Genomic DNA, 60,948 nt, shown 5'->3' on the forward strand with positions numbered 1-60,948 from the left:
TAACCTATTTGCAAGTTTTTCAAAGGTAACTACATTCCTTTAGCCAGGTAAACATTGTTTTAGCAATTTTTACTTTTTCCCTTTACCCTATATTCTTTTTCTAGTATCACAAAAGATTAGAAGTTGGCTGCAGGTGTCCTGTAAAATCAGAAGATGACTGCAGACTAGTTAGAACTCGATTTTTCTTTTCTATAAGCCATCAGTAACAAAAAGTGAGTTTAGCATGGCTGCGTGTGTATCAGAAATACAGTACTAGCTGCATACAGGTCTTAAACACTGCTCTTCTACTCACACAGGCACACATGTATACATGCAGAACAGAGACCATATGGAAAAATAAGAAGCTCTGTAGAAATATTTATTTTAAAATAGAAGCTGCAACACAGCTTATGGACCCTGGAGCTGTGGATAGTATGGTTAGGTTGCAGCTGGACTTGATGATCTTTAAGGTCTTTTCCAACCTGAGCAATTCTATGATTCTATGGATGTACAAGACAGTCATCCGTACTGTCTCTGTGCAGGGCATGGTGAAACACTGCCTGAGGCAGCTGAGCAGGCTGACAAAACCCTGGTGGTGCTTTGGAAGGGCTCAGCACCGTGTTTCTCTCAGTCAGCCAGCAGCATCTCTCCGTGTTGACATTGGCAGCACCTCACTGGTCCGTCAGAGGGATGAAGAGAAGCTAGTGACATCATGCAGCCTTCATCCTTCCACAGTGACCCACATCAAAGGAGGTGTAATCACTGCCCAGAGGAATGAACGTGCTGTAACCCACAATGAATCATGTTCTGAAATCCTCAGAGGTCGGACACAGCTCCTGGCAAGCCCAGAGGGGGAAGATGATGTGGATGCTAGCAGTAGACCCTGGAGAGACTAACTAGGATGATGAGCTAACTCCCTCACAGGGTTAGCCCTCTTTTGCTGCAATGGCTGGCTAACGTGGGATTATTGGGTAGCTCTGCAGGAACACTGATGCATGGATCATGGTGATCCAAAGCGTTAGCAGAGGTTAAAAAAGAAAATGCTACTGTAGATATCCTAAGGAATGATTAGCATAGTTGCGCATCCCAGATGTCTGTACAGCCTGGAACCACCGCAGTGCTCTAGGCTCTCCTTTGCAGCCTTGTCAACCCGAGACGGTTGGCAAAAATACAGTCCTTCTGCCATGCTTTCCATCAGCTTACTTTGTTTCAGCAGTGCTTCTGCACCAGCAAAGGTGTTGTGATAATACAAGGAGAAATGGTTTCAAACTAAAAGAGTGGAGATGTAAACTGGATATTAGGAAAAAAAAAATTAAGGTAAGGATGATGAGACACTGGAACAGGTTGCCCAGAGAGGTGGTGGATAACCCATCCTTGGAGACATTCAAGGTCAGGCTGAGTAGATCTCTGAGCACCCTGTTCAATCTGTAGCTGTCCCTGTTCTTTGCAGGGGAGTTGGACCACATGACTTTTACAAGTTCCCTCCAACTCAAATTTGTCTATAATTCTATGATTGAAGACATTACTTCCCAGTCTGACCATGCTTCACAGAAGAGACCTTGGAGGTTGTATGCTATAGTCACTGCATACCTAAACCCTTATCAGTACTTCATGGCAAGCTCACTGAAGAAGCCCCAAAGATGTAGAATAGCATCTTTGGAAGAGGTAAGGAAACCAAAGGTTACCGGCCAGATAGAGCCATAAATGCTCTTCTTTTTTTGTATGTTCGTTGTTATTAAAATTTCATTGGTTTCTTTTCTGTTAATAAAGAACATGTGTCTGAAAGGTTTTCTAGAGCTCAAGTTGAAAGTCGCCTTACTCTTTCTCTAGAAGAACTGTATAATGTCTCACTAAATCTCAAAATCAAATTGGAGTTAGATGTGGTCACTTCAATGTTGTTAATTGTTGATCATTTGTATAGACACTAATTTTTACTTAAATGCTTATACACACAGATACGCACGTATTTTTTATGGTTAAATAGCAAAAAAAATCCTGTAAATTAAAGTGTTATGCAAATCCTCTGTATTTCTAGATCCGTAAAATATTAATAAAACATTTCAAAATGTCCCTTAAGCTCATTTTTACTATGCACCAGTAGCTAGGTCTGCCTAGAAGACCAGGAATCCATTTCATGAAAAACATGAAGGTTATCATATCTCCTTTATCCATGGAATTAATAAAAATACAATGTTCTCCATGAAACTTTTCATTGAAAAAGAACAGGCTCACAAGGCATCTAGTGGCCCCACAGGCTGACCTGGACTCCTACTGTGGCTAATTAACTATAATCTCTGTGATGTGCCAGGGTTTCTCCAAAGAGAGGTGAGTAACCTATCCCTTGATTTAACCAGAAATTCCTTCTGGAACTGAGAGACTTACTCAGCAGCTTTATCTAAGTACTGTTATATTTTAGAAAAATGCCCCACAGTGACATTTTCTGATGAATCAGTGTTTCTGTGAAGCACTTCCTATTAAAACCTTGGTCAGCTGGAAGGCAAATGCTTTATTCTGGTCAGTTTTTTAGCTGAACTCATTGAAAATAAACTCATGGGTACCACCTTCACATCTGCTTCAGTATAACTGGAAGGAAAGATTATAATGCACAGGAGAGACACAGAGGGAATTTCTGTATGACTGAAATGAACTGAACTCTTAGGTGCATCTGTCCCTCTGAGCTTCATCCTCTGCACGGCTGATGAGATGTCCCTTGACCATGTACTGCCACTGTCTGCCTCTGAGCCATGAGCTGAAGGTGTTCTTGATCCTCAGCACCTCACAAAATGTTCCTTGCAGGTACTTCTACGTACTGAGCATAGTAAGAAATAGGATATTTGTGAACAGCTGCTTGGGGGACAGAGGTGACTGGAGATCTTTGCTCCTTTTTATGAGTACATCGCAGCTGCTGGCAGGTCTCTGTTTGCAGTTGACAAAGGAGCAGAAGAAAACAGAGGTTGTTGCTTACATAGGGGAGGAGGCCTGTGTCTGCATCTGCAAGGGACTGGGAATCCAAAGATTATTCACCACAGCTGCAAGCTTCATCATGGGCAGCTTCAGCAGAAGGAGTTCTCCTACTTGCCAAAAAGATCATCGCAGAGTGTTTAGCTGTCCCTAGCCGTACTGAACGAAGCAGAAAAGTCATGATGTCTTTGATCAGCAGTTCAAAGGAGCACTCAGAATGCTGAGGTTGTTTGCAGACTCATTTTCAGCTGAGCCTAAAGAAGGTAGGGGAAGAGTTTGTTCAGAACTGACAGTTGCCATGTGCTGACCCACTCTCTTAATAAGCTTCCACACAGAAAAGTGAGGATTTTCTCTAACAGTCTGCCAAGTGACAGCTCTCCTGAATCAAGTGAGAGAGCTGTCATTTGTATAAGCTTCCTTGGAAATCCTACTATGTGTGAAGAGGTTTTTTTTGTTGATCTTAGTCTGACCAAACCAAAAGATTGCAACTGCACAGCAGAAGCGCTCAGATCCCTCTGGCCCTCACAAAGGCAAAGCTGTTGGTTTGAGAGGAGCTGGGGACAGATTTCCCACTGACATCACTTTCCCAGCTGTGACAGGAAACCACGATGCCTTTATTGTTCAGGTGCATTATGCAGTCGGAACTCTCAGCAATAAAAAATAATGAATGTCAGTATGGATCATGGATCAAACTCCGGTGATATCCAATTCTGTGCAGTCCTCAGGCTCTCTTCTGTAGGCTGCTTTTAAAGTTGTGCACCTCTGCTATGCAATGTTGAAACATCTTTTTTTTTTCTACAATATACAATTGCTTGCATTTTTTTTTTCCTGAAAGGTGTAACAAGATCTCTCTCATGTACTGCAGTGTTTGCCTGTCTAAGGATCTCCAGAGAATGTGTGCATTGCTAAATAAGAGCCCAGAGGCTCCAGGGACTCCAGATCACACCTACCTGTGGTGCACTGACTTCACTGAAATACTTTCAGAGAGCTCACCACCACTTCCATGAATCCTTCCAACTTTTTTGTTTTGCTATGTGATTCAGTCAGCCCTTTTAGAAAGACAGATTCACAAGTAATCCTACTTCTGAGGGTGTCCACACTTCTGATTAGACCTAGACCCAATCCAAAGGCTTGCAGATGGTAATGTCCATATTGCAAGGCTGGTCTATGTCTAACGGCGTAAATTACCACCTACATACCACAGAAACATAGAATCATAGAATATCCTGAGTTGTAAGGGACCCAGAAGGACCATCAGGTTCAGCACCTGGCACCATTAACCCCCTTAATCTTCCCTGTGGCAAAGATTATCACTGTTCCAGAAAGCCCTACTCAGTCCTGGAAAACAATATCAGTTCCCTTTTGGAGAAATATTGAATGGGAGGTAAGTTCACTCTGGGACATGTTAAGAGTATTTCTGTTGCTTCAGCCTGAGGTTCCAGGCTGCCAGTTCCCAGCAGCTATAGCCTCCCATAAAACTTCTCCCATCAGACACCAGCTGATGGCTCGGTAAATGGGCACCATGGAGGGAGAACTTGTCTGAGCTGGTTGGTGCCTTTCCATGGAAATTGCTGAGGCAGAGGTTAGATCTGATACCTAAATGTCTGGAAACCAGTGGCTTAGGTCTGGGTTATTCTTTTTCTAAAATGCTTTGGAAAAGATTTTATTATCTGATTAAATATGGACAAAAGTGTGTGCTTGTTTATTTTGTCTTCTGTGTATGTGTCTATTGATGAACACGTGCGTATCAGGCCTTGTACACAGACAACACTGTACACCAAAACCGGGTGAAGACAGTGCAGATCCTTGGCTCCACCAGAGCTCATCTCCTTTAGAGCCAGAAAGGGCTGGGACCTGATGGTTTGCAATGGTCAGAGCCCTGAAAACCTCAATTCTCCCCTCTGCAGACAAGGAGAGAAGAGGAGTGCTGACTTTGGCAGCTGGGCACAGCCTGCACTGAGGGAAAATCCATTCCTGGTCCCTGCAGCAGAGCTAGTGGTGCAAGAGGTCTGTTCTCTCCAGTCATTGCTGGCCTGGCTCTGGGTGTTATTAATTGACATGAAATTATCCAGCCATTTTTCATACTCTGACCTACTGTTTGGATGGGTGACCTCCTGTAGCACCAAATTCCACAGGTTGACTACATACTGTGTGAAGTAATATTTCTATCCATTTACTAACCATTAATTTCTGACCTTCGGGAAATCTGAAATATGTATGATCATGCAAAGGGTCCTGAGCCACTCATAGCTGTGTGTTGTGCAAAACACATTTGCTGTTTAACCAACTCCCAAGCTCATTTGGCCCTGACCTGAGCACCAGGCAAGACAAATCAGCCTGGAAAAGCAAGAGGAATAGCAAGACGCAAGCTGCCAGCTGTTAGATGAGCAAACAGGGAGCTACAGAGATTCCCAGAGCCAAATTCTTATCTTATTTATGCTAGCATTAATCTAAAGTAACTGCACTGAGTTATTCTGTATTTATCCTTCTGTAAAAGAGATCAGAATCTGACACTCACTTTGGAAACTTCCTTCCTCCGATTTCCATTCTTGCTGGAGACAGAATTAGACACCATTGTGCCACAGCTTTTTCAAATATTTCTGTACAGAAAAGGATCACATAACCAACAGTCCTGGGGAAAAAAAAATCCAGCATACAACTTTCAGTAACTAACAGAAATCTCCAGTGTTTCAGATGTGGAGGTTGTGATGCCATGAGAACTGACCAGAGCTTATGTCTGAAGTATCCAGTGTCTCCCTGCCCGGCCCACACAGACATGCTAACATGAAAGGAAATTGCTATGAGCAGGTTTGAGTGTGTGTTAGCAATGCCAGTGTAATGTCCCCTGGTTTTTTTCGTCCGCTCTGTGCCTCTTATGGCCATATCACACTGTTGCTGCAACATTACTGCTCAGCTGTGATGCTGAGTTAGGTAGTAATGTGTTGTTACAATCCAGAGTGTCCTGAAAAGAATAAAACTACTTCCCTCATTTCTAGTAAAATCCTCAGCTTCATTTTTCTAACGCACACTGTTTTCTTGGCAGTGTGCTTTACGCAGGATGTGCCTGATTTGCAATAGTAGTCCTGAGCTGTTTCTTAAACGATTACCTCGCAAAACAATCTGGGACATTTAATTGAAATGGCTTCACCCTGTTTTAAAACATTGCAGTGTTAAATAAACTTGACCTGTAGCACCAAAGCACTCATTTTTCTCCACCTACGTCATCCCCTTGAAATGCATATCCACATATATAACACCCTGCTTCTCCAGCTCAAAGACAAATGCAAGTCCCCATTTAAAAGCAATTGTCATGGAACCTGACGGAGGACAAGAGTCTATGAAAGAAGTGGAGTGGTCTTAATCACTGGTGAGCAATGAGACTGAAGGAGCTACAAGAAAGAAGGGGACAGACTCTTTAGGAGTGTCTGTGGCAACAGGACAAGGGGAAATGGTTTCAAATTAAAGGAGAGACTGGATATAAGGAAAAGTGTTTTACAGTAAGGGTGGTGAGGGACTGGAACAGGTTTCCCAGAGAGGTGGTGGATACCTCATCCTTGGATACATTCAAAGGCAGGCTGGACCAAGCTCTGAGCTGCCTGATCTAGCTATAGGTGTCTCTGTTTATTGCAGGGGAGCTGGACTTTAAAGTGATCTTTAAAGGTCTCTTCCAACTTTAAGAATTCTATCATTCAAAGTATTCCAAGCAGACACCTGTGAACCCAGCCCCTCTGCTGAGAGGAGAGGGGCCAGAATAGGGTGGTGAAGGTTCAAATTAAGGCCCTTACAGAGCTCGGGAGGGCACAAACCATCATCTCTTCCCCCCATAGCAGATCCTGTGGCCATCTCTCCATTGATGCATTTTCTCAGGTCAGGGCCGAAGAAAGCTACACCACAACAGCTCAGCGCAGTACCTGCATAGCCGGGCTGTGCTGTGAGGACCAATAAAACTATTAGCTGCTGGCATCGAGCCAGCGATCCATTAATGACAGACTGGTATCTCCCCTGGAATGTAAAATGTTTTACTGAATAAACACTAAAGCGGGAAGCATTTGACTTCTGTCACTTGGGAGAACTCCGGCACGATTCTATCCTAAGATGGGAGAGGCGGGAGGTGAGCAAGGAAACTTTGTTTTGCTGATAAAATACTATTTAGTACCAGGAGGAGCAGGCAAGATGTATTTTATGGTGCTGGACAGAGCATGATGAATGAGACTCACTGCCTTTGGGGGATCAAGTCACCGACTGCAGCACATAAGGGAGAGGGAGGCAGAGGGCTCCATCCTGGAGGATGATACTCTGAAATTGTGGATTTTTGTGTGTTTTTCTGCCTGTGCAAGCAGAATTTAGAAAGAATGAAAGCATCGTGGAGGTGTTCAAGAACTGTGGATGTACAGCACTGAGGGACATTGTTAGTGGGCATGGTGGGGGTGGATCAACGGTTGAATTAGATGATCTCAGTGATCTCATCCAACCTTTATGATTCTATGATCTCCATTTAGGGACAGAAATTACTACCCTTCAAGCCAGCTGTCCTATCTGGACCCTAAAGATGTCCATGCCCAAGCCAGAGCAGTGTGACTGCACTCTTATGTAGGGTTTTCCAGTGAAAGAGATCTGAGTGCTGGAAGTAAGGACATTTACTTTCCTATAATCCAAAAGGAGGCAGCTTACACACACATAGCTGAGCACAGAAGGAATCCTTCTCTCAGGATTCAGGAGGAAAAAAGAATGGACAATTAGATGGCTACATCCTACACATTATACCAGTGAAAGAACCGTGGGGTATGGCAAGTAAGACACTTGAAGGATATTAATAAGACTAAGGAAACTTAAGTGGATGTGTCCCATTGTCAGGCTGTGTGCAAAAGTCACCTGTGGGACACTGCTATCCAGCCACCAGGGCAGGACATGGCTTGGAGCAGCAGGTCCGGGGACGTGGAGGCAGAAGGAAGGGAATGCAGTCTCGTCCCTGGGGAACGCTTGCTGCTGCCAGGAGCAGCTGCTTGGACGGAGGATGAGTGGTGTCTTGGAGGGTCTGTGAGGCTATTGGCAAGGGGCAGAAGGGAAAAGACTCAGGGAGAGCAGTGCAGAGCCTGGAAGAAGCCAGTGGCTGTTGAGCTGAGGCCTTCTTGAGTTACCAAATGTGGATTGCTTTGGTGCTATGGGCCAAAGTCAGGGGTTAGCAGAATGCTTACATCCATGTTTCAGATCTCACTCCCATTTGCTGTCTGTTGGCTTTTAGAGGATGCCTATCTGCACAGACACATACCAAGCAGTTTGACCATGGCTTACAGAGGAAGAAAACTGCTTGGAGACAGATCCTCAGCTGCAGGAAGCCAAGCAGCCATGGATTCCAGCCAACAGAGACCATGCGTGAGACCTCCCAGTTTCTCCTCTCAAATTGTTACATTAAGCTAAACATCAGCTTCAGTAGCTCCCTTATTTTTGCACTTGTGATATTTTGCCTGAATCCATGTGCTGGGGTGAATACAAGGAGGATGAGAGCACCGGAACTGCACACAAATTGGCAGTGACTCACCACCCAGATGACCACCTCTGTAAGGGAAGATGGGCTTAGTTTTCATTTCTCACTGGTTTAGGAAAGTAGAAGTGTAACCCATGTGGTCTTTCTTGCAAAGATACCCTACCTGGAAGAAGATCTTTGTAATTCTAGAGAATGAAAGAAAGTAGGCTGTCACCATCCACTCAGAGATACTTGTTGTGTGCAGCCCAACAGACAAACAGATGAGCAATGGCATCTGAAGGTAACCAGCAGCCTGCTGTTCCACGGCACAGAGGGAGCACATCTGGGCCAAGCTGTTACATTTGTGTGATCTCTTATAATCGGTGGAACTTTTTGTGAAATACACAGGCAGCCAAATATTTAGGTCTGCCGAGTTTCTGTGGGCCATTAAGTATTATTTACTTCTCACAAACACATGGCTCAAGAGACAAAGAGCTGTCCAAAGTTTGAACTGTGTGCCAGCTTTCACATTAAAGAACTTTCTCTATTGTTAAAGATGAATGCTGTTTTTCAAAGAATCATAGAATGGTTTGAGTTGAAAGGGACCTCAAAGTCCAGTCCCAACCCCCTGCCATGTTCAGAGCTGCCACCCACCAGCTCAGGCTACCCAGTGCCTCATCCAACCTGGCCTTGAGTGCCACCAGGGATGGGGCATCCATCGTTTCTCCGGGCAAGCCTTTTCACCAAGAACATAATCAGAGTCGATTTATGGAGGGAGTGTATGTGCCAGTCAGTCATCTGGAGGCATTGGTCAAGGCTTCCCTGTGTTCCCCAGGACAGGAGGATCTACATGCCCTAACTCTAGGTACTCCTTCACCTACAGAAGCAGATCTGTTCCTTGTCAACACTACTACACACTATTCTGCTGCAAGAATTGAGTAAATCGAAGCATGTGTTTCTTCACAAGTTTAATAACAGTGTTTACTTTCCCAACTAGCGCAGGGGACATGAACCCTGCAACTGTCATCAGCTGAGCCTTGTATAAACCAACATACAAGACTTGTGTTGGCCCTCACCACAACCCTGTATTTCACCTCCTCCAGGTGAGAGGTTTCATACTTTGTGCTGAAAGGTTAAAATGGCTGAAGATATCATCAGCCCCAGTGATTAAATCCAATGACAGTTGTTACTGATTGGTTTGAGGAGCTCTAATTTGAGAGGCTTTGAGGGAGAATATTCGCAGCATCAAAGCTGCTAAGAATCCAGAACCTGTGAAAAATAATTTCAAGCTAGGCACACAGAAACTGGAATCTCTAAAACCACAGGTATTCCTAGGCTTAGCTGCTCGAGCCTGTGCAGAGCCACCAGAGTAAGTTCACCCTTGGCTGTGTAGGAACCGATGGACATCTCCATTTTATTCCCAGGGTCATGGGCACACAGGGGAAGATGCATGCAGCATGCTTTCCAGCAGACATCACTCTTCCTCTTTAGCTTCTTTCATCTGAGTTGGAAAAGACCTTCAAGCTCCACCCATCAACCCAACCTAATGAGCTGCATCAATAAATCTTGTCCATGTCCACACACTTCTTAAGTATTTGAGGGATGGGGAAAACAACATTCCCTGAGCAGTCCATCCCAATGCTTCACCATCCTCTCCATGCAGAAATTCAACCTAATGTTCTGTTTAAGCCTCCCAGGCAGACACTGTTTTCAGAGCTCAATAGTGGAGCTGTGCCACTGAGCTACAACTGCACCAGACATGACACGGTATTATCTCTCCTCCTAGCACAGTTTAAAGCAAATTCAAAGCCTGAGAATTCTGCAATTTATTTCTATTTTTATACACCTATATATTTAAATTTACATTTGGTTTTGTTAAGAGTAAAAATAACATTTCAAAATCTAATGGTCTTTTTTGCCTGTGGAACACCAACTTCTCAATACTTGATCTGGGTAGTGCTTGTGTGACAGTTTTCAGCCCTTATTGCAGCATGAAAACATTTAGGAAATATTCAGCACAATTATAGAGTTTGCTGCATTGAGACACAGTGCAGGCTACCCATATCAGCAAAATACCAAGCCCTGGGGTCACATACATACTTCTCCCCTTTTTGCTGCCTTCCAAGAGGAATCCCTTTGAATTCATGAGGACAAGGAATGAGCTGCTCTGTGCAAGTTGGGTCAGGCTGGGTCAAGGAGGAGCAAGCAGGGTGCTCAGGAAAGGCAGCGTGGCCAACCTCCACGGTAGTGGCGCAGCGGGGCTCTGTCCCTGCTTTGTTGCTGGGCAGGACAGCCTCAGGTTTTTCAAAAATAAATAAAATAAAAACAGACTGAGGTGTAGGGAGATCTGTACTCAGCTCGAGTGTTGATGACACAACACTCACCTTCTTTATTTTAAAAAATGTAAAACTTCAAACTTTAGGACTGCTTTATTTTGCTTGGTATTAAAATGCTGGAGAAGGAAGAGATGGAGTCTCAGAAGGTGGGATTCCACCACCATCCTTGCACAAGCTTATTAACATTGATAGTGAACATTTCTCGGTGATGTTTTTCCCACATCAAAATCCCTCTTTTAATTTTTATAAATCTCTCACTTTCAGTGGGAGATTTTCATTTTAAAAATGGCCTGTTTTATTTAAAAATTAGAAAGTAAAAAAAACTCTGGGGAAACAGGTCTTTATGCGCCAGAGTCACTCATCTTCACTTCCGTCCTTTTCCCATTTTATTGCTTGGATTGATCTGAGCTATTGGAACTTCAGGAATCCTGTGCTACCATAGAGAATACTCTTCTGCTGCTATGAGTGCATATCAGAGCTTTGGGAAGTGGAGCAGTGGGTCAGGAGGGGTGACTGACATGGAAAAAGCCCTTGCAGGATTAGGAGAGGTAGGAGAATGAGCAGATGGCATCACCCCAGGGGAATAAGGGACCGTGTCTTAAGAAACACTAATGAAGAGACTGGATAGGAGCTGTGCAAGGGCTGAAGACAAGTGCAGAAGGAATGCAGCCTGCTAAAAACATAACAGAAGGGAAGGTGTGAAGGGAAGGTTAAAGGATGGGATGGTTTGTTTCCTGGCTGTGATGCAGCAGAGCAGTGTTAGAGCCTGGCCAGGTGCAAGGGAGTGGAGCAGAGCAGTGAGCAGGGAACGGCAGTGCTGAAAGGGATGGATCACACTTACTTCATTATTTCAAAGTAGGCTGCGGCAGGTAATTACTCATGAGCCTGACCACGAGGTATTTAGCAGCTGAACCACAGGAGGAACTGCACACACAGCCTGGCAGGAGGCAGGAGCTGATGATTAATACTGCTGAAGCCACTTCACAGCTCACCTCTCAGCAGGCTGTGTTCCTTCAGGAGTGGGTCTGCTGTGCACAGCCCAGATCCCACCAGCCCAAGGATGCGAAGGCTGCTGGTACCTCACAGTGTCACAAGGAGTCAGGCAGAGCTGCAGGCTGAGCACCTGGGGACAGCAGGGACAAGGCATGGCAATGCCAGCCCTACATCCCAGACTTGATAGGCAGCCCAGCCAGTTCATGTGTGTTGGCTTCTGAACATGCACTTGAGCCATGGAGCTCAACAACAGTTCTGTTCCATTTTACTTTGCCCGTTGTGAAAACAGGAGGCTTCATTCTGAACAGCGCTATGGAGCAGTGAGATAGATGTAGGTGCTGGCTGACTCCCCACTCCAGGGCTGACCTGTCTTATGCGTCCTCTCAGTGCTCTGGTAGGAGCCTACCAGAATGCAGGACACATGTTTTCCAACTCAATAGCAGCTATCCAGCTGGAGAAATGTGTTTCTCTGAATTATGGCCATATGCTATGTATCCCACTTCAACATATCGTATCATGTTCCATTGGCACAGAATTTGACACTGCATAAAACAATCTGCTTTGAGTTTGAATGCATATGCTTCCTCACACAACACAAAACCCTCCCACTGGAATGGCTGCAAGTCTAAATGCCACTGAGCTCCGGGTGGGAGCTGTGCCACAGGCAGAAGGGATCAGAACCAAGAAAGTGTGGAGGCGAAGGCACATTCCTACTGGCCCCAGGGTGATCCTACCTGGCTCCATCCAGAATTCAGTCTCCTAAGGAGACCCACTCCTCACTAGGAAGAAAGTCAGAAATATTTGAGAAGTCCTTAAATGGAATGCTTCTCCTTTATCTCCTCTCACTCCCTCCAGCCAAACTTAGTGAATCTGTTTCACGTTTAATGGCTCTGTCACAGAATCACAGATCACAGAATCACAGAATCACCCGGGTTGGAAGGGACCTCAAGGATCATGTAGTTCCAACCCCCCTGCCTAGCAGGGCCACCAAACGTACACATTCAGATCAGGTTGCCCAGGACTCCGTCCAACCTGGCCTTGAACACGTCCAAGGACGGGGCATCCACAACCTCCCTGGGCAGCCCGTTCCAGGGCCTAACCACTCTCCTTGTAAAGAAACCTGTTTTGTCAGTGGTGAATTTGTTTCCCTTATCTCCCAGCAGAGCAGCCTTTGGCAGAGATACATCCTAGGCTGAACAGTCTTGTAGGACCCTCACAGAACTAAAAGAAACAGCAACTGAACAACAGCAAAGGGTCAGCACAACTTCAACACAAATGATGTGAGCTTGGTGCTAAGTATTGGTGAGAAGGTACAGGAATAAGTTTTACAGCATTCTAGTTCCAGTAGGTATTTATTTCACACCAGCAGAACAAAGCAAAGAAGACTGGGAAGCTGGTGGCACCGTGGATGCTGATTTTAAGTGGTGGAAGGTGGATGTGAGCAGGTGGATCAGCAGGCACTTACATTCAGCTCGTGGATGTGTCGAGGGCTGGCAGACACCTCCCAGAGCTCTGCAGCATTTCTGGTTCAAGATGTATCAGAGATTTCTACATGCTTTTATCTGGCCAATTCAGAGATCTTCATCTGAATGAACATGAACAGTAAATGAGAAGAGGAACAGGGATGCCAAAAGACACAAAACCCAGCCTCTGAAAAGCCCTCGGCAGTCAGCTGCAGCACATGGCAGTGTTGGATTAAGCATGTCAACTGGGAGGTTGAGATGACAGTTTCTAGGGAAATTAATGACAGTATTGACATCATGAGATCTTGTCTGACAAATGCGTGGAAGCCTATCAAAACTGCACACTGTTGTCATGCTTTATGCTATTGTCAGCTTAAAGGCACTCTTTCCAAGGACAGGACTCTACTGCAGTAGAAGTGAACAGAGTCTCACCCTGAAGCTATCTTTTTTAAACAGAATACCTTATATTTGTTCCACTCTGCTCAGTGCTGATGGCATCCTGGCAGCAGCACTGTCCAGCTGAGGTGTCCCAATAGGCATCGCATTAAATCCCCTTCCTCCCACTTCAAGTTGCCTGTATTGTCCAGGGGAGTAAGTTGCTGATGAGTGCATAAGTGAAGTTTTGGGAGTACTATGGCTTTCTTTCTCTTTGGTTAGCTAATGATGAAGATACCTTAAAAACAATGACACTGAGTGCACTGAGCTCCCAGGGGCCGTGCTGCTGCTTCTCCTGATGCCCAGGGACCAAGCAGGGCCCATCCTGTGGGACCTTTCTGAGAATGAAGCTAAGGAACAGATGGTCCATGGGCCAGGAGCTGCCTGCTCTCAGGTACTTGTCTGACATGCCCAGAAAGCATCACCAGGCCCTGATGTTCAGTACAAGGCCAGTAGACCATTAATGGTCCAAAAGACACCAGAAAATGACCTGCAAGATCCCTAAAACTAAACACAGAACATTACCTGAGCCCTAATCAGGTCCAAAGCACTATTAAGTATTTCCCAGATGTATCACTTTAGTTATCTTATCCTGGAATATCCAGGTCAACAGGATCATTTATTATTCCATGTTCAGATCTCATTCCACTAAAAAGCTCACACTCTTTCCTGCAGGATTGTTACCCAGCAGATTTTGCTTGAGATTATTTTGCACTTAAATCTACTACATTTCACTGTTCTTATGTCAAACCACAGCTTGAATGTAGCATGATCATTTGGAAACCCAGTTTCTTAAATCCTTGAGTTTCATTTCATTCTTATCAGTGAAGAAAATTAGACTAGCTGGGTATGATTTGTTTTGGTTACATTCATGTCAGATGTTTCTATCACATTTTCATTCTGCAGTTACAAAGTACTTGATGTTTTTCACAGTATTTTTCAGGCATTTGAAAAAGCTGAGACAGGTTGGCTGCCCTGTAATCCTTAGTAGCTCATAACTCTTCTGTAATCCTAAATGTAACTCTTAGTATTACAAAAATAACTGTGGTTGGTTCTTTAATTATACCAGAGAAACTGTCATCAGGGCTTCCTGAATCATGTGCACTTTATTCAGATGTTCTTTCATGTTTGTTTGTTTGTTTGTTTGTTTGTTTTTTTCCAAGGCCTATGTTTGCATTCCCTTGCTAGCTCTAAGTGTGGTTGGACTCTTGTATCAAGTAAGCTCTATTTGCAAAGGTGCTTCATACCTCAGCCTCCTCTGTCACCTGTCCTTTGCTCACCATTCCCATGAAGTGATCATCCTTTTCCTTCTTTTCATTTTACTTATTTTCTCTTTTCTATTTCTTAAACTTAAGCCTTTCCCTTCTACTAATCCTAGAGCAGTGCTTTTTTTTCCATTTTGGTCAAATAACCAAACAAGTCTTAATGTGGGCCCTCTGGTTTCATCTAAGGCCACCCTTGCCAGCAGGACAGCTTGCTGCAGGGCCATCTCTATAAGGACTTTTTCCAAATGACTGTTCCCTGAAGCTGCTTTCCCCTTTCAGCTCCTCTGCGCAGGACCTTCCCTATCAGCCCCTTGAACGTGTGGAAATCTGACTTACAGGATCCATATGGTCTTGCTCTCCTCCTCTCAGTCCTCCACTGACGCTTGAGATCCGATTACCTCTGAGCAAGCTCCTCTTTATTACTTATATCTATCACAACCTCATTTGGCCCTGTCTCCTGCAGCTGTCTCTGCTCTTCGAAACAGAAACTTTGAGGAACAGTCTGTGCTCTACTTGGCTTTTTGGTCTATTTTCTTGCAGCAGGTATCTGCTTAGATAAAGTCCTCCATTGCCGCTACCTCATCTCCTTGATACAATCCCAGAAGCTGCTCAGAAGATTGACATCGACCTCCTCCTCCTCCTCATTAAGTGATCATTAATAGAGTTCTACTGTTCCTCTCTATTTTATCTCCAACAGCTCTGTCCCTCCCTGCTTTCTCCACATGCATTCCTAACACACCAGATAATGCTCTTCCTTTTCCTCCTGCCTGTCCTTCCTACACAAGTTACACAGTGCTAATATTAAAGTGCCACAATCAATTCCGCAGAGCCATTGTGATGCCAATTAAACTGCAGCCTTCGTTGCATCCCAAGACTTCTCGTTCTTCCTGTTTATTTTCCACACTCTTAGCATTAGTGTAAAGACATCTCAGATGTTTGGCAGCTTGCCCTCATGTTATCCTTTTTGTCCTTCTGTGGTCTCCTGCGATTTCCCACTTCCACTCCAGAAATGAATTGTTAACCAGACCTCTGATTTTTTTATTCACCTGAGGTCTTTCCTGCACACCTCGATGAAAGCCAGTGTCCTTGGGTGCTTCTCACTTGTTCTTCCCTAGCAATAAATTTCGGACGTTCTGACAATAGTGATATTTTTGTTAATTAAGCTCTGCAGCGTGGAAATTCTAAGTGTCTTCATAAAGAATGGGGCAGAAAGTTGTTAGTGGAAAAGTGATCTTAGGAAATAAAAGTCTCCAGCCTGATTTCAGCCTTCTCAGCCCCAGAGAGGGCTGACAGTGAACATAATTAAAAGAAACACCATTTTTGGAGCAGACCGCAGTGGTCAATATGCTTACCTTAGGGTCTTATATTATGGTCCAGGCACAGTATCTGGATGAAAGCAGCCCCAGTGGAAACCTTTGGAGAATCCTTCCCAATTCCCAGCTGTACAGTGCACTAAATCATAATGTATATTCATTGGGATTGGCACTTTTCAGGGCTGCAGCCACCAAGAAATAAGCGGTGATGAGCATAGAGGTAGTAAGATGCTGACTCTTATCCCTCACAATCACCAACAGCTGGGACATCCACAGTTTACAACCAGCCTGACACAGCAAAGCAACAAGAACAAATATTTGGAAATCTGATGGCTTAATATAGCTGGATGCAGACAGAACCTTACTGCAGAGGAGTTTGCTGCACGTGGCTGCTGTGCCAGAGAGCAAAGAGCACACCACTGCCGTCTGCCTCCCAGGGACTGGTAGGCACAAACCTTGGTCCTTCTCTGAGGCTTCAGGTGTGCTTCTGAAGCACTGTGAATAGAAGTTAAAGGAAGATGTTTCATCCAATGTCATCAGCTCTGTCTTTCTGCTAACATTTGGAAAACCAAATGATGCTAACGTTACATATTTCAGCAAACAGACTGGGTTATCATCTGCATGGAAGTAGTAAAGAGGAAGCCGGACTTGCTGTTCATGGAAGATCCAGCATTTTTCCAAAAAAACATTTGTAAACCTACAGCCCCACCCCCATAAATCAATGTAAGCTTGGAGTCTGAAAAGGAGAAGCAGACATAGAAAGGGCTGAAGCCCACAGCCCACTCTTTTTTCCTTCTAACATCCGTTATTTAACAGTTTGATGCATTTCTGTATCTCAGAGAAGTATTGGTCATTCACATGTGTCGGAGCAGTGCAGGCAGAGGTGGATGGGCTGCCCAATGCCTGCTCGTGTCTGTTCCCATCACCCAGCAGACCCTGCTCCCTCTTCTGGACAGCAATGTAATGAAAGGAATCATTTCCCCTCCACATGCGTGATTTTGAGCACAGGGAATTGAGAAATGGAAATGGGAATTCATATTGCTTTGGCAGGACACTGAGATCTGAGCTACACATCCACTGAATTGCCATATTTGGAGTTCTCTGTAACAAAAGACTTCGGTATTTGTGGTCAAAGCTGAAAAAATAATGAGTGGTTTTATTTTGTTCAGCTCTTGGGGGAGGGCGGGAGAGGGGCAGAGAGGAACAATCCCCCTTCAGCCTTGCTGTATCCTTTTGCTGCTTAGTTTTGTACAAAAGAATATTGCAGAAGTGAAAAAGGACATGGAAAGAGATCCCATCCATAGCAAGAGCTCAAATGGGCTCGGATAGCATTGTATTGGTTACAGCATCCAAAAGACATGCCCAGCAAGGCCAGTGTCTCCTCTCCTTCTCTAAGTTCAAATGGTTTTGCTCCAAAGGAGATGTTGTGACTCTTTGGTGATTTTTGGGTGTTCTCCTGAAGGTTAGCAAGCACAGGGATTTGGGAAAAGGGCTTCCCCACCATTTAGGTATCGCCTAAAAAAAAAAAAAAAAAAAAAAAAAAAAAAAGCAATTAATGATGTTGGAGAAAGGTTCAAAGTACTCTACAGTGCACATCCAGCACAGCAAAATCCTCACTGCTTCTTCCTAAGGGCTTCCTCATCCTGCTGGTCCTTGGTCACCAGGGCCACATCTGGGGCTGAGCAGGGAGCAAAGCCTGGTGACAGCACAGCCTGCCACGTGCGGGCTACAATAGCAGCAGTATCAGGGAAAGGAAAGGAAATTGCATTCAAAGCCACAGGGTATTGTTGTAGCCAAAGGATCGGATCGGTGAAATGAAGGGATCCTCCGTTCATCCCCCACACGCTGCTATGAGTGAGTTTTGTACAATCTCCAAGTTTTACATTGCATCCCTTTCCAGAGAGCACATTGAAGCCTGTCTCGTTGTGGATCTTCTGGGTTGTTTTTCATTGCTTTCCTCTGCAATGAGAGCAGGAACGTGGCACATCATGATGGCTGCTCAAGAGTGCAGCAGGTAGAACTTGGAACCTGGCTTCAACGCTGCAGCGCTTCTTACAGCCGCTCCTTCCAAATCTACTATCAGTCGTAAACTTGAAACACCAATACAAGCCAAACAGAAACACTCCTCTGGAAGTTGTAAAACAACCAGGAACGGGGCTGGGCTCTTCTGCAGGACTCTGAGCTGCTGCAATGCGATCAGCATAACCCAGTTCCGCAGCCTTTGTTCAACACCCGTCCGGGTGGGAGCACTTTGCCAAGGGTGTGAGAGCAGATTGCGACCTGGTAACAATCCCACGTCAGATGAACCATTTCCTGGCACTTGAGATGAGGTTTTTCTGTGTGTTTGCTGTACCTTTTATGGAGTTTCTTTTTGCAATGGAGACTCAGCCCTGAGGCTGCCTGCACCCTTCCTCTGCCCAACGTGACGGGGGGGTTCCCTTCCCGAAACCACCTCCCAGAGAACAGCTCCTCATTAGCTGAGACACAACCAGGAAAGGTTTAATAAATACATTACCCATCGCAACAAAAATAAATATCATTTATAAAACATCCGTTATCTTTCGCTCATCAGCATAATACAGTGCATGTACACGTGCCCGGTACAGATGAGATTTACAAACGGCCGCCCGCATCACCCCACCCCAAGCATTCGCCCAGTGAAAGCACCACGAATCACCACGTTCAATGGAATCAAAGCGCGGCTCCTTTGCGTTTCTCAGCCATTTGCCACACAGCAAAGGTGAAAGTGAGAGTACAAAAAGTCCTCGCATCGGGAGAACGGCTTCAGGGCTCCGGGGCGGGGGGGGAGGGGAGAAGGTCGGTCTGACAGCGGCACTTCAGCTCAGCTCTGCAGCATTCAGCCCACGTTGGGAGCTTAGAGCTGCTGAACAGAAGAATGGAACATATAAAAGCAAGCTGATTTTTTGCCACAAAAAAAAAGTTTAATAATACAGTAATAGTTGGAGTACCGTCCGGTAAAGGTGTATGGTAAAAAAAAAAAAAAATAAAAGTTCTGAGTATGAATTCACCTCGGGTAATTTGAGCGTCGTAAATACTTGCATTATAGTGAGGTAGACAGTAAAAAAATTCCTTTCTCCGTTATTAGCACAGAATTTAAATTTTGCAATAATATTTTAAGGAGGCGATAATGTTAGGTAAGGAGGAAATATCTGATTAATGCTTAATTCTGTACAACTCAAATATAAACTTTTCCAAATATTAGACATTATAACATTTCGAGTGCATATAATGTTTTGTACAATAACAACAAGAAATGCACGCTGTTCATCTCTGCTTTGCACTTTCCAGTCCGATTAAATAAACAAATATTTACAACTTTTATATGAACAACGGTGCATCCCGAGCAAAATGTGCATTTTAAATTATTGCTCCCGGTCGAGTCTTTTTAAGTTGCATTTTTATCACTTTATATTATTATTCTCTTCTCTCTTTTTTTGTTAGGTTTTTGTTTGTTTGTTTGTTTGATTGATTCCCCTTCCTTCCACCCCCTTTCCCCCCATCCCGGTTCGCAGCTCTGCGGCCCCACAGCCGCCCACAGCGATGCCCGAAAGCACCGAGCCCGCGGTGGCAGCGCAGGGATCGGCGCGTTCCTTTGCCGGAGCCGCCACATCCGACGGCGTTTCGTCTCCTTCCCCGCTCACCCCGTCGCGCTGTCCGTCACGCCTCGTTCTCATCACAGCTTTTCGTCGCTGCCTTAAAATGTCACCTATCCGGTAATCACAATCTCGGGCAGTTCTTTCTTTTTTTTTTTCTTTTTTTTTTTTTCTTTTTCCTTTTTATGGAGTGGGCGGGCTGTTCCAGGCCCGTCACCCCGCAGGAATGCGAAAGAGAGCGGGCAGGCACGGAGCAGCCCTTCGCTCTGCCCCTCTCCCTCCCCGCCCGTTTCTGGCCGTATCTCCCCCCGTCGGAAGGGCGGCCGGAACGCTGAGAGCCCCAGGGCGGGGTTGCGGCTCGACGGACGCCCGCCGGCCCTTCCCCATCCGCCGCTCTCCGCCCCGGGACGCTCCCGGTCTCCCTCCGCCGCCGGAGCGGCTCCGCCAACGCGCAGCCCCCGCCGAGGGGCGGCCGCCCGCTACCTGCAGCCGCACGACTCCACCACCATGTCCTCGTACTGCTTGTACACCACGTTGTTGCCCGCGTCGATGTAGAGGATGCTGATGGGGGTCAGCTTTGTGGGCACGCAGCAACTGGGCGGCGTGGAGCCGGGGTCCATGGAGTTCATGAGGGTCTGGATGATGGCGTGGTTGGTGGGCTCCAGGTGGGAGCGCAGCGGGAAGTCGCACACGCCCTCGCAGTGGTAGGCCTCGTACTCCAGCGGGGCGATGATCCAGTCGTCCCAGCCCAGCTCCTTGAAGTTGACGTGCAGCGGCTTCCTGCTGCAGCGCAGCCGCGCCTTCTTGCCGTGCCTCTTGCCGTGCCGGCTGGCGAAGGCGGTGCGGCGCTGGCGCCGGGCGGGCGGGCGGCGGGCGGCGGGCGGGGGCGCGCCCAGCTCGGCCCGCAGCTCCCCGAGCAGGCTGCGCCGCCGCGCCCGCGTGAACACCACCAGCAGCGCCCGCTCCTGCGGGGCCCGCGGCCGCCGCCCGAAGCCCAGGCCCCGCAGGTCCAGCCAGCGGCGGGGCGGCGGCCCGCGGGCGGCCGAGGCGCGCAGCTCCAGGCACAGCCGCTTCCAAGGCCGGCCCGCCCGCAGGCCCTGCCGCACGTCGAACACCTCCCAGCCCGCCGCCGCCGCCGCCCGTGGGTCCATGCTGCGAGAGTGTAGCGGGCGCGGGGAGAGGCACGGGAAGAGCTGCAGCAGAGGGGCGGCTGCGGCGGGCGGCGGGCGGCCGGCGGGGGGGCGGCGGAAGAGCCGCAGCTCGGCTCCCACCAGCTCCTCCTTGTCCGAGAGCGTGGAGACGTCAAAGAAGTACTTCTGCCGCCTGAGTGGAGCGGGAGAGAGATCGTCTGCGGGAGAGAGGAGAGGAGACGTCAGCTATGTGGGAAGGGAAGAGCAAAGAAGGAAGAGGGAAAAGAAATGAAGGAGAGGAGAGGAGAGGAGAGGAGAGGAGAGGAGAGGAGAGGAGAGGAGAGGAGAGGAGAGGAGAGGAGAGGAGAGGAGAGGAGAGGAGAGGAGAGGAGAGGAGAGGAGAGGAGAGGAGAGGAGAGGAGAGGAGAGGAGAGGAGAGGAGAGGAGAGGAGAGGAGAGGAGAGGAGAGGAGAGGAGAGGAGAGGAGAGGAGAGGAGAGGAGAGGAGAGGAGAGGAGAGGAGAGGAGAGGAGAGGAGAGGAGAGGAGAGGAGAGGAGAGGAGTAACTGAAGGATACACATCATACAAGATGCTCCACACCAGAGGAAGGACGTGGCAACCCAGCTCCATGCACTTCCGTGGCCCCCCAGCACTGCAGTCAAAGCAATGGCTTTGTGTTTGTATGCATACACAAATATATATATACACATATATGTACATGTACACATTTATGTTCAGCTCCAAGAGAATGACCTAGACTTCTTTTTTGACACACGGGTGTACAAAACACAGCTCACAAAGCCAACCACATTTTCCCGAGTTGCTTTCCAATAAAATGTTTACAGCCCAGCAAACACAGAAATTCCCCAAGCCCTCACTCTCCCCAGAGGCCAGTAAAGCCCGTGTATATTTCAACAGTAAAAGTGTCACTGTAGCCTCTGTTGGGCAGCCCCTCTCCGATTGTCCGTGCTCGGTCTGCTCCTGAGACAGAGGAAGACCGAAGAAATACACAGCCCACGGTATTTATTGACAGCAGAGGTCAGCGCTCCTCCTCATCAGCGTATTTCACAGCCTCAGCTCCACCTGACAGCTCCGGGGGAGCCTCCTGCGGGGGGAAAGTGGGAGGAACAGCGGCACGACTGATGCACACCGAGACCTTCAGGCATGACACGGCGCTGTAGAACCTTACGCGGCGCAGAGCGCAGTGACTCAGCGCGGATTAACGCTGCGCATTCCTGCAGCCCCCAGCGGGGACACGGGCCGGGCGGGGCAAAGAGAGTTGCTGGGGCAGAAACCCGCCTGCCTCAAGGGAACCGCATTAGCCCCTAATGTGGGCACAGCCCCATTCCTACCGGGGATGGCTCCAAAGGGCTATGCTCCCCCCGCTCGGTACAGCCGAGGGGATGGGATGGAGGCGGGAGACTGTTCGTCGCCCCGTGTCCCACGTTGCAAAGGCTCAGTCTCAGTGTGCCGTGTCGAGGCGGGGACACGGCGACAGGAGAGGTGCAGAACTCGCCCCGATCCATCAGTTCCCGACTTCTTTCTCAGGAAGGGGCAGCGATCGCGGCAGTATCAAAGCGGCAGCCTCGAATCCCATCAGATAAACACGATTTATTCGGTCTCGTAAGCGAATAATTCCAGATGAATACATAATCCTGTCCCTCTCCTGGCCCGCTCCCAGCGGGACCAAGAGAGTGGGAAAAGAGCGGAGGGAGGGGACACAGCGGCATCACCACCGCCCTCGATGGGGGGAAGGAGGGGGGGCGGCCCCGCGGGGCGGTGAGCTGCTTTCCCACCGCACGGAGCGGTGCGGAAACCCCGCGGCCGCCTCTCCGCCTTTGTGCGAGCCCCGCGCGCTGCTCGGGACCTCTCCTCCGCGCTCCCTTCAGACCCAGGGGGCTGAGAGACGCGATTTGAAAAGAGTCGCCCGCCTAGGGCTGCCCGACCCCCGCACGGCGTTGCGATGCCGGCAGCTTTCTTTCCTTTTTGTCGTTACTCCGAGCTGAGCGGCTCCCGGTATCCCCCAGCCCGGAACACCCCCGGCCACGCAGCCCCTCCCCGCAGGCACCGCGGCTCCGAGGCGCGCCGGGGGTTAACGAGGGCTACGCGGAGTTTCCCTTTTCATGGCAGATCAGGTACCGGGCTCCCGGCCAACCCATCGGGGCTGCGATCTTAACTTTACATCACTGCAAATTATACCCAAACCGCATTCGAGAAGAATTTTCCCATTCCTAATTCTCTTTCAAGCCGTATTTAAACTCTCAAACCAAAAACACGTTGGCAGTTTAAGGACCCTCCGCAGACGATAAGGTGAAAACGGGCGCATCCGTCCCGTTGGGGCCGCGGGCATTCCTCGGGCGCTGCCGATGTGCTCCCCAGGAGGGACTTCCCCGGCTCTCAGCTTCCCCCTCCGAACGGGCGGCATCGCCGCCGCTTTCTCTTACGGCGCCCGGCGAGATTTCAATATTTCGTTCCCTTCGCTACCGAGTAACCGGGAGAGACCGCATCTTCCTCGGACTAACGCTGCCAAAGCCCCGAGAAACGAACGGAAGGCTACTTCCATTCTCCCTCCGCCAGCAACGTACCTCCGTCACCCAGCTTTCCCGGCACCTCTCCGGAACGGCCGCCTCAGTTGTGCCGCGGCCCGCCTGCCCCGCTGCCCTCCCGCCGGGCTCCGGGGATGCGCAGAGGCGGAGAGCGGCTGCACGGGGGCTGCTGAATGCCGTGGGGGGCCGTGAGAGCTGTGCCCTTCCCGTCCGCTCTTTTGCTACGAGAAATCGACGAGAAATCATTGTGCTCCCCCCTCTCTCAAATAATAATAATAATAATAACCAAGCGTATAGATATAGATATATAGATATTCGAAATTCGGAATCCCTGAGCTCAGAGCTAAGAGAAGGAGCAAGGGGACGATTTGAAGGAGTTTTTGAGCGGAGTACGGGAAAGTTCCTGGAAAACAAAACACACAGAGCTGCCCTCAACCAACGAGGGCTGGGACGGCCCCTTTCGCCCAGAAGCACGCAGGGGCTCCCGGCTTCACTTGCAGCGCTGGGATAGCAGGGAAACGACCACTTCGCCGTCAACGGCTCCTTGTTTTTTTGTTCTTGGTTTTTTTTTTTTTTTTTCTTTCTTTCTTTCTTTCTTTCTTTCTTTCTTTTTTTTTTTTTTTTTTTTTTTTTTTTTTTTTCCAGTAGGACTAAAGAGGGAGGAGGCAAATGAGAGCAGCGAGGCTCTCCGTGCCCGAGCCCGCAGCCGGGTTTGGGCTCCTCGAGCTCCGTGCAGCCGGTGGAACTGAGCAGTCCTGGAGCGGAAAGCTCTCTTTTCTCTCTCTAATGAAAAAACATTAACTAAAACTAAAAATAAACCCAAAGCCTCCTATCAGCCTCACCGGGGGAAATCCTGGATTTAAAATAATAAAGATAAAAAAATAAAAATAAAAAGGAGAGAGAAATTAAGAACCGAGCAAACGATCGGTCGTAGGCACGGATCGAAAGGGGCCACGAGCTCTGCCCCCCCTCCCCTCCTTCCCAGTCCCTTCGGGGCGAGGATCCCCGCGGAGGATTCACAGAAGGGAACAAACGGAGGGGAAAAAAGGGGGGGGGGAGGGTGGGGAGGGGGGAGGAGGTGGGGGGGAGGGAAAATATGAGAAAGAAATCTCTCCCGAAATCAGTGTTTTTCACAAAGTTTGCTCTCGCAGCGGCTTTGGAGACAAGTCTGCCGCCTCCCCAGCCCCGAGCAGTCCTTGCTCTCTTTGCTCCGATTCGGCAGAGCGGTAGCAACACAGCCGAGCCGAGCCGAGCTGACCGGGCCGAGCCGAGCCGAGCCGAGCCGTTCTCTCCTTCCCCGGGCGCTCGGCTCTGTTTGGAAGCGCTGCCGCAGCGCTCTCCGGCCGTCTGGTCTGCATTAGTGTTTTTATAAGGGGCTCAAACAAATCGAATACAAGGTCACCAAATAATTAACAGTTGTGAATTCCCTCCTTCCCCATTAAAATGCTTCCCCGCTTATATTTCATTTTCCTCTTGCCAACGACAACACCGCCTGGGCAAAGGCGCTGCGCAGATTGCGGTGCGCTGCAGCTCTCGGTCCACCCAGAAAGCCGCTGTTTTGCATAAACGCTCGGCACGGGGAACTGCGAGCGGGATTTGCTCACTCCTTTCTGCCGCCGATCGCAGCTCCTGCGCGGGGCTCTCCGCTTTCTCCCGCCCCCCGACAACAGCGGTAAAACACCGCGTATCGGACCACCCCCCTCCTCCCTCCCGTCCCCATCGGCTGCACACGAAAGCGTACAAAGGAACTGGGGGGAACGAGACGATTTCGACCTATTCCCGTTTTCCTTTTTCCCGGCTGCGGGAGCCTTTAGGACGCAGAAGGGCACGAAGGCACGAAGCCCCGCAGCCCGCCCTATGGCACCCGCTCCCCTCGGGGCACTCCCAGAACTGCGCTCCTTCACCCCGCGTTCTGTTCTCGGTTCGCCCCGCGTCTTACGGGGTTCACTGTTCGTAGCCGCCGCTTCCCTTTATTTCTGCCCTGCCCGGTGCAGCCCCGCAGCCCCTAATTGTAGAGCGGAGTGGCAGTGCTGGGGGTCCCGGGGCCAGCGAGAGCACCATCTGCGTTTTAATGAGTTACTTCATGTGCCAACAGCAATTTTCCTACATTCAGAGAGGTTCTGTCTGATCTTGCGACCGTAACAAAAGGGGGGTTGGAGGGGTGGGGGGGTGCGAGAGGGAACTGGAAGAGGGGGAATCGCAGAGCTTTCCCCCTCTTTCTGTGCTCTTTACGCTGAAAATCTACATATAGATATACATATGTAATGCAGCAGCGCGGCTTTCCTCCCTCCCGATGCAGCCTGAAGGCGATCCTGTGAGCTTCGGGAGGAAGGAAAGAAAGAAAAGGTGCGGAGGTCTCCCTCGGTGCCCCCCAGCAGCGTGACCGACGCTGCGGTGTCCCGCGGTGCCCCACTCCCGTGCAGCCCCAGCGGCTCCGTCCCAGCGCAGCGCTGCGCGGCCGCTCCGTCGGTGAAGCGCAGCCCGTCCGACTAATTGGGTCAATTTGGGCGGCTCTGCCGTCTGCAAATGAATGGAGAGAACCTTCCCCCCTCTTCCCCCGAGCAAAGGCCGTTCATCATCAGCAGCGCTCCAATTAAGCGGGCTGGGAGCACACGGGGAGGTGGGCAGGAACGCGGCTCCCACTTCAGAGGAACGGAAGCTCTCTTGAAGTTTTTGGTGATGTGCCATTGGCTGGTCCGCTTCATTATGGGAGACCAGACAATATTCGCTATGTTATGACATGAACACTCAATTAGATCACTGAGTTGAAATACTCCAATCAGTGGCTTGATGCTAAGCAACCCTCGGAAGGTCCAGCAGAAGGTCACAGCCCGTGACACATCAAATCAAAATCAATGGGGAAAAGTGAGGCTTTTCCTTCATCAGAGCAGGACTTCTGGTAGCGAATCGCCTCTACCGGAGCAGATTCTCCCATGCAGCGCAACGAGCTGCGGTTGTTACATTGTCTTTCTTCTGGCGAGGACGATCCCGAGAGTGGCTCCATCCCCACAAGCCCCCCGATTTATTTCGGGGAAAGCGGCTGAGGTCGTTTTTAGGGCTGAACTTCGAGAACCTCACGCCTGGAGAGCCTCCCCCCGCACGCACCTTTCCCACAACGACGCAAAAAAACGCCCCCGTCGGGGGAAGACGGAAAGCAAAACCTCTCGTCTCCCTCCGTCCATCGGAAGCACCGCGGCACTGCAGCCCCCTACGGCGCCCCGAGCACTGGGTGTGACGGTGGGAAGGGGGGAGGAGGAGAGAATGCGTGACCTTCCTTAGGAGCCACCGAGTTAGTTCGTCATCAACCAGGATAATGTAATAATAATAATTATAAAACCTTAATAAATAAGGAGAGGCATTTTGAGGGAAGATCCGCACGCCATCTCCACCCTCGAGCTATAAAGTAACGAGAGAAAAGTGAAGCGGGGAACACGGAGTAGCGGAGAGGTCCCGGGAATCCCTGCGGCAACACTGCTGCCTGCGGGAAGCGGGGATACCGGCCCGGCCCCGCCGCCCGCCCCGTCCAACCTGCGTCCAACCTCCTGGCCCCGGAATGGATGGACGCGGCCCCCGGGAGGTGCAAAGGGTGCGGGTGCGGCCCCGAGCCACTCTCTGTCGGGGCACGTCGGGGCGAGGCAGTACTGAGGCCAGGGGCTCTGGAGCGGCTGTGTGCCTGCCTCCTGTACCCGTCGGGCCGGACCTTTCCAGGTGACCCCGACGGCGCAGCCCCACGCGCAGCGAGTGCGAGTTTTCTATTTGCCTTCCAGCCGAAGCGATAAGAGAGATCCTTTCTCTCAGGCGGAAATAAAGCAGAAGAGCTATGTTTCCGAGGCTGCATTTCCACCCGAGCTGCTCCCGCAGAGCGGGGGTTGCATTTCCCCTCCCGGTGAGGGCTCGAGACGGCCACGCGTGGTTCCCGAACCACCACCTACGGCCGCTGCAGAGCGGCTTTGCTATGAAACAACACAACGCGATGCGCCGTTTACCGACAGATCCGCCTTTCTGCGCCCCGAAGGGAGATAAGAAAGAAAAAGAATTGGGAAAGAAAAAAAAAAAGAAAGAAAGAAAGAAAGAAAGAAAGAAAAGAAAAGAAAAAAAGAAAAGAAAAGAAAGAAAGAAAGAAAAGAAAAACGGAAACGTTGTGAGCGGAGCGGCGCCAGCTCCACGGATCGGCAGCGCTGCGGACGGGGCTCCAGCCCCGGGGTGCGACGGGGCGGGCGGGGGCACAGCACCTACCTTGTCCCCTGTCTACGAAACTCGTGATGGTGTTGGCCGACTTGGAGGACTGGAAGAAGCTGGCGTTGATACCCAGTTTCTCGGCGACGGAGTAGGTCCTGAAGAGGGACAGCATGTACTCGTGGGGCTCCGCCCGCGGGGGCGTCCGGCCCCCGGGCTGTGCCCCCTGCCGCGGCCGGCTCTCCCGGGGGTATCGCGGAGCCCTGCGGCCCCGCCCGCCCTTGGCCAGCTCTGCGGCGGCGGGGAGGGAGGCCGGGCGGCAGCAAGGTAAATCCCAGAGGAGGCCGGCGAGCAAGGCGGCGGAGAGCAGGGCCCGGCGCGCATTCATAGCGATCGCGGCGGGGCGGCGGCGGCCCGACGTGAGGCTCCGGCGGCGGCCCGACGTGCGGCGGGGACTGCGCGGCGGAGCGGCGCGGAACGGGGACTGCACCCGGGCGGGCCCGGCCCGGAGTAGCCCGCCCCGCCCCGCCGCCGCCCGGACCGCCCCGCCGCGGACCGCCCCGCGGGGCGGGCTGGGTGCCCGAGACGGCCGGGGGCGGCGGGGGCTCGGCAGGGCCGAGGAGCGCGGTTGTGCCCTTCGCTCCGCATGGATGGGAGCAGCGAGTCGGGGGCTGGGGTTTCGGGTGTGGGTGTGCTCAGACAGCGGTCGTGGGCTTGGTCCTGTTGCCGTGGCTATGTTCTCAGAAGCAGAACTTGTCACAAGTGGGGGTCTCTATAGGAGATGTGCCCTGCGAGTAGGCAGCTCCAAGGCAGGGCCTGAGCTCTGGGAGAAAAGGGAAAGTGCATGAGTGAAGAGCTGCAGGCTGGTGTCTTTGCCTTAGAATTGCCCCCAAAGGGAACCTCCCGAGAAGAGCACGGTGCTGGCCTATGGTCTGGGAAAAGCACTGACAGATTGGCGGCACTTGGGGAGATCAACAGAGCAAGCAGAGTCCTGTGCCATCAGGACTCACCCATCCCTTTGCATTGAGCTTTTCAGAGAGATGCATCCTGCAGAGAAAGACTTAACTTCCAAATGGTTGCATCCAGCTGCAGAGCTCAGAGCTATAGACGAAGTGGACAAATTGGCATTATTCCACCCTCCAGCTCACTCCTTACTGCTTCTCGACCTTCTCATCATCCTCTCCAAACCACTGCACTCTTGCTCCAGGAGTCCTGTCCCTCCTCCTCTGCTCCATTGTTGCCCTCTGTCCCACACTGACCTTTCTGCTCTCCCCAGTTTCTTCTGCTGTCTTCCATTCCTCACTTCTTCCCACCTCTGTTATCTGTCCCAGTTCTGCCAATGGTGGATTTTCTTCTCCTTTCAGTGGGAGATGCTGCAGCTCCAGGGACACATGCAGGGACATGCAGCAAATGCTATGTCTATAGCAAATAAAGGGAATGTGTCATTATAAATAAAAGGAACTTGACATCCCTGGCAATGCTCCTTAATCAGCAGTAGTTCTTCATGGGCCATGCCATCATACCTCAGACTTTCTTTTTCTCACTGCTTCTCATGTTCCACTCAGGGAGGGCAGCCCTCCTGCCCTTGCCATGACTCTGGCACTGCTCCCAGAGCAGGATGTGCACACAGGGTGAGGTGAGGCACAAGGGGCAGGCACCTGTCCTTTTAGGTCCTGGTTTGCCATGGGGCTACCAATGGACAGATCCTGGGAAGGGTGCCAATGGAGATGGGAACAGCAAGGGGACCTCCAAAGCCAATGAGAGGCTCAGTTTTCAAGTTCTTGAGGCAGCTCCAACAAGGATCAAACTGATGCCAGGGGCAGGGGCTCACTCAGGCTTGAGAGGGCCAGTCCTTGTCTTGGCTGCTTTATGGTAGGATAGAAGTACTGAGAGATGCTGGGAGATGAATTATGAAGAAATTGGGCTACAAAAGAGTATCAGTGACAGTGCAAAAATGAGGCAACATTTCTATAGAATCAATTCCTGCACTGCTTCATCCTGGTTTTTTACCTCCTTTTATTTATTGTGCTTTTGCTCCTTGTGCCTTTTCCCTGTCTCCCCATCCTCCCTCTGACCATTCCCCTTCTTTTCATCTGCGGTTCCTTGCTCTGGGACCCCCACACCTCCCCTCCCATCAGCTCCACTTCTCTGCTGCCTCACTTTTGTTTCCTCTGCTCCTCTCTGCCGTTCCCATCCTTTCCGCCCCTCACTTTGCATTTTGGCTGTTTTTTCTGGCTGTGACCCAGTTCCTTCCGGAGCCTTATCACTCCTCTTTTTGTTTCCTTCTGCCCCCTTGGTGCCCTCTCCACTCTTTCCACGCTCCTGGCTGCTATCTCCCATCAGCTGCCCAGCTCCAGTTTCTTCTCTGCCAACCAACTTCTGCCCAACCCGAGCCCCCCAGGCTCTTTCTTTTCTATGACGCTGCATTTCATTGTCCTATTTTCCCTTTTCTGATATTGTTCCATTCCCACATCCCCTCCTTGTGGTCCCCTTGTGCGGCACGGCTCCCGCCTCACTGCATCACAGGATCCCCTACAGCTCCCCGGGTGCCCAGCCCTTCCTCCCTTTGTCTCTCGGTCCGTCTCTCCATTCTCCCTTTGTTCTCTGCATTTTCCCCCACCGGCCTCCTCTCCTCTCAGGGGAAGGTGGTTTCATACTAACGCAAAGCTGCAAGGGTCGAGTGGTCCTGAGAGCCGCCTCCATTGCTCTGACTTCAATCCTACCTGCGCTACAACCGCCCATGCTGCTCTTTGGTTTATGGCAGCGTCAGGCCCCGCTGCTCAGGGTGTCCTATTGACATCACAGAAGACAATGCCATTGTTCAGGAGCATGCAGTTAATTGTCCTGACAGTGAGCTAAGTGCAGTGGCGGACTGAGAGCACGCAGTGGGAGCGGGGCTTTCGGCACTGCTGGGGGTTGGCGATGTGGCCAGTGCCCGACGTCTGGATGTGGGATGATATGGGGCAGATGGGGGCACGAGGTCTGGGAAGCAGTGCCAGTGGCATGCAGTGGCCCCAGGGCTCAGTGCACGGCACAGTGGTGGAGCAACAGCAGCAGCCGGAGAAGAATAATGGCATTTTTTAAACTGATTTCCTTTCCGGTTTTCTCAACAATAAAAGTTGGCCACTTTTCAGTTTATAATTGCATTATAGATATTGTGTAACCATTCTCTATTCGATATACTTTTAAACAGAAGCGATCGGGCGAAGCCCTCTGAGCCATAGTTTTATGAAGAGCTTCCCCAATTCCTAACCCCAATTCCCAATTGCTCATCTTGGAAAAAAAAAAACAAACAAAATACCAGAAGCAACACTTGAAAACTAGGAGGTGGTTGCAAGCAAAGGTAAATTTCTTTTGCCCTTGGAAAGTCAGTGAAGATTTCTCTTGTTATAGTCATGAAGTGAGCAACAATACTCGGCCAGTGCTAGAGGCTGAAATCCAGCCCTGCACATGTGATGCCCCAAGCAGCACTCATTGCATCTCTGCTTTGTGGGCTTTTATGAGATTTGCTGAGATGTGCGAGTGGCATTTGCATAGAGATGTATGAATGGCATTTGTGTAGAGCCGATCTGTTTGGATCCAGCCTTACCCCCTCTGAATCCTTTTTTTGAAATTATTTTTTGACTGAGAAGCTGTGGTTTATTTCAATACGAACAATCCATGAATGGTCCACCACTTATTTTTATTTCTGTGCAGTAAAATCCTCTTCTACCAGGATGACCAGTGAATCTACCCAGGCAAAGTATGTGCATCCTCCACACAGTGAGGATGCAGGGATTACTATGGGCACAAGAGATTGGGCACAACATTTCCATGTGGTTCCCATGTGCTACCTTCTAGTGATGCATTGGTCCCAGCCAGCCCCAACGTGCAAATGGAACTCCTCTTCCAGAGACCCAGAGCTGAAGAATTGGACCCCCGTTGCTTTCAGCTAAAACATACCGAACATCTCTGCTTCCTCGTGGCAGTGCTGCTGCACAATGCCTTGCTCTGGCAGGGATATTTGCACTGCACAGGGTCACGGTGTGGTGGGAGCTTGCTGGGGACCTCATGGTGCAGGACTGCCATAGGGCTGCTCCTTTCACTTCTGCCTCTGTGTTAGTATTTCACAAGAAAAGCTGAGGAAGGAACAGGGTAACCCATCGTGATGCTGCTGCTTTTTACGGCTCTTTATTTTGCCACGAAGCAGTGCCAGCGGCGCTTCTCTGCAAACTCTCTGCGTTTCTATACTAGATTGGAACCACATTGTCTCTCACTTCCAATGAACAGTGTGATATATGGACATGAGGAGGGGAGCAGCTCCTGCCTTCCTAGAGCATCCAAACAGATCCCAGAGTCGGGAACCAAACTGCGGCATGAGAAAGTGAGGGTGTTTGTAGCGTCGGAGCAGTCCTCACTGTGCTCGATCTGGGGCAGAAAATGAAAATTCTGTAGGAAATTGTCTTTCCTGTTTAGGATCAGATTTGTTTTTGAGAAATTACGGCTAACTTTGTAAACATTAAAATAGAAGCAATAAGGATGTGAAATTTCACACAGGGGATCTACAATGTTTGTATAATTATAAGCATATGGTTCCTTTACATGAGGTCTCTGTTAGACTTTTATTTACTGCTGCTTTGGGAAAACAGAGGTCCTCGAATTCACTGTTTATTTACATGTATAGGGAATGTCACAATCCCCATTAACCTGTCATAATCCGTAGTTCTGTTTCGGAGCTCCAGCTCTATAAATTCAACCACCGCTTTTATGATGGTTTCTGATTTCTCAGAAATCAGAATAATGGTAATCTAATGGCTGTGCCATTAGCTCAGAGCATCCCCCGTTCCATTCCTTGTGCCACCGCTGCTGGATGTGGCTGATGCCATTGTGGTGCCCAGGCAGAACCAGCTGCCACTGCCAGGGGCATAAAGGAAAAGCTTTGCTGCAGCTCTGTCTCGCCGAGGAGCTCGGTGGCACTCGCAGTCATTGTTTGCTTTCAGTCTGACTTTCTGCTAAACCACCAACACAGCCCGGAGGAGATCGGCGCTTCTGCTTCGGTGCTGGGTGCCCACAGCTCCGGATTCTGCGGGACACAAAAGGAGCTCAGCCTCCGTTTGTGGGCTGAGTTATGCTATTTGTTGGCTTTAATGCTCAGTGGCCGTATGTCCAGGACTGCTCTTTGTCTCAGTGCAATGTGTGCAGTAACATACAAGCAGCAGCTTCTGATTCTAGAAAAAAGAGAATAGTTGACGGAGATGTACTGTACTTTTTCATTCTACACTACGACATTTACAGATTTGTTAAATTGGGTTTAACTCTGCATGTGTGTGTTCTTTATTTCATTATTTTTTGTTGGTGAACACCCAGCTGAGGCTTCCAGCATTGGCTGCAGAGCAATGCTCGCTACCATGCACGATCTCATCCACAATTCTGCCTGCAGATTAATGTGGACATACAGAAAAGTCCTGTAGAAAGGTCCTGTTTTAAAAACAGAGGAGGGACTCTTTGCAAAGAAATGCACCACTGCAGTTTGACTGGACAACACAAAGGGGTTTCTTTGCATCCTTTTATTTTACAATCCCTTCTCCACTCCTCTGATTTCCCCTGCTCCACTTTCATCACTTCAGCCATGTGCAGACACCCTGAGGAGTGCGGCAGCTGGGTTCTCTCTCAGACCCTACCCACAGTTGGGACTTAGAGCTGCACAGTTACCACTCTGTTACCAGGACAGGTTCCTTTGCCCTGTGGATGTTGGGATGCAAGTGAGTACCTGAAGATGGGAAGATGGGTACCAACTGCATCCATGATCACACAACAACCACAATTTCCCTGCGTCTCTCCTTGTTGCTATTTCTACCCTATCACTTGTTGAAAATGAACAGCCCCATCCAAGGTATGGGAGGGAGACCTTGGGGAGCATGTCCTTGCAAAGCCTTCCCTTCCCTTCCCTTCCCTTCCCTTCCCTTCCCTTCCCTTCCCTTCCCTTCCCTTCCCTTCCCTTCCCTTCCCTTCCCTTCCCTTCCCTTCCCTTCCCTTCCCTTCCCTTCCCTTCCCTTCCCTTCCCTTCCCTTCCCTTCCCTTCCCTTCCCTTCCCTTCCCTTCCCTTCCCTTCCCTTCCCTTCCCTTCCCTTCCCTTCCCTTCCCTTCCCTTCCCTTCCCTTCCCTTCCCTTCCCTTCCCTTCCCTTCCCTTCCCTTCCCTTCCCTTCCCTTCCCTTCCCTTCCCTTCCCTTCCCTTCCCTTCCTTTCTCTCCCTTGGATCCATTCTGCCCATTGAGGCTGTCCCATCCCAAGCCAGCCCTGGCATCCTTGTTCCTCCTCCTTCCCAAATTAACTCTGTTATTTTGCAGAGTAAAAGAGGATTAAACAAGTAGTAAGATGTTATCATTAGAAGCTTCCTATTAAACTATTCCTATAAATACTGGCACAGGGAGGACACAGCTTCCTCAAGCTCCGCACATTAACAGCTGATGTTTCCTTAAACATTGTCCTCAAAGCATGTTGGCTGACCCCAATGTTTATCGGTGCTCCCTCACAAATCCAGACCCGTTTATTTTAAGTTACTCCCATATTTAGTGCAGTAGTGCATTACCTTCTACATAAAACTGCCCCATTAATTGAGCTCCCAAAATGATTTTCAACCCCACAAAGGCAAAAGGATGAAACCAAAGACTGCTGAGGCTCAGTAGGAAGCTCTCACACAGCAGCACTCAGCAAGCCCCTCTGTCCCATTGTGTGTCCTGGTGCCTTTATCATTTTGAAATGCAGGGCTGCTCCGCTCCTTTGTGTCTCCTTTGCATGGAGATGACACAAACATGGGAATCCATCCGCAGGAGCTCCCTGTGTGCCGTGCAGCCCACAGTTAATGACCACGTGTGTGCCTGGGGATCAGCTCCAGGCTCGACGTTGTAGAGAAGGAGCAGGCACGCTGTGACTGCTAAGAACAGCCTGTCCAAAAGGTGTTTTATTAACTGAAGCTGGGGGAGAAAATGAAACTGAAAAGAATACGACCGCATATTAAACTACACAAAGTGGTCGTGACAACTGGGGATCTCTGTATCGTAAAACTTTAACAGCTGGATGCAATCAACGGGGATTTTCCTTTTTTTTCTTCTCTTTTCTTCCTTTCTTTTTGGTTAAGCATAAGAAAGAAAAAGGGAAAACAAGAAAGCAAAGCTTTGTCGTAGCCGAGCAAGCTGGTGGTGCAGCTCAGCATTCTGTGCTCACCAGCAGCAGCTGTCATTGCTGCCCTGCAAACCCCATCCCTCCCACACCCGCCCCACGCCGTCCCATCCTGGGGCAGCAATCTCACAGCAGGAGGTGTACGATATCCAGTGAGCAGCGCTGTGAGAGATGGGAACCAGAGGGATGTGTGATACAACTAATATTCTCCAGTGGGAGCACCATTTTCAGATCACACCGAGTAATTAATTAACATCATATACATATTTTGTTTTGCCTCGGAGTTCACTGAATAGAATTTGATCCTGAACTCCTATTGTAAATCTCATAGCATTTCTTCAGCAATGGTTTTTGGCTCGGAGGCAATGGAAACACATGGCTGCTTGGCTGGGCATCTTCTGCTTTGTCACCTGTAACCACAGCACAGACCCAATTGCACCTCTTTTGCTCCAGCACCACTTTCCTTGTGTGGATGTCAACACTTTCTTTCAGGTAACTTACGAAATATCACAGAATCACAGAATTGTAGGGGTTGGAAGGGACCTCCAGAGATCATTGAGTCCAACCCCCTGCCAAAGAAGGTTCCCTACACCAAGTTGCACAAGTAGGTGTCCAGGTTTTTGCAGTCTGAGATTTATCAGACTGTAGAAAAGAAGTAATGGGATTTTGACCAAAATAATAATAATAATAATAATAATAATAGTAACAATAATAATAATAATGCATATGTTTAGAAAACAAGACCAGGATTGTGTATAGCTTACTGGAATCGTATCCCTTGATAGCTCCATTGAGTTCTCCCTTATTCATTCAAGGAGTAATGGGATATTATTCAGCACAAGGAAGTTTGATGGCTCTCAGTCTGACTCGTACAGAGCTGCTTGGGCAGATTTACATGCTTCTGCTTCCTCTGTTTGTCATTATTTCTGTGTCTGTTACAATGCAAACCAAACTGGGGCTTCTGACTCTACGCTCTGAAGGCTGCATTTCAGTGTTTATCAAAATAACTTCACTTCTCATTTACTGATTCCTTGTGAAACCTACAACAGCATGAATATATCAGAGGAAAATCTGCTGCTCGCTCTGTCTTCTGCCCATCCAAATCCAACTTGTTGCTGAAGGCAGATTCCAGAACAGAGCTTGCTTCTGGGTAGACTCCAAAAACCCACTCAGGAGGAGCATGGAGATCTGTGATCCTGTATTGGGGTTGGGATGATGCTGGAGGAAGCACCAGATGTTGGCTTAGCAAGAGGAGATGAGAATCCTGGAAGTTTTCCCATTCAGCTTCTCTATTTCTTTCTGAGGTTATCCCCAATCTTGTGTTCCGTATTTCTCCCCAAAAATCATTTGGAAATGCCTGTAGAAAGACCAGAACTGGCAGCTAGAGGTCGGGAAGGGTCACAGACTGCCCTTCACTCATGTACCTGGGGAGAGAGAAGGCAGCTCTGTAGAAGTGCTCTGGAGAATTGTTCTTCTTTAGTGAGGCATTAGAACAGGATGCTCAGAGAGGTGACGGATGTCCTGTCTTTGGGGACACCCAAGGTCAGACTGCATGCGCTCTGAGCAACCTGCTGTAGCTGTAGGTGTCCTTGTTCCCTGCAGGGGAGTTGAACCAGACGGTCTTTAAGGGTCCCTTCCAACTCAGATGATTCTCTGATGATTGTATGAAAATGCCTGGCAGGAGGAGAAGTGCTGGGATGGAGATCTGCTCTTTGTATCTGGGAAAACGTCTGAACAGAGATGGACTTTTGGGTTGGGCACTTGTTTCATTGTCAAATCAGTATCAAAGCTAGAAGGGAGTTGCTGCTGCATGGCGCAGTGACAGTGCTGCTGAGTGGCACGGTGACAATGCTGCAGGTAATGTCACGGGCAGAGTGAAGAACTGTGAGCCTCCAGCACAACAGGGGTTACGGAGGGGAGAGCCCAGTGAGGTGCGCAGCCTAAGCGGCCAGCACAAAGCCCTAGGCAGCGAGGAGGCTTTTCTTTCCACTCCAGGACAAATCACAGCCCTCGAGGCTGCCGGTGAAAATCACTGCGCACGAACTGGATGCGACTAACGGACCCCAAGGGGATGGGTCCCCACAAGGGAATGCCTTCGGCTGCAAACAAGAATGGTGTTTCCACGTGGTTCAGATGCCGGGAGCCCCACGGTCACTGGCGGGATGCGGCGGGGCGCAGCGCAGGAGATGACGGCGGAATCACGCCCGGAGGCCGCGCCCGGCCCTCGCCACGGCTGTATCCGGGCCGGCAGCGACACCTCGCGGCCACGCCTTTTTATTTTCATTTATTTTCATTTACTTTCACTTGTATCTATTTAATTTTAAAGCTTACTTCTGTTTATTTGTGTTTTTGCTTTTACTGTTTATTTTCTAAAATTTATAATTATTTTTTTTTAATATATGTTTCTAGTGATGGTGATGTATGGGCAAATTACTGACATGTGTGGAGTTGACAAAAATGTCTGACCTGACCCTGCTCATTTCTGTGCTCGGAGCAGCACACTCAGCTTTTTGCACTGCAAGAATAAACCAGCAACAACACTAGGGATGTGAAGCAGCTGCAAAGCACACCAGGGGTGAAGAAACATGAAGGCAATTGGAGAAGCGGTGGCCTGGAAATTCCAAAAGCCACCTCATGGCATGGGGAATGATGAAATAAAGACTTTCCCCAAATAGTGGAGAGGGGAAAAAATTGGTCTTTGTAAAATTGAGATTTTTTGTACGCTTAGCATGAGGCATAGATTCAGGAAGAGTTTCGTTACAAGCAGCTCAGAATTAAGCAGCCTTATGAGGAATGGCGAAGGGAATAGGAGTCTGGAGAAGAGGAGCCAAGGGAGACCTTATCACTGTCTACAATTGCTTGAAAGGAGGCTGTAATGATGTGGGGGTTGGCCTCTTCTCCCACGTTAAAGCAATAGGATGAGGGAGAATTATTTTAAGTTACACCAGGGGAGTTTCATGTTGAATATTAGAAAAATCCCTTCTCAAAGATAGTGATGGGACATTGCAATAGGCTGTCCAGGGAGGTGGTGGTGTCACCACCCGTAAGGGTGCTTAAGAAAGGTGTGGATGTGGCCCTGAAGGATGTGGTTATTGGGCATGGTGGGTGGGGATGGGTCAGTGGTTGGACTAGATGATCTTAGAGGACATTTCCAACCTTAACAATTCTCTGATTCTATGAATGCAGCAGTCCATGGGTACAATCACCCTGCTCAAGGCTGCTGACCCCAAATGCATCTGTAACACACTCAGAGCTGGCACCCATGCCCACACTGTTGCAGCTCTATGGGCACAGGATCCCATTGGCCAGGAGGAAACACAGATTGCATTGTGCCTCTGCCTGCCCAACAGTAACATGGGCACAGGAGGGATATGTCACCAAGCCCCACAGTTCTGTGCTTTCTGCTCTTTGGAAAGATTTCTTCTTGATGCAGAAGGGCCTTTCCATTATTTTCCTTCTCTAGCATTCACATTCATTTTGTTCTTTCAACTTGCTGATAAATGCAGCAGTCTGCTTTCCATTTTCACAGTGTGTTTTGCCCACAAACTTAATCTTCTCGTCAGATGTTGAGAGCTGCAGACGCACTTGGAGAGCTCTCAGCCCACATGCGCTGCCCCAGACCACACCTTTTCCTTGAGGAATTCCCAGGCTTTCAACTCGAGACTGTGATCTCGGTAAGCCCTTGTCTGTGTTATCTGAATATTTGCAATGCTTCTCATTGTTCAGGCTTTAGCGACGGCCAAGTGCACGGGGCAACTTGCCATCCTCCAGCAGAACAGCTCCAGGACCCCTCCAGGAGTCCTCGCTGCCCCCCCCATCCCATGACCCACGTCCCCAGGAGGATGTTGATGGTGGGTATCCCTATGAGCCCCAGGGAGCTGTGCTGCTGTCCCCTCTTGAGCAATCTGCAGGAAGGTGTTTGCCTTCAACACACTCACTCTGCACTTGAGACAGTCCTGAAATGGTGCCTGGAGCCCTCAGTGCTTCCTCAGCTTTGGTGAGAGGCAAGGCAGGGCCTGGGAGTTCCAATGAAGGAAAAAAGCCCACGGTACATAAATAAGATTTAAGACTAATGGAGCTGTAAGAACAATAATTGCAGAGCTACATGCTGGTAAATTTTCATCGCACAATAATACATATGGCACCAGCTAAAAGAGTCTCTGATTTCTTTGCTTAAGCATATAAAGTACCACACATTTATAAAAGCACCATTCCTATTCTGTTATGCTGTTCGGAATGTGTTTGAAAAGCACATTAAAGTGTGGGGAAGTGTCCAAAAAAGTTGGATTGGTCTGTTTTATGACTGACAGGAAAGGCCAAGCAATTATCTGAACTCCTGATGGGACAATTTTGTTCAGATGTAGTTTGGGGTCAGGAGGCAAGGATTTCATCAGAGAGAGTTCTCCAGATTATGAAACGTACAATGTGTCCAAAACAAGGTCTGAAGTTGATTAGACCTAAGTATTCAAAAGGAAATGATTTACATGACAGCACCAAATGTATTGTCCGCTCCATGAGATCCGACCCAGCAGAGCTGAGATAACTCATTTGTGAAACAGGACTTGTGGACCAAGCAAGGAGACTTTTTAGTTTATTTCTTCATGGTAGTGCTTTGCATGGAATTAGTGTATGACTCTTCATCATGGAGCAGATGAAAATATGGCTGAATAAGGTGAAAACTCAGCAGGATCCCGCCAACCAGACTGGTGTGCATCAGCAGAGAAGCAGGGACATGGTTTCTATATTGGTTAAGAGGTGGAATTCCTGTGCTATTTGTTTCCTGGCGCTTGGAATGAGGCATTTTTAGATAATTTTGTCCCATTTTGAAGTAACTTCCATGGACAAATAATGGGCTCATGGATTTCCTTTCTCTCTAAGATGACAAAACAAGTGTGACTGTGGTTGGCACATGCTGCCTGCCGTGGCCACGAGAGGCACGTTGGGATCACCCACACTTTGCTCCAGTGACCAGCCAGAGGATGGAGTGTGATCTCTCTGCTCCTCCAGGCTGCCTCTTCTTCATCACCTGGAGTGTGAAGTCTGTCTTCTTAGGGAAAGATTGCATCAAACCCAGGGAGTTACCCTCAAGGAGGTGGTTGAGTCACCATCCCTGGATGTGTTTAAAAACCGTTTGGATGTGGTGCTGAGGGACATGATTTAGTGGAGGGTTGTTAGAGGTAGGGTAGTATGGTCAGGTTGTGGGTGGACTCGATGATCTTTAAGGTTTTTTCCAACCTGAGTGATTCCATGATTCCATGTTTCTATGAAACATATTAGTACATACGTGTACATATAATATATGTGTGTATATATGTAGTTTTCCAGTATTTTTTCCTCTTCCTTCATTTTCCTGTAACTCTTTATTTAGCATTCTTATGACCAAAGCGGTCTATTTGTGTTTTATCCTCAGCGTGGTGGAATGCTGTTGTTTATTTCGATGACTTTCTCATTTTTCATTTCACCTTCTGGTATGCATGGTATATTTATCTGTGAAATACCAAGAATGGATATTTTATAATTGAAACAGGTTCATTTTTGTGAGCTTTCTCCTTCCAGGTGAGATCCCTTTCTCACACCTTCTTAAAGGCTTTGCAAAGGTTCCTCATGCTTTTAGTGAGACGGGCTTGATTTCTCCACAGGATTTATGATGAGTCACAACTTAATCAAGGAAGGAGAAAGATTCATTTTTCATGCAGCTTGTACAGCATCATCACCTGGGAGACTCGGCACTAGTAAATCTTGCTGGCATACTGTGAAGGGTGAGCCCAGATTTTCAGAGGCTCCCCAAATGCAAACTGAAGGGATACACTGCTTTATGTCTCCTTCCAAGCCCGAAAGAAATATGTTTGTGAAATAAGCCCATTATATGGTGATTTAATCTGTGGCAGATGTGCCCAGCAGTGCTGACATCATCCCAAAGCAGGTCCTTCTTCCTTCCCCACGCTCCCACCCAGCTTCACAGGAAAGATGCAGAACATAAAGGGATTTATCAGGTGTCTCGCCATAAATGTGCTTTATATCCCAAAGTGCCTCGGTGAGTTGGTCCTCCTAGGTAAAAACAGCTGTTAGCTCAAAGTTGGGACAGATAAACAGAAAGAAAGGCTGCATGGGAAAGAAAGAATTTCCAGTAATCATGCATGTTATGGGGAGGCGGAATAAAATCCAATATGTATCTCATTTGTCTCTAAGCATGTGTTTTCCTTTGCTGTCAGAACCGTAGGTGAGTTCAGATGAAAGTGAATGAATGCTGAGCTGGATTTACCAGCGAGCAGCAAAGAGACCTTCTCTGCCTGATCCACGGAGCCCCATCCATTCAGTCATCGCCGCTCTGCTGAGACAGCCAGCACAGCAGGAATGTGTGTCACCTCCTGCAGTGATTTCGGTTCTCTCCTCTTCTGTTGCGTGTGGAAAACAACCACACTGTACTGCACTCATAGGAGAGGAGCTAGAACATTTATTGATACAATATGGATGCAATACAGTGAATTAATGAAGTTTGATTGTAACTAAGGCAGTGAACTGAACAAGATTTGTGATGGCTGGACACACCGGTTTATTTACCGTATAGAGGGTAGGGTTAAAAACGTACATCCAGGAGACTCTCCCATTGAGTCACAAAGTTCAGAGCAGATCCTCTTGCTTCCTGAACACCTTGAAGCACAGAGGTAAGGAGTCTGGGTGCAGCTGGATGACTCATATTCCCAGACCTAATCAATGGATTGTGTCTATGGGATTGTATGTGCACAGTCAACATAAGATTGTTAGTGAAGATAACAACAACGTAAGATTTGTTAGCGAAACTAACAAAGCTTACAATCAATCTAAGATGCGATCCTAACGAGTCTAACAAAGACTAAAATAATTAGTCATTTACTGAGGATCTGTATCAGCAAGATGTCTTGATGTCAAGGTGTAAGGAATCACTGCACAGATGTAATTTCCACCTGCTGCTAAATTTGTAGAGCATTCGTTTGCATTTGTTATCATGTCCAAGGCAGGCATTGGTTTCGGAGATTTGTTCCCACTGCCTCTTGTCCTGGCATTGGGCACCACTGAACAGAACCTGGCTCTATCTGCTTTCTTCTATCCCTTCATTACGGACATTGATGAGATTCCCCAGAGATTCCTCTTCTCCATGCCGAGCAGGTCCAGCTCTCTCTTCTTGTCCATCCAGGAGAGGGGTTCCTGGACCTGCAGCATCCTGGTGGCCTTCTGTTGGTCTCTCACCTGTATGTCCAAATCTTCCTTGTTTTTGGGAAGCAAGCTGGAAATTCTGTAGTCTTCTATATTGTGGCCCTACAGACAAAAGTTCAGGGATCCTATCCCATACATAATCACATCCGTAGAATGGAAAACACCTGAGCTTTCACCATCCAAATCCCACAGCTGTGTGAAAACATTCCTCATGCAGTCCTTACTCTTTTTACTCTTGAAGCCTTCAGCCAGCAGCAGGCACAGCATGTGCCAGAGACAGGAGTTGAGTGAGCTAGGACAGTGCAGAAAGACCAGCTCTGTTGGTGGGTACCAAACCCAACCTCTTTGGGATGCCTCAGGCTTTGGGAGAGTGGGAAGCTGTGCTGACTGGGCTGAGGGCATAGTTTATCCAGATGTGACAGAAATATGTGTATTTTCAGAAGGAAAAAAAAAGAAAAAAGAAAAATGAAAAAAAAAAAGGATAAAATTAATTGTTACTGTAGCCTTTTAGGACTTTGTGCAAACTGTTTCAAGCCACTGCCATTTCTAGGAAGGTCGGTGGGCCAAATCCGATGATAAATACAAACCTTAGAGATTGTTATTCCCTCTTTGGGCTTTAACTGATGAAAAGCTCTGTTCTGTTTGGCTGGGCTGCACTCCAAAGCCTGGTGACCACCCCGCTGCAGCAAAATGCTGAATTAGAGTATTCTTGAAAACCAAAAACATCGCTGGAGCTTTTACTGATAGGAAACAGATAATGTCTGCTGTGTGTCTTTCTCTGATCTTTTGTGTCCTATTTTCCTCCAGGCCTGAAAACCTTCTAGCATCGTGGCTCTGTGGCACAATAGGGCTTCATCCTGGCTCAGCACTAGTCAGGACACATCTCTCTGTTTTTTGAAAGCATCTGTCAAAACCTGGGTTAAGAGCAGAGTCTTCATGGGTGTTAGTAGCGAGGGCTGGACTTTGGTTAAACTTATGTTTTACTTCCACAGGTTTTAATTTGGGGCATGAGCTGAGTGTAATTTCAGAGCCAACATTAACAATGAGCCAACATTAACTTGTAGGCTTAATGTTCAGCTCCACCTTGCTTCTGTTTTTACGTGGGAATGAGTATTTCAGGACAAAAAGAAACCCAAGTCCCTCCAACATATCCACCTCCACTGTAGTAGGTGAAACTTGCTTTCCACAAGAATTCCCAAGCACATTATGGCAAATTTCCCCAAACCTGCTGCAGCTGTGCTGGCAGCTGGCCAGTGAGCTGAAGGCAGCATGGAATTGAATATCAAGGTGCAATTTACATAGCCCAGAGCTACCAGCACGAAGGGCTCTGCCCCAGGTCTGGCGGCAGCTGTGGTCATGGCAGCAGAGAACATGGGGACAGGGTGAGGCATCCCTGGCAGAAACAGTGGCACTGCTGAAATGGGCAGCGTGTTCAGGACATTGCAGCCAGGGCCTGTCTGCATTTGGACTTTAGCACCCTCCAGTGTTAGGAATTGCTTAGGGCAATCAGAACGTGTATCAAAAACTGTTTGCCCTCACCCTGCGAGGAATGACAAAATGTTGTCCTGGAACAAATTCTTCAGGCTTGTGTTTGGGGAGTGCAGGCAGCCATCTCTCATGCCTTTGCTTCTTCTCTGTGATACCCAGCACCAGGACAAGAGGCCATGGGCACTGAAGCACAGGAGTTCCCTCTGAGCACCGGGCAGCACTGCTGTGCTTTGTGGTGCTGGAGCACAGGTTGTCCAGAAGCTGTTGAGTCTCCTCCTTGGAGAGGAGGCATCTGGGCTCCCTGCTTTGGGTGTTCCTGCTGAAGTAGGGGTGGCCAGAAGGATCCAGAGGGCCCTGTCAGCCTCAATCGGGATTCTAGGGTGCTCCACCAAGGAAGGCTTTTGTGAGCTTTGCTTCCTTGTAACAGCAACCCCTCTTGGCCTCAGCAAAACAATGTCTCCCAATTTTTGTTCTTCTCTGCAAGGGCTGCATTAATCCTTTCTTGAATTGAGAATGATTTTTACCTTGACAGAGCAACAGTTTTGCATTCCTCCTCTTTTTTGGGGCTGTAGGCGATGATGCTCCTGTTGGTGGCTGCCAGAAGTGTTAGTGTTCAGTTTGGAGGGGACTGTCAATGAGCCCAGGTGCCCACGAGAGAAGAAGAAACACCAACAAGAAACACTATAATTTTAATGCATTTTTAAGAGTTTCCAGATAGCAGTCACCAGGAATCTCAATACCCAAACTTATGCCTTGGAACACGCTGGGCAGCACTTCCCATAGTGGAGCCAAAGTAGATTATGTTGGGGAGGACAAAGCAGGCAGTGGTTCACACCTTGATCATAGCAGAGCATTGAATCTGTCCCGTCATGTTCCTGTAAGGACAGCTAAGGAAATGCAGGCCAGATGAAGTCACTAGTCAGTGGGTGCACAAGTGATCAAAAAACATGCTGAACTTATCACAGTTCACCATCGAACTGGAAATTCTTTTTTAATGGGGTCACCCAGGGTCTGTCCAGGGCCTGTTTCTATTTGATATTTTCATGGTAACTCGGATAATGGAATAAAGTATGCTTATAAAATCTGCCCATCACACTAAGCCAGGAGGATTGTGAGCATATTGGGGCCCAGGATTAAAATTCAAAATAGCTATGAAAAATTGGAGAGGTGTTCCAGAATCAACAAATGGAACTAAATAGAGACACGTGCGAAGAGCAAAGGGGTCAAAAGGACTCCTATTGAAATGGAGGTGACTGACCGGATGGCAGAGGAACCTGGGAGATGCTGTGGAGCCAGCACAGATCAGAGACAACATGGCACCCCTTGGTGTGCTCATGGGGGTGGGAAAGGTGAGAGCTGGGGGTTTGTCATGAGAGGGATTTTGCAGCTTGGTCTCTGTGTCGAGCAAAGTGCATCAGCTTTAAGGAGTGATATAAACAATATAGATAGTCCCAAGACACCAATAGAGGAGTTTATAAAATCTGAGCTGTGAGGAGAGGCTGAAAGAACTTGGGGTTGTTTATCTAGAGAGGATGGAGGGGGCAGAAGGGAGCGGGATGATGGCCTTCAGAAATAACCATAAAGAGGAAGAAGATGAGTTGCCCGAGAGTGTGACAAGGAATAGTAGTTTTAACTGGAAGCAAGGGAGATATAAATTAGACATGAGGACAAACTTTTCAGCTGTAATCGAAGATAGGCTTGGAAGCAGGCAGCCTATGTGGGTTGAGGGAGCACAGCCATTACACCTTTATAAGAATAGATGAGGCAAAGATCTGTTGGAAATGGTCTGTGACAGCCCATCTCACACCAGGGATCAAGCCAACTCATCCTGCTTTGCTTCGTTTTCCCCACAGCCATTTTCTGGAGTTTTGCAGGAGGGAGCTGTGGATCTGGTATTGGGAATGCAGGGAAATGTGGCAGGAGGAGAACACAAACACCTCTCTGGGGCATGAGCAGTCTGAGCACTTGGTGCTGGCACCTTATCCACAGCTGAATGCCTTTGCTTGCAGAGCAGGCACTCATTTAACTGCCATCTGCCCTTTGGTTTCCTTGCTCAATGGGGTGCTTAAAATACTTACTGGGTACTTGAGGGCTGAGATGAAGTTCTGCTCTGATGCCTCACTCCTGAAGAGTACAAGCAGGTTTAGTGCCTGGAGGAGGCTCTCTGGAGCCAGCCTACTCTGTAGTAGAATTATAGAATCATAAAATTATAGAATCTGTCTGGGACTGTCTGGATGGCATCCCATCCCTCTGGTGCGCCAGCAGCACTACACAGCTTGATGTCATTCATAGACTTGCTGAAGGTGCACTTGATCCTACTATTGATGTAATTGAGGAAGATATTAAAGAGCATCGATCTTGATACTGACCACTGGGGAACACCACCCTTCGCTGATCTCCATACAGACATTAAGCCACTGAACACCTGTGGGCATGAGTCAGTCTCCACAATGCTGTTCCTACATAAAGTGCCAAAAAATACAATACCAAAGCTTCAAATGGCAAAGATAACTACTTTGTACATCAGTACAACAGAACAACTCTTTGTCTTTCTACTTCTCTATTGTGAGACAGCCTGTGGTAAAATGTGATTAGAAAAGCGCATACTTAAATAATAAGTGCAATCTGCTTGCTATTACAGATCCTTCCCTGAGCCATGAATCAATGCCTTTTCTCTATGACAGTCCTGGATTATTCAAGCATATAGGGCTGTGTTCTAGGAAACAGTAAAAATTGTCTCCTCCATGATAAATTTTAGAAGCACTTGTTATCACCTCCTCATATCAAGTATTTTTAGTACTAGCAAAGTATCTTCTTTTCAGCTCCCTGGAGACATCTGCTCTCCATATGGCTGCTTGCTGCCACTCCCACAGCCTGTTTCTGAGAAAGAGACTCCTGGTATGACAGATTGAAATTATTTCCAGCTCCTTGAACCCTTCACTGGTTCCTGACTCATGTAATTGAGCTTAACAAATTCTACACGACTCTGTATTTTTTAATCCCTCTCAACGAGGAACTTTGTGTCACATTGCTTCTGCTGTCAGCAAGCTGCCCTTGGAGCAGAGAGGCAGAGAGCTGATGTGATGCTGAGCCCACCTAGCATGTGTCGTCCCTTTGAGCCCCTCTGATCCCCTCCAGAAGCCTATGTATGTGACAAAGGGCCACCATCCCACTGGTGTGGCTGTTGGCCCAGTACAGCCCCTATTAAAAGCCCCATTTCTCTGACCCACTTCAGAAAATCAAGGCCATCCCATGGTCATTCAGTGGTTTCCAAACCTTATTCTGTAGAACAAAGTTTTGTTCTGTGATCGCAGAGTGGGAACATCTTTTTTTTTTGTTTCTTTCCTTTTGTTGACTTGGCAGTGGATGTTGGAGTATGGATCAAGAGCTAAAAGATAATCACTTGTGTTTGTGTGTTGTGCACATATCTATAGTTACCTCTTATTCCCCGCTGCACCCTGACACGTGTGCACACTGTCTGATCTCACACTATAAAACACATGCTCTGTTCAAATATGTTTCCTCATGCCTTCCTGCAGGAGCTGTCAGTGCGAATCTTTATGGAAGTTGTTACAGTAAAAAGAGACACAAAGCTCTGTCGAGTGATGCACTCAGCTCAACAGAATGACATTGCAAATACCAGAGGGGGAAAACCCCACAGATGATATTTTAAGGGCAAGACCTTTATAAAAACATAGCGGTCAGTGCTGAACGTTAATATTTTTCACTCTTGATTTTTGCATATTGCAGTAACAGTCCAAACACGCGCTCTCCTTCTAAGTTATCAGGAATTAGAGAGCTGCCTGTGACCCAAACCCAAAAGCCACGTTTGGGAAATGCCGTGCCAAAGCCCCACAGGGCCATAGATCTGGGCAGCACTCGTGTCAAAACAGCATGGTGTGCTGAGAACCATGGCTGCTCCTGTGCTGAGCCAGCACTCGTTTTGTCCTGAAAATCTGTCACTTTGAGCTTTATGCACAGTATCATTTCCGTGCTCTGTAGCTAAAACACTAAGGATACAAGATGTGGCTGTGAGAAATTCACCCAGCCATATTATCTTATTGATAGCACAAATTCAGTTGTTCTTAATTAGAAATAAGAGAAGCCAATTATTTTGGCACGTATGTGTCACATACGAAATTCCTGGAGAAAAGCACTCTGGGTCCCACTAACAATGCTGGGGACAAAGTAAAAAAATAAACCAGGGGAAAAAAAACACCATGCTTTTGCTATATTTTTGGTTGGAGAGAAACTCACCTGTCTTTTTATCCCCTAACTAACAGATACGGAATACAGGCTGATTCTTGTAAATTAAAATAACATGTGGGCTTGCTCCTTTGATTGGTTCAGAGGTCTGTGCTTCATGACTATGCAAATAAATCCCACATATGAACAAGCATCTAGGGCACATTCAGCAAGCACAATACTGCTCGGCTTCTGCATATGAGACAATTTCTGCATCTAAACAATGTTAAACACATCAGTAATTCATTGCGTGATTAAGGACCTAAAAGGCAGAGATCTGTCAAGTTCAGTATGCTGCTTTGTCTCAACGTTTCCTACATCCCGGGTTAGAGCAGGACAATTCAGCGGCATGTTCTCCAGCGCTGAGCCACTGCCAGCATTTTCTTAATGAGATTAAGTTGTGCCTTGTTACTGTAGAAAGACATGTTTTAAGTGTGCTTGACCATTTATTTCAAGTAGGATTCTCTTTAGGTCAACTATTACCCTGGATTTGTGAACTGTAAAGTTTTTATTTCATTACTCACCAAAATTCTTCACTTTGAATTTATCCAATTAGTGATAGAGGTATTAATAAAAGAAGAAGCAAGATGGATCATTTAGATCCACTAGAACTATTAGATGCTTTTTCCTTCCATTAGTATCTCTGTCAGTAACCAAATAAACATGTAAATTCAGCCTTTTGATGTACGTACAGTTCCAAAGAAAAAATACCGAAGAAAAAACAGCATGGAAGAACTCTCCAGAGATGACGCCCGAACTTGTGGAATCAGGAGAGTCAGACTGCAGCATTACCAAGCACAGCTAACCCAAGTCTTGGAGAGAGTGCTTGGGACATGCAGTGGGACTGGGGATAGAGAGGACTGCTGGAGAGCTTGGGCTTGGCATTGACTGCCTAAGGAGCAGCAGGGACCAAATCATTCTCGGGCCACGATACAAGTGGCAGTTACAGCCACAACAGTCCAAACATGCTGAAAATACTTCTGTTTGTTTCATCTTCAGCTAGGACCAAGACCTGAACAGAAGTGCCTGGCAAAAGAGTCAGCAAAGATTTCTGCTGGGCGCAGCAGGGCAGCTCAGAGCCATGCACTGCAGACCTCTGTTCGCCCAGGCATTTGGCACGCTAGGTACAGCAGTGCACTGGAGCTCTAGAGTAGCTGCAATCGTTACAAGTAGTGGATAGAAGGGCAGTACCTGTTCAAGTGGTAATGATCACAGGCTGTGCCGGGGACTTTCAGGTTGGATATTAGGATAAATTTCTTTTTTGGGCATGGTGAGGATAGGTTGGTAGTTAGACTAGATGCTCTTAGAGGTCTTTTCAAATCCTGATGATTCTACCATGGACACAAAGTCTTCCTGAAGGCTCATAAGCCATCACAAAATGTCCCCTACAATATTTTTCTCTAAGAATACATCAAGAATGAGAATCTACACACTTTGGTTCTTGCAATTGTTCAGTAGTGGAAGTCTCTCACTCGCTTAAACATGGATTTATTAAAGACTTCATTACGATCTTATTTCACAGCTATATAATTCTGCTGCTATGAAGTTATCCCAAAGGACTTTTAAACACAACAAACGAATGAGAAAAAAATTAGGAGGATTGCCAGAAAGTGCCTGGGGAGATCATTTGTGTATTTGATTTTGATGTTTTGATGACACCTTATTCTCCTCTCTCAAAGGGTGGTTTCTAAACCAGGAGTGAGTACGTCACAGCTGTGATGGTGAAAAGGAGAGAAAATTAAGACAAAGTCTTATCTCAAAGATGGATGTTTTCGATCTTTCCAGTTCTGTGGATCAAGCACTAGCAATGTTGACCAACTGTAGTCTGTAATCAAGCAGGGTCACCCTGATACTGCTCACAGTGAGCCCAGGACAATATAAACAAGCTCTGCATCTCTGACAATGGCTGCATCACTTCCAGTGCAAAGGCCACTATTGGTAGAATTCGAACAAATTTATGGCAAAAATTAAAACATTTATATTTTAACATCTCCAGACTTTATTAGGTGTTCTTTATACAGTCATCTGGTATGTTTAAAGAGTGAGCAATCATATAAAAGGAAATATGGTCATAACTGATTGAAGTAATAAAACCCTGAAACTAAATAACATCTCATAACTCATTACACAGCATATATTAGATTTCATTACATCAGTATATGACTTAGTAGTAAATTCTCCTGTTGGTCATAAACCTCTAAAGTGTTGTCATCCTGAAAAATGAAATTAAAAAAGGAAAGAAGACAATGCCAGGATGCTTTGGCAGTGCTCGTACTGTTGTGGAACAGCCCCACCTGTTGTTGGGGTGAAGAAGCCTTCGTGAGCCGTGGGTGATGCTGGGGCATTTGGCAAAGACCTCAGAGAACCTGGTCACCAAATATGTTACCCACAGAAAGAGCACTGCTGAGGCCTCCTATCCCTCCTTTTCGCAGAAGGGCACTTACTAACACTTGGCCTACTGAGTCCCAAGGGCTGCCCAAGCCACGAGTGCCTTACGCTGTCCTTCTACGGCCTGAACACAGCCCATAAGTCTGGTGCCTTGCTGCAAGGCCTTCTGTGCCCATTTTCCTCCTCCTTTTAACAGCTTCTAATTACAACGAGCAACCGGTCAGCAATCGTGCTGCCTGCAACATCTGGGAGATCTTAAGGCCGATCCCAGTCCAAGCAGCACTGATGTAATTGTTTTGCTGGGGAAGGATGATAACTCTCCCCACGTGTGTTTATACTCCTTCAAAATAATCCAATGGTTTTTTTGAAGATCACTTATGTCAACACGTGCTATATTGTGTCTTATGTGTTGTTAAAGGGCTGGGTGGAAGCAGCTGGGAGAGAAGTCCTTGTTCAAAGCATACCTTCTCTTGTTCTTCTCGAAACAGTTTGTTGGATCACTGCAAAGCGACTGTTTTGGAGGTGTCCAGCAGATCTGCTCACAGCAGATCCGTGGGGTTATATACATGGATTAAAAGCTAAGCATAAAAATGAATCAAAGAAATCCCCCAAAGCTTTAGGAGTGAAGAGGGGCTACTCCCCTCCTTTCCACAAAGTTTGCAACCAGTTAAGAATGAGGCTATGCAAAGCCAGGTGCTCCATACCCCAAACCTGCACTGTATCCAGCCCTAGGGAGAAGTCGCAGACTTTCAGACACTCCAGCAGGAGCTGCTGCTCCAGCAGAAGCTGCCCTCAGGGCATGGACAGCAGATGGGCAGGTAATGGTGCTCTATGGAGTAAGCCAGGTGAACCTGGGCTGCTACGTACAGGCTTTAAACTACAGATAGGAAACATCTGTCATAACTATATGACCAGTCCTATAATGGGAGTAGCAGTCGTTCTTTAAGACAGCTGTACTTCTGAATGCGATACGCTTTGTTAGATTTCCCCCAGAATTTTTTATTCTGTATTTTACAGGAAAAAAAAAAGAAAGCTAAAAAAAAACCCCACCTATCACTGCTGTCAGTGCAGATGCAGGTTCTGATTTTGCCCTTCTACAGCCTGAGTAGCTTTAGGCAGGGATGAATGCCATAATAAAGCTCCAAAATACTGATCTCACTCTCTGGTAACTCAGGTTCTGCAGTGCACAGAGCAGGGCTGAGCCAAACCTCACCTGGCAGCAGAATACATTTTACTTTTTATCAGAGCCACTTTCACACTCCCACAACAGCCTCATTAGCTCTAATAGGCAAGCTGGGCTCCAAACATCAGCACAACCCTGCCTTAGCACTGATGGAAAATTAAGGGAGTTTCCTTCCCTAATCTTCAGTGTGAGAGAGCAGCTGAGAATCTTTCATGATCTGGAGAATTTTTAGCTAATTGAGGTAAACCAAACATACCTCGCTGCTTTTATGACTCTTTCAGAACAGTATCTTTTTAAGCTAATACTCCACTGGGGAGCACAACTCGCTGACAAAAGCCCTCTGAAGTGCCTTGAAGAGATCTGAGCTCTGGGCTCTGAACTTTGCTGCTTATAAACAATCACTTCAATCTGCCAGGCCACAGCGGGAGTATGAGGCTTCATGAGAGGACTTAGGTGTTGTAACACTGAACGCAGCAGCATTTCACTGGGTGTCTCGCTATCCAGCCTCCCCACGCAATCCAGAAGACTTAAGACACAAAGAACCAGATCTGCACAAGCCAGCAGGGAACCACTTTAGGAAATGCTGAAGAGAGCATAGCCCAGCTGTGCTGAGGTACCTCTTTCTGATCAGGTTTCAAACCCCAGATCCCTTCCCAGAGTAGGAACTGAAGCAGCACAAGCTCATAAAACAGCAACGGCAATTACAACACTTGCTTAGGACTTGGAAGAGAAAGATCCAGGTCTCCTTTTACACTGCAGAGATGTGAATATCCACTCCCAGCCCCAGGCTGACCATTGGGATGTCCTCTTAAAACCCTTCTGCTTTTCATGAGAAGAAGCAGACGAGGTTGGGCCAGGGCAAATGGATGCTTTGGTTATGGTTATGCCTGGGCATTCTGGCAACAGGACAAGGACAGCTTGGGCCCCTCTCTCAACTCAGTTCATTGAAAGATACTCATGTATTTTCAGAGAAGACTGAAACCTTGGTGAGCACCATGAACTGGAAGGGGGCAAAACTAAGACACACAGCTGCACCCTCTCTAGCAGCACAAAGCTTTTCATGAAGAAAAGGAATTGAGCCCACTGCCTGCCAGCATAAATTAGCTATGAATCACTAATGAATAGAAGCTATTGATGTGGTTCTGAGAACACCAACACTGCCAGGTAAACAGAAGAGTATGTGATCTCTGGCATGCCATGCTGTTCGATCAGCCTCTCACCTGGTCCAGCACTGAGGTCTTGGGTGAGCCAAGAGCTGCTTGACACTGAAGCATGTACAAAACCCCACTGGTGGAAATCTGCACCTCTGCCATGACTTGCAATAGAATTTGGGAAAGTGAGCTTTGGGATCAGGCCTAGTTCTCCAAGGGCACATAGATACTAACCCAAACTGTTTGTTTACCACAGAGACAGTCGCCTAAGTACTTTCCAGATCTGTCCTTTGGGGCTTAGACTGGCTGGAAAAAAAGAGGCTAAGAAGTGAAGTCACTCAGGGCACTTAAGTCAGCTGCATACCCAGAGGGCCTCCCAGTTCCATCTCTGGCCTTCCCCCAGAGCAGCAGTGGTGCAGGTTGCATTTGTCTTCTGTGGATTGCAGAGGCAGCCCTTCCCACAGCTGGAGCTCCGGCCCATGAAAGCCAACTACAAAGGTGCAACAGCATCGTGGTGAAATCTTAAAGATAATCTTTGACTTCTGCTGTCTAGAGAGAGAAAACGCTTCAAGTAGGAATGCGTTTACCATATTAATCCTAAAACAGTTCCATTATAATGACAAGCGTGATGTTTCATCAAAATTCTTATGAGATTTATATCTGCTGTAGCTCTCCTTTGGATGGAAGTTGGATGTAAAACAAGCATATGTTTCTTGTTACAGAGCTGCAAAAAACATCCATTGTTTCTTGGTTGACTGAAAATTTAAAGAAATCTGTCTGCCATAACAAATATGATCACAAATCCAAATGTATTCTTATATTTCACTGTGTATTTAATAAAGGAACTTAAATGAAGTAAAGGTTCACTGAAAAACAAATGAATTTAAGCTACAACCATCACCAAGCTGCAGGATTAACAGTATTAACTCAGATTCTCTCAATTTGATATTTAGATACGCCTAAAAATATGAATTAAACTAAGAAAAATATTTCCGTTTATGGAATCCATATAGACTTCATATCCAGAAAACTATATCAATGAAGTTCAAGGTTTCACAATCAAGTCTGGATGCTGCCAATCAAGGTGATGCTGCCTATTATATTAAGGTATGACTTAAACTTACAGGTTCCTTTTTTTTTTTTTTTTCCCCTTCTTCTCCCTCCCCAGTGGGAATCCCTCTTATTTAGGAATTCTTTTCACTCTTGTTCAGAGCACTGCTCCATCCTGCTTACTGCACACTGTGCAGAACATTGAAGTACCAGCTTCTGTGCAAGTATTTATATTCTTTACATCATAGGAATAAGGACTGTGAGGTCTTTTTCAAATCTAACAAACCTTTGCAAGATTTGCCCCGGCAACGCTACCAGTACCATCTGTTGTGTGACCAGATGAATAGCAACACCTTTATCTAATATTCTTCAGAACAGGTCTACTGAAATGATACAGATATAACCACTTTGCATTTCTGCAGATAGGAATCAGAACACTGAAGAACAAAAAGCGCCTTGTACAGTGTTACAAAAGAACTTCACGACAGTACAAGAAAGAAAACCTAGTTCTCCAAAACTTAATGCTGTTTCCTTCACCACCAAACTGTTTTTCACCCTTGTTAATCTATCTCACTTTACTGCAGCCCATGGCTGCACAATCCTAGATCATTCACAGAACAGCACACAGCCTACACAAGAGATGTGCAGGATCCCACAGAAAGCTGCCGAGACAGGTAGGAAGTGTTACAGGGAGGTTATAGATATTATAATCATGTCTCTAAATTTTACAAGTTCATTCTTCCCCACCCAAATGTCTTTAATGAAGAAGTTAAGGATTCAAAAACAGGAATCACATTGACCCTCCAGCTTGTCACCAGTAAGATAATAAGAATAAGGTACTGCAATACGATGCTGCTTTTATTTGACTCTGACTCTCAAAATGCTAAATATGAATGTTAAGAAGTCAGTGATTTTACCTGCCATGCCAACTGGCACATGGATGCTTTGCACTCTGTTCAACGCTCTATTTTCAAATGCCGCACGTCATCAACACCCTTTTCTCCACCCCATTTTTTTAAAAAAGCTTATGAATCACATTAACCTTAGTTCAAAACGAGGATCAAACAGATACTAACTTTATTAGTAAGTTCTCAAAAATGCATCATCAAATGATGTATGTTTCAATGATAAGGTTTTAAGATAGGAGATGAAAGAAACTTTACGTTCTTAATGTAATCCATTTGCAAAATTTTTAAGGAATATTGGCGATACAGATATTTTCACACCATTTTGTTTTTACCACGTCAGGTGTGAAATACTGGGATAAGTATTTCACCCAGGAATAGCTGTATTCACTTAGGAGATTGTGTTGTGGAGTCTCCTTCTCTGGAGATATCTGAGGCCCATCTGGACACCTACCTTGTGTGATCTGCTGTAGGGAATCTGCTATTGCAGGGGGGTTGGACTCAATGATACCTAGAGGTGCCTTCCAACCCCCACAGTTCTGTGATTCTGTAATTTTAGAGATGCAAGCAACAAAAGCATGGGTCAGACAAGCACACATAGCAAAAAAGATATCTTGTTACTATCACACAATCACACAAGATACCAAAGAGTATAACAGATCTCAAATTTTGCAATTTGTGTGTAATAACACAAAACAGGCACCAAATTAACACTCAAGGCCTTCTGCCAGCAAGGGCTAGTATTTCCAGATACACCTGAATCACTTCTGTGTTTATGTAGAGCCTGAATTATACACATCTCTAATGTTAAGCCTGTTAGCACAATTGTTTCAAATATTTGATACCACTTACTGTAAACATCCTCTAGGTCAAGAAAAAAAAAGAAATGGGAAGTTAATTATGGTGCAAAAAGCACATCAGCATAGCACTTTTATCCTTTACAAGAATATCATAAGCTGAAATGAGACCTTAAGATTTATATGAAAATTATCTTTTTATGCTTGAACAACACATATAATATAAACAGCTAGAGAAACATTCCCTGATTTTATGGTTAAGGAACCACTGCCATTTGTCATTACTGTAGTATGTACATGCTTACATCCATAGACTGTTACTTCTGCTGTCTCATGACACCAACACAACATGAAGCACTGTATTCCCACCTCCGAGGAGAAAAGATGAAGGAAGTAGCACCTCCTTTTTAAGTTAACAACTTCACCAGCAATTCTGGGTGTTTCCTACCTAACTCTCCAAGTACAGGAAACAGCTGTACTATGAAAGAAGTAAGAATCAAGAAGCTGGAATGAAGACTACATCCCATTAAGCTAATGTGTAATGTATATGCTCATAGGAAAGATCTGAACATTAGCTTGCTAACATTTATAAAGAAGTCTTCCCAGGAGATTTTATACTTCAACATATTTATTTTAGTTGGACGAACAGACTCAGTGAACAAGCTGAAACCAGTATTCCTTCAGCCTTACATGTGCTTCCCTGAAGACGTGAACCAAACTTTAGAAATATCAGAAAGATGCGGCATGAAGTAGTTCAATAGTTATTTCTTGTTCCATGCTTCTCTTTCAAGTCGTTCACGAATTACTTCTTTTAGGTATGGTTCAAGATAAGGCTTATCCTGAAGAAAAGAAAAGAATACATTTAAACATGATTATATTTAAAAGGGAGGTCCAGAAATGACTCAAACCATTCCTGCAGATCACCTCTCTCTCATTCTTTCTCAGATTTGACTACAAAGCAATCTACTGAGTGGAAGAGAAGGGGGGTTAAAAAAGAAAGAAAAAGAATCACATTACTCATTCTGAAAAGACAGACTTGCTATCTGCCAAGTCTGCAAAGACAAATTCCCTAATGAAACCACTTTGAATTCCTAATGCCTCACCGGCATTATCAAATAAAATGATGCTTTCAGCTTCACCCTCAGAAATGACACTGTTTTTTTTTTGGTTTTTTTTGTTTTTTTTTTTTCTTGTTCTGCTTTTTGACAAGTATCCAAATGAGCAAAATCTACTTCCATTACATCAGGTTCATGTAAAATACTATTTGCATGAAAGAAACTCATTTTCAACTTAACTTCTAAACAGCACTGCAAAGATTCAGCAGAACACCTGACTGTGTTCAGTTGCGAATCAAACTGCTGCTCAATCAACATATGCAAACAGATAGTCAATGCAGCATTTACCAAAATATGACCAATAACACAAGAAACAGCTTCTGCTTCTAGAGGGAAATTAAAGCTCTTGTGTTATCTTCTAGTACAAAGTTTAGTGGCAAGATTCCTCTCTGCCTTATCTTTGGAGAAAGATGAAATGGACAGAAATACAAATGTGTGAGTTACTCCACTGCAAAGAAACATTCTAACTACAACTAAAAAGGCAGATTTTGTTTGATTTGGCTCTCGTATTACAGAAAGACGCTTATTCTAATACACAGTTTTCCTTTAAATTATTCTTCCTTCACATTTTCATTAATTGTGTAGAAAATCTTGAGCCAAAGCTTTTATTAAGAAACTCATACAAGAATTTCCATAGTCACTAGAGAGTATTTCCTTATCTGACAGCTTAGAATATTTCATCCGAAGACAACAGTTCTATAGTTTTGAGCTGTGGTTTAAGCTTTTGTCACCTTGAACAAAGCATTTGAATTTCCATTGTTAAAATCCAGACTTTTAAACAGAATTCCAAAGCAATGTTATTCAAAGGTATTTTATAAGATATACACTGATTTACTCATTTTAAATAACATGCAACGTGCACCTCTTCACAGAGATTCAAAGTCCCAAAGAACACTGCACACTTACCTCTTCATATTTTACCCACTGTTCTTTTGGAAGGATCCGATGCTTCAAGCTTAAATCAAGCGCTCTCTTTATGCGAAACATTCTTTCATTGTAAAGATCCTCTGGAAGTCTCTTCAGTGCTTCTTTTACATCATCATCTTCATACAATGTATCATCTCGCATTAATCCTGTGCCAAAAATATTTTTACAATATCACTGAATAGATATTCCCAAGTAACACTCAAGACCCAACAAATACGTTTCTAAACTTGGGCGTAACACTTCAAATGCAAAGTTAGAAAGAAAACAGACACGTGTAGGAGAAGATAAACACTACTTCCCCAAAGAGATTAAAACTGTGAATATTGACTTCCACATACTTTCATTCCTTTTCTCAAGAAAGAATATGGAAAATGGATATTTGATTCAATGTGTTTCATGAGATATTGAGATCTGATTGTTGATTTCTGCTCTATTTTATACCCTTATATTTCAGATGGCAGTCTACGTAAGAGATTTAAGAACTGATTCTATTGCAGTCAGTTGATCACAGATGTGACTACTTGAGTATTTAAGAACAAATCTTTTAAATTTCACTGCTAAAAAAGCCTTGATGCCCATTGACTATAACAAGCAATGGAAACATGAAACCACTCAAGTTGTTTGTGCCTGAGTTTCTACTTCTTCCCTCCAACTGGGATTTAATTCAAGTAGGACCATCTAGTCCTCTGAAAGCCAAAACCACCACTTTTTTTTTTGTTTGTTTTTTTGAATGAAGAATTCCTGAAATTCAACCAACTGCTTAAAATTTCAGTATTAACAACAAAGAACAAAACGTTACTTCTGTATCATTCCAAGATTGATGCAGATTATATGAGTACAGCTACTGACTTGAGGTCTAAGGTTTTGATCTCACAGACTTGAATTGGAAGTAGTATCCCAATGAAACAGAATTTCTTTTAAGCAGCATATTCTTGAACTCAGTTTTGCAGTTTCTTGCTAAAGGCACAAGAAGCACAGTAACTCCTTTAATTACTAGATTTCAGAAAAGCAACAAAAAGCATTAAAGTCTTTAAGAATTTCAGGAAGCAGACAGCACTGCACCTCTATTACTGAGACAGTGGCAGAGGAATGAACATTGGTCATTCAAATTTATTTTTCCTCATGTTCCTGGGGAAAGTGTGTGAACTGCCTTTAAACAATTCACTCAAACTGCAGGCAGTAGTAGCAGTCTGCATGTTCAGATTCTTTTGTCTTTCAAAAACAGTTCTGCAATCTGTACTGCTGAAACAAGCTCAGTAATAACAATGGACAAATTAAGTATGATACCATCAAGCTAATCTTCACTTATAGAAACACCACTTTTACAGTTACTTGATCACTAAATAGGCTAGAGAATAAATCCTTTTTATGGAAATTGAACAGTTTGCACAAATGTTCCAGATAGATTGCTATTATAATCCAGACTGCTATTAGCATCAATCTCCCTATTTTCACGGATAGCATTTGGGAAGGTAATAAGGTTAGCAAATAGCGATGGGTGCAATTGACTTGGTGGGAAAAAAAGAAAGAATCAAGCTTTCAGGACTGCTTTCCAGAAGTGTCTTCAAGAGCTTCAGCCTGACTTTAACTGTTAAAAGGTATTTCACAGAAAAGGAGAGGAAATACAGAACAGAAGTCACTTTTTTCTAACTTTTTTCCACAATAAACATAGCAGCTAATATCAATAAAACAATTAGATAGACATTTCAAAATGCCTACACTGACCAGTTACCAATCGTAACCAGATTGAGGACTGTTACACTTGAAAAGCTTTAAGGCCCGATGAAATACTTACCATATTTGTTGAACCCAGCTGCATTATAATACCACTTTCGAATTCTGTCCATCAGGCGGCCACCTCCTGAAACTACAAACGACTGTCATCAGTTGGAGAGCAGCATAAAATTCAACATTCCACAACACTATGACAGCATGCAAATACTTGCCAATCTCTTTCACAGCAGCAGCGTGACACCACTCGAACTTATAGACATAGGCCTGTCTGCGTTACAGTATTGAGAAAGGGACACTGAACACATGGAATGAGTGCTTGTTGCTTACAGTGTTTTGACCTGTTCCACACAATTTAAATATCAGACTACTTTAAGACTGACATCACCACTAACCACTCACTACCAAAGACAGCAGCAACAGTTTCAAGCTCCATCACTCTTACACGAGCTAAAAGCAGTGTTCTACCACCACGCTTTTCTAACCTCATACTCTTAAGCTTTAGGACCCAAGAGGAAACATCGCTAAGGGACAGAGCAATGCCAGCATTCGAGCAGGTCACCGGAGCCCGAGGCCTCTCAGAAAGGCGGCGGCTCCCAAACTCCTTCCAATCGCTTCCGAGCCCCTCGGCCCCAGCGCTCGAAGCCCGACAGAGGCCCGAGCTGAAGGACAAGGCTGAGACAGAGGTCACCGAAGGGCTAAGGACACAGGGTGCCCAACGCGACCCCAACTCCCCGCCCCGGCCCGCAGCCCCCCAGAGCAGTAGGAAGGACGGCAGGACGAAGACAAGTTCGATGGGACAAGCCCCGCGCCGAAGCCGCCCCGATCGCGATCCCTCCTCCTTCTCACCCGTTGCCCTCGCCGCCATCTTGACCTCGGAGCGGCGCACTGCCTGTTGGGAGCGGCCTGCTGGGGACGTCGCGGCGCCGCAGGGAGAGGAGAGGCCGCCAATAGCGGCGCAGCGCGGGCGCATGCGCGTGGGCAGAAGGCCGGTGTGGGCATGGCCCGCTGGGAGGGGGCGGTGACGGGGGCACAGCGCGGCTTATCGGGTGCGCAGTGCTGCGGTTTTAAAGAGTGGCAAATACATAAATAATTGATTAACCCCAAAGCTAATAACTAATTACACTACTTACACCTCTACAGCGCTCCCAGCCGAGCAGCACGCCGGAGGATGGCCGGTGACTGCAGGCCAAACGTTTCTTCTGCAGGCTATTCCATCCTCAAGCAGAAAAGCACTTGGCGTGAGGCAGCTCTGCTGTCCTCTCTCCTGCCTTGTCTCAGCACTTGCATAAAGTCGGTTGTTGTCTTTCTTCGCGGTGTTTCTGGGAAGTATATCTGGCACAAGCATTCAGCATTTCAAAGAAGCTGTGTTAGCTCTGGCTGCAGTGGGTTTTTTTGTTTTGTTTTTTTAAATACATTCAGAAAGATGGAAGTTCAAATTTTAAGCCATCCAAAATGTGGTACATGCTCCACGGTACAATGGTTTGTCACAAACCAGTTAGGTGCTGAGCACAGCGGAGCAAATGCACAAAAAAAAAACACCTCTCATATCTGCATACAAAGCCTTTTTCAGCCTTACTTCTGCAACACAAAGCGTCACTTAATGTTCCAACCCCAAGCTTTTAACAAATGGAGACGTTTTCATTAAATAAACGTAAATCCAAATGAAAACATCTGGATTTTAATTTCCTGACCTACTTTAACTGGAAGAATAGAAGCTTCTAAACAATAAAGTGTTAGCTTGCATTTGGACAATCAGCTTGCATTTTGTAATTCTGTATTAACGTAGTTCATTCATTGATAGTATAAAATACCTTCTCTATTCCCCACAGTTCCCATTTTACTTCAGTTATAATTGAGCCAATTAACGACACACTACAGCCTCTTTTTGTGTGGTTATTTCTATACTAAAGACATACAAATCACATCAGGGTGAAGCCA

The 60,948-nt window shown here is 46.9% G+C and overlaps 2 protein-coding genes across 2 annotated transcripts; both read right to left on the bottom strand.

The window, feature by feature from the left end:
* Window positions 1–18,687: 18,687 nt before the first annotated feature.
* GDF6 (growth differentiation factor 6) lies at window positions 18,688–28,077 on the bottom strand. Its single transcript, XM_052703302.1, has 2 exons — window positions 27,735–28,077; window positions 18,688–21,171 (listed from the first exon to the last, which is right to left on the bottom strand). The coding sequence occupies exons 1-2, from the start codon at window positions 28,060–28,062 to the stop codon at window positions 20,303–20,305; spliced, it is 1,197 nt and encodes a 398-aa protein (XP_052559262.1). The 5' UTR covers window positions 28,063–28,077; the 3' UTR covers window positions 18,688–20,302.
* Window positions 28,078–55,844: 27,767 nt separating this feature from the next.
* LOC128090756 (cytochrome b-c1 complex subunit 7) lies at window positions 55,845–59,995 on the bottom strand. Its single transcript, XM_052703324.1, has 4 exons — window positions 59,857–59,995; window positions 59,072–59,143; window positions 57,256–57,422; window positions 55,845–56,073 (listed from the first exon to the last, which is right to left on the bottom strand). The coding sequence occupies exons 1-4, from the start codon at window positions 59,978–59,980 to the stop codon at window positions 55,996–55,998; spliced, it is 441 nt and encodes a 146-aa protein (XP_052559284.1). The 5' UTR covers window positions 59,981–59,995; the 3' UTR covers window positions 55,845–55,995.
* Between the last annotated feature and the right edge of the window lie 953 nt (window positions 59,996–60,948).

This window comes from Tympanuchus pallidicinctus, unplaced genomic scaffold, assembly GCF_026119805.1.
Source record: "Tympanuchus pallidicinctus isolate F22 unplaced genomic scaffold, pur_lepc_1.0 scaffold5, whole genome shotgun sequence".
NCBI classification, from domain to species: Eukaryota; Metazoa; Chordata; class Aves; order Galliformes; family Phasianidae; genus Tympanuchus; species Tympanuchus pallidicinctus.

Bases quoted from the DNA above. Each gene is read 5' to 3' on its own strand.
- GDF6 (XM_052703302.1), bottom strand. From the start codon at position 28,062: ATGAATGCGCGCCGGGCCCTGCTCTCCGCCGCCTTGCTCGCCGGCCTC. The intron at 21,172-27,734 runs GTAGGTGCTGTG...TCTCTCCCGCAG, and splicing joins TTTCGTAGACAGGGGACAAG to ACGATCTCTCTCCCGCTCCA.
- LOC128090756 (XM_052703324.1), bottom strand. From the start codon at position 59,980: ATGCGCCCGCGCTGCGCCGCTATTGGCGGCCTCTCCTCTCCCTGCGGC. The intron at 59,144-59,856 runs GTGAGAAGGAGG...AGTCGTTTGTAG, and splicing joins GATGGCGGCGAGGGCAACGG to TTTCAGGAGGTGGCCGCCTG. The intron at 57,423-59,071 runs GTAAGTATTTCA...TTTTTGGCACAG, and splicing joins AGCTGGGTTCAACAAATATG to GATTAATGCGAGATGATACA.